Genomic DNA, 59,673 nt, shown 5'->3' with positions numbered 1-59,673 from the left:
AGAGTAAGAGCTCAGTACAGTCAAGATTCTGAATTTTAGAAAACTGCTAATTTGGGGGAAATATCTACAAGCTTCATTTCCTTAATCTATAAAGAAGGGATGATAAAAGTACCACTTTTATAAGACTATCATGAAGATTAAACATACATGTATACTGATTAGACTGTTAGTTACATGTGGAAAAGTCTCCATGTATTTGAAGGGTGTGTAGGTGATGATTTTATGTCAAATCGTAAACTTCCTCTGTGGTTTTTTTCCCCTGCACTCCTAGGATCTCCTATGTGTTTTATTACAGGGAAAGAATACACTAGTTTGGCCAAAAAATGGATATGATTCTTGTGACAGCTGTGGTGTCTAATGCAGATTCTAAACACATGTTTTGATTTATGCTTTGTCCCTTGCAAATTTCAGTTATGTGACTCAGCATGTGTAAGTGCAGTCATTTTCTGGGACACTGACAGTATCGAGTCAGGATATGCCAGTCTGAGATGCCATAGTCACCAAAGAGGTGCCTCTCTATGCAGCCTCCTGGCACCGTGCCAGCCACCCTTTCCCATTCTATACCCTCCCCTTTACATATGACAAGAAATTCTTGACAAATGAGTCTTAGCCAAAATATATTAAATTGTGTGTCTTGAAAGTACCCCTATTCCTCTAGGACCTACTCCAGTGCTTGGAGGACAGAGAAGGTACTCCTAACCATTCAGCAACTATTTATTGAGTATTGGTTCTGTGTAAGCACAATGAGACAAATCCACTGTCGTTGGGCAGTTGGGTTCCTGCCCAAGTTCATTTGGAAACCAAATTAATCTCCACATTCTCTGTGCCTTTAACTTTCTGTGAATACCCCCCAAGGCTGTCTTTACAACTCACGTCGTTCTCTTCCTCCTCTGGGATGTCTTCTCTGTCCTCAGCTTTCTGTGATCGTTCCTGTCTTTGAGGTTCAATAACACTGTGCCCCACCATTCATGTGGCGCTTAGGGTCTGTGACGGTACGCCGTCAACCTCCATGTACACGTGATTATATCCACACCGTGGAGGCATACAGAAGTGCTCTTGGGAATTAGAATAACCAGTGAGCTATTTGCCATTTGACCTTGGGTACCTTAGTTAATTATTTCTGGTACTGATCTCCTTCATGTGCAAAATGGGCATACTAATATCTAAGTCATAAACTATTATGTGGATAGATGAGATAATGTGTGTCTTGTTCAGTAATGTCTTGTCACATAGCAGGGAATCAATAAATATTAATCCTCGTCCCCATGTACACACTCAGTACCTCCCCCCCCCCATAGTACTGGATAGTACGCGTCAGATAAAATAATAGATATCATTTAATTGACTGTGTGAATAAATGGAGAATAATTGATTAACAAATACGATTACGCTGGTCATACTGCACCATGAGACAGTACTGGCTCTTGTACTGGACAGCTTTGGGTTCATCCCCCTGCCCCCCAAAATCACTCACGACCTCAGGAAGTTATTAACTTTTCAAACATTGGGACTTCTTATCTGTAAAACAGAGGAAACGTGGAGTCTATCTTCAGGGCTATGATGAGAATCCAGTGAGATAACCATACAGAAAACACTGAGCGTAGTGCTTGGCAAAAAATAAGTAGAGATGATTTCTATTAATGTTACTCACATAAATGTATTCAAGTCTCAGGAGGCCAAGGAAAAAGTTCTTGGGATTAAATATGACTTTACACACGCCATTGAATGTCTTGGTATATGTAATTCCTATGCGAATGGAGAATTCTATTTTTCCATATAGGATATGGGTCATGATTGAAAATATTAAGCCATTATCTGTGCCCAGCACTTTACAAATAATAACATCTGCTAACCCTTTTCTTTGGAACTGGTATTGAGTTAAAGTCTTTCATGTTCTCTCACAACTCAATAACAGAGGTACTTAACAATAGCTCCGTTTTACAGATGGGCAAAGTGTGGATCAGAGTGATTAGTTCACTTGTCTTTGGACATAATGATAGCAACAGAGCTAGGAACCAAACGTAAAGACTTCAGGGCCCGTGCTGAAGGGCTGTGCTGTACAACTCTACTTCATCTACAGCTTTCGTCTTCATGACAGCATATGGGTTAGTCAAGAATGAGTGTCTCCATGTTTAAAAAAAAAAAAGAAAAAAAAAGAAAAAGAAATAGCTAGAATCGACGATAAATGACTTCCCCAGGATCACGTAGTTAATCAGTAGTGGTGCTGGCTCTGAACTTCTGTTGACTTATGCTACCATGAGCATTCTCTCCCCAGCAATTCCACGTTACTGCTCGGTCAATAAGAGAAGGGGTAATTATACCTATGAAGGCCCTTTAAAATTTATTTCATTTTATTATTTTAAGTTTATTTATTGATTTTGAGAGAGAGAGCTCAGGGGAGGGGCAGAGACCGAGGGAGAGAAAGAGAAGCCCTACGCGGGGCTCAAACTCGAGGGCCGTGAGATCACAGACCTGAGCCGAAATCAGGAGTCAGATGCTTAACTGACTGAGCCCCCCAGGCGCCCCATTAGTTTATTTTATTTTTACTGTTGAAGTTCGATTGGCATACGATGGTCTATTAGTTTCAGAGGCACAACATGCTGATTAGATAATCCTGCACATTGTTCAGTGTTCACCGCAGTAGGTGAGTTGCAGCTGGCTCCACAAGATGGCGCCGGGACGATGGACCCCCAAAGGTGTGAAACCGGTCAGCCTCATGAAAGAAAGCTCAGGTGCAGACAAAGGAAAGGCCTCTCCTTACAGGGGATGGCAGCTTCTCAAAATTTCCCATTCTACTAAATACAGACGGAGCAGTGTTTTGTTGAGGCTTGGGTAACTCAGCGTGGCGGGGCAGGGCTTCGCTGACGGGAATTAGATTGCGTAGGGCCAAGTGGATTGGGTAGGGCCAAGAGGATGCTACCGCAAGGGGCTGTGGCTGTGGAACAGCCTGCCAACACACCTGTCAACAGATTTGTCAGACAAATACCAACCAGGCTGGCAAACCTGACCCTCCTCTCTGCCAGTCTGGTTTTGACTCAGAACTCGGGGAGCCTGTTTTACATACACACCTACGTGCCTGCTCTGTCCTGACATGGTCCAGGTCACCCTCTGCCCCCCCCACCCCCCCTTGCTGGTTCGGCCGCTCCCTCTCTGCACTTCTGGACGCCTAGATTTTTGCTTTAGTTTCTCTGCTTACTTTAAATCTGTACACAACTCTGGCCTTGCCTCCTGTACAAAGCCCCGAGAATCCCCTGACATCAGGAGTCTCCCTGACCGGGCAATCTCGTCGAGGCTTCCTCATCTGTATCTCTAGGGAGATAACACAAGGAAGTGTGAAGAGTTGGATTTTGGATTCAGATGACTCTGGGCTGAAGACCCAGATTTGCTCCTAATTCTTGATATTTGGCCCGAGCCAGCGTGCACGTCTTCGGAGGCTCTTTAAAATAGGGTAAGCATAGGACCTTTATCCCAGAGATGTGGGCAGGGATAAACGGCTTGGGCCATGCCTTTGATAAATGCCCCAGAAGTTAGTAAGTGCCCAATGATGTTATTACTACCCTCGTTGGCTTGAGATTCCCCGGCATATTTGAAATTCCGTGTAAATCACAGGATGAGGACCATGTTTTCCTGTTTCATGGCCTATCTTCTGCCTCTAACACAGAAGAGGTGCAGGGTACATTTTTGTAAATGAACGCCTTGGAACTTTAAGGGCGTCGTTCGAAAACCTCTTTGGCAAGGATCTCAAAGACACTCCTAGAAGAGTCTAGTCCTCTGAGTTCCCAAGTCCTTGCACAAAGTAGGCTTAAGGTGGAACGGAAAAGTTCCAGGTTAAAAGTGTCTCTCCTCTGGAAGCTACCAGTGTTTGGATTCCCGAGCACGTAATACCAAATCAAACTAAAAATATTAAGTTCACATGATTTATGAGAGTGATAGTGACGTATCTTGAGGCTTCTGCCAAAAACAAATTATAAATTAAAAAAGAATGCTTGTAAATAAAGCACCGAGGACCAGAAAATCCAACCTGATTAGGAAATGCAACGTTGTGATTTAATTTTAATAGAATTCCATTCAGCTTAAGGCAAACAGTGTGGGCAGATCCTGTCGAGGAGAATGAAGATGTGTGTAGGTGTAGAGCCCTTATTTGAATGAAAGGTATGCATTTGATTAGGGAAGCAGAAGCAGATGTAGCTGGAAAAGCAACGTATGGGAAACTCCGAGCTATAGCTAGGGAAGTCAGGATTCGGTGGAATAAAATAAAAAGCAGTAGAGACACGGTAAGTTCTGGTGCAGCGGTATTTCACGGTGAAAACACCCTTGGAGGGAGGAATAGGGAAGATGAATCAGTGGGAAAACTTGTACTTGAAGATGTTAAGGAGGAAGCAATAAAGCTTTTGCAGAGAAAAGCTGATGCAGTCGGTTAAGCGTCTGACTCTTGATTTTAGCCCAGGTCATGATCCCATGCTTCGTGAAATTGAGCCCCTCATGGGGGTCTGTGCTGACAGAGGGATTCTGTCTCTCCCTCTCTCTCTGCCCTACCCTGAGCTCGCAAGCGCTCTCTCTCTCTCTCTCTTCCCCCCCGCAAAAAATAAACTTAAAAAAAAAAAAAAAGGAAATACTACATTGGATCAGCGTTTTGGAAATACAGTTTTGATCCTAGTTTAGGATTAGACTAACTCATAGATACGTCACTTCAGCCCTCTCTGTGCGTAATACTCACAGCGGAAAGCAGAGGGCTGGATTCCATTAGTTTCCTGCAACATACGAATCCTAAGAGACAATTTTAGATAAAACATGGAGGAACTTTAAAATTGTTAATAGTTGTGGTTTTTCTTAATGGCCTTGTTTATGTCGGGTTACACTAGCTATGCATTGGCAGAATGATACAATCTTTAAAAAGAATCTTGACTTTTGCTTCTAGCCACAGCGTCTGGAATTACCATTCTGCCACAAAAAACCAGAACACTGGAACCCAAGTCATAACAGTTTTGAGACACTGGACATCGGGCCGCACAGGACTGTTATCACTGAAGGGAAGGACACAGATGAGGTATTCTCTATGCAAACCTTACTTTTCTGCCTACTGATCATTTCTAGATCACAGCAAAGGTAGAGGAACTCCAAGAAAGCTCAGTGGGGGTGGGGTAAAGCCACGGATGCCAGGGAGGCCACTGTGGTTGGAGAAGAACATGGGCCAGGTGCTTTGGGATCTGCACGCCCTGGGTTCTGCTCACACAGACCGTCATCCCTGGAAAACCACTTCCCAGGTGAGGAGGTGACACTCATCAAGAAGATGCATGACCACCTGACTCCCGTCCACAGCCTGCCTGGGGCCCCAGGCCGTCTGCATGGGTATCTCTTTGGAAGGCTCACTCTGATGCCCAAGTAGGACAGTCCAGAGCCCGGTAGCCTTTGAGGGGCCCCTCTGATGCCCCCTGGTGCCGGGGCTTCTGCCTGAGCCCCTCCCTGCAGCCACTGGGCAGCTTTTTCAACACCCTGGAGCCCTCTCCCAAGATATGGACCCAATGGAAACAGTAACGCCTTTGGCAACGACAACAACAATAACAACAACAAAGGAAAGAAAGAAAGAAAGAAGAAAGAAAGAAAGAAAGAAAGAAAGAAAGAAAGAAAGAAAGGAAGGGAAGGAAAGGAAAAGAAAAGAAAAAAGAAAGGAGAAGACAAAAAACTCAGGGGTTTAGCTGACTAGTGGAGGCAGAGACTGGAATTCAAGGAGAAGAACAATAAAACCTGTGAGTCAGAATACCAGAGAAAGAAGTGGAAGCCAGAGAAAGAGCTTCTGAAATAGGGGATGGCATCTCACGGAGCTCTGGCTGAATAATAATGTGCCCATGCTAAAGGCAGAATCCCACAAGAGTGGACAGAGTAAAACTTTCAGAGAAGGAACAAGTGCCAGGAAACTATAAGCAAAACAGCTTCTAGAGTGCACACAGTACCCGTAGGGATTCATTGAAATTCTCGCAGGCCAGCATGAGAGACCTTTCAGAACACCTCGGGGGTTGAGGGGGGGACGGGAATTCAGTAGAGACTTCAGAAAATAGATGTGTCAGTGGCAGGGCAGAATTTCCTTAGAGGAGAGATTGCTCTAGACTGGCCCTTAGGTGATGAAAAACAAAAAAAGCGTGTCTCGAAATAATCAGACTTAGCTGCAAACAAACTGACTGCCAAAAAATTCCTAACCCCGTCTAAAGGAATAAAAGTTAGCACTCAGTGCCTGGCAATCCAATAGCCTGGCATCCAATAGCAAATGATTCAGCATGCAATAAGGCAGGAAAATATAACCCACAGCCAGGAGAGAATCATTCCATAAAACAAACTTATAAAAGGAAAGATAATTGCGTGAACAGAAAGTATGTTGAAATAGGTCCTGAATGATGCTTACTGTGTTCAAGGATTTAAAGGAAAACATAAAAAGGGGTGCCTGGGTGGCTCAGTCGGTCGAGCGTCTGACTTCGGCTCAGGTCATGATCTCACAGTTCATGAGTCTGAGCCCCCCGTAGGGCTCTGTGCTGACAGCTCGGAGCCTGGAGCCTGCTTCACATTTTGTGTCTCCCTCTCTCTCTGCTCCTCCCCTGCTCATGCTCCATCTCTCTCTCCCTCTAAAAAAATAAATAAACATTAAAATGAAGAGAAAGACATAACATAAAGAAAGGAAAAACAGAAGATATAAAAGAGACCCAAATGGGATATCTACAGATGGAGAATAATAGTCTCCAAAATAGACAATGCACCAGCCAGGATTATGGCAGACTAGACACTGTAAGAGAGAATTTGTGGGTATGAGGACACCCACAGACACTATTTGAAATGAAGCACACAGAGGGAGGATGCTGGGGAAAAAGCACAGCTTCACTGACTTGCGGGTCAACAGCAGGTGTCTAACATACAAATTAGACACCCAGGTAAGTGAAGGTACCAACGATACTCGGACAAATGATGAACAAAACGTTTCTAAATTTGATGAAAACTGTAAATCTGCAGATCCACGAAGCCAGTTGAATTCCAAGCAGAATATACAACAAAACCACCTCAGAGTTCAAGGAACTCAAATTGCCAACACTCCATTGGTAAAAAGAAAATCTTAAAGCAGACAAAGAGAAAAAAAAGACAGTCCAAAGACACGAATATAAGACATCACAGACTTATCAGCAACTGCATGCCAGAAGGTAATGAACAGCATTTAAAAGGACCGAGGGAGTAAGAGCAAATTAGGAAGCACGTCAGTCTAAGGTTCTCTTGTCCGAAAAAAACAAGTCTTTTAGAAATGAAGGCAAAATGCCTTCACTGATCAGCCCAGCCGGAGACTCTGGGGGCCTCTCAAACTTTTCCCAAGGATATACACCCACCATTTCTCTCCCTCTCTCCCCTGGGGGGGTGGGGGTGAGGCCCCCAGGGACATACAAGTCAAAACCATGATGAGATATGCTCAACTCCTGTTGGTGGCTATAACAAAAGCAATACTAATAACAAAACAAAACAAAAGAGAAGTGTTGGCCAGGATGTGGAGAAACTGGCCCCTAACACATTGCTCGTGGGAATATAAAGTGGCACAACCTCTGTAGAAAACGGTATGGAAGTTCCTCAAAAAACTAAAAACAGAACTACTGTATGATCCAGCAATCACACTTCTGGTAGCTATTCAAAAGCATTGACATTAGGGTCTTGAAAAGATACACAGACGTCCATGGTCATCCCGATAGTATTCACAATAGCTAAGGTATGGAAACAACTTAAATGTCCGTTGACAGGTGAATGGGCACAGAAGACAGACTTCATACGTAGATATAATGGCGTATAATTCAGCCTAAATGATGGCAAAACAAAGACTCTTTCAGACAAACACTGAGAATCCATCGCTAGCAGATAGATCTGCCAAACAAATTTGAACGAAGTTCACCAGAACAAGAAAAATAAGGAAACTCTGTCAGCCCAGAGCCCGACGCGGGGCTTGAACACATGAGCCGTGAGATCATGACCTGAGTCGAAGTCGGACGCTCAACCAACTGAGCCACCCAGGCGCCCCTCAAGCTTTTAACCAAAGAGACAAAACGATGGTCACAATAATAATAATAATAACGATTTGTTATTACCATTAATAGTAGTTTACTATTGCTGATAAGAAATTTCCACAAACTTGGTGGTTTCAAAGAATATACATTTATTTTGTCACTCTGGCTGTGGGTCTGGGTATGGCACAGCTAGTCCCCTGCAGCTCAGGGTGTCTCCCGGGGCTGCAAATGAGGGGTGGCCAGCCTTCTCTCTCAACTGGAAGATTTACCGGGGGATTCGCGGGCTTTTGAGTTCATCCAGGATGTAGATGTAATTGATCTCACAGCTGTATGATTGAGAATCTGGTTGTTTGCTGGTTATCTGCTATAGGCACAGATCCTAGAGGTCGTGTAGGCCTCCTCCACATATCAGTCCTCTTCATCAAACCAACAAGGGAGATCTCTTCTGCAGTCTACTTGATGGATTCTCCTATAATATGATGCAATCAGGAGTTGACGTCCTTTGCCATAAACGTGATCCAAACAAGGGTGTGACGCCATTACCTTTGCCAATTCTGTTGGCCAGAACCAAGTCTCAAGGGCGTCCCACGCTCAAGGGGAGAGGGTTACACCAACACACCGGCACTAGGAGGCGAAAATCATTGGAGCGGTCACCTTAGGGTCTGGGCGCCACAGTATTATTTTAAGAATCCACTTGCTTAGAGAAAGAGAAGCTATTTAATTTTGCAAACATCCGTCCATCAGTCTAATAAGGTCTTGGTAAATTTCCTGCGGTGCGTCCTGTCCAAGGTAAAAATCCACATGATTGTAGTGTGGAATCAACTTATAGTAAATAAGCCTGGGAATTTGGGGCAGTAAATTCTCAACGTCCTTGAGGTCAGCCACACGGTCGTGTCCTCCGCTCCACACAGCTGTGGGCACTTGCATCTTGGTCACGTTGTACAAGGGAGGTGTGAGCTAAGTATGATTAGAGACGGAGAGAAAAAACCAGATTTCGCAGAAAACCACATCGGGGGAGTAACCTTATCGATTGTTAAGCAAGTTCTTCAAATGCTAAAAGTATGCAGTTAGAATGCACTTAATGATTTCCAAACATTAAAATGTTAGAAGGGCTCGAGAGCACTTCTGTGCAATGGTATGAACTGTGAATAAAGAAAAAAATAACCGTGATATTTCTGATTTGCATGTTGGGGAAAATAGGAAAGAATCCTCGAGGAAGGGGGCTCTTATTTCTATGGGGGACCATCTTTCTTTCTTTAAAAAAACTTTTTTAAAGTACATTTATTTTGAGTAGGGGGGATGGTCAGAGAGAGAGAGAGAGAGAGAGAGAGAGAGAGAGAGAGAATCCCAAACAGGCTCCATACTGTCAGCACAAAGCCTGACATGAGACTTGATTCCATGAACCATGAGATCATGACCTGAGCTGAAATCAAGAGTCGGTTGTTTAACTGTCTGAACCACCCAAGGCACCCTTATGGGTGACCATCTTTCTAGTAGGGCTTGGCACTCGGAGTATGTCCTTTTGAAACAATATATATGTGTGTGTGTGTGTATATATATATACACACACACACACACACACATATATATATATATATATATATGTATAGGATAAATGTAAATACCTCTTCTCTGGTGCAGAAATCTGGGCTTGGGGGGATTATTGACACTTGAGCAGACTCTTTGGGGAGCATTGAGACCAATGGATGAAAACAGTTGAAGTATGACGTGAACAAGGAGCCAGCCTGTTCCAGAGAACGTGATGTCTTTTCCCTTCTCTCTGCGATCCAACAAATCCCATCCCCCAGCTCCTCAGTGGCCCCGGATGACCCGGCCTGGCCAATCAGTCCTTCATCCCTCTGGCCTCAGTGACTGGATGAGAGATGGGCACGTGGCTAAAACCGGGCCAGAGTTCTCTCTGGAACTTTCTGCCAGTGCTCCTGAGAAAAATACTGGCTTTTTCTTCGGGTTTGTGGTGGAAAGAACGATACGAGTTGAGCACACGCAGTCACGATCTTACTATTTTTGAAATAGCCTGAGAAGGGAAAGAGCATTTGTGAGCAGAACTGGGAGAGAGAGGGAGGGGCACAGGGAGAAGGAGAGCCCGGAGGACAGCGTTCCGGTTCCCAGCCATTGTGAGTTGATCACCACCCTGTTCAGTACAGTAAAGCAGTAAATAGATTTTTTTTAAACCTAATGTCACGTTGTCTCCTGCCATGCACAACTGAGAGAATACGGACTGCCACCATATTCCAGGGACCGAATTGTGTTTTCCCCAAATTTGGATGTTGAAACCTTAACCTCTAATTTGACTGTATGAGGAAGTAAGGCTGTTAGGAGGTAATTGGGGTTAAATGCAGTCATAAGGGCCAGGTCCTAATTAAGTAGGACTGGCAGTCTATAGGAAGGGGAAGAGAGAGATCTCTCTCTCTCTCCAAGCGCACTCGCAGAAGAAAGGGTACGTGAGCACGTGACAAGAAGGTGACTGTCTACAAGCCAGAAAGGGGCTCCTCCCCAGAGCCCCACCAGCTGGACACTGACCTTGGACATCCAGCTTCCAGAATGTGAGAAATAGATTTCTGTGGTTTAAGCCACTCAGTCTATGGTCATTCTTTTTTTTTTTTTTTTTTTATGGCATCCTGAGCAGATTTCTACACTGTTGTTAACAATTTTTGGCAGCAAGGTTAGGAAGAAAAGGTAACGTGGACAAAGACGCAGATCCTTGGGAAACTGTAACCTTGGCCAGGGAGAGGTTTCCTAAATTAGTAATGTACCCGATGACTTGGTTTGGGGGGGGGGGGCTGACTTGGGGACTGTGCACCTTCAGTTCTCTCTGCAGGGCGATATACAAGCAGAGATCACAGGCTCGATCATTACAGAAGTTACTGTTAGTCGATGGGTTGGTGTCCGGGTCTTAGAGTTACTGAATATCTTAAGTATGTCGCCTGTCCCCTATCTTGCTGGGAGACCGTGGCCCTGGGCTTAGGAGCAAGTGATAAAGGAGGAGGTGAGAAGGCAGCGACAAGGCAGGGAGGCCAGTGAGCACAGATCAGGGCTCACAGTGGTGCTTTAAGGGCTGGGGAGAGCCCGCGCAACGCCCCAAAGGCCAAGAGCAAACTGGGGCAAGAGGAGGCATGCTTTTCCCGACTCTGGGTTTCTCAGCGGGATAATACAAAGCATAAATACTTAGATGCAAAGATGGAGAAAGTTAAAGAGTAGAAAGACAGCTGTAAATATTAGCAAGCTTCGTGGCAGGAGAGTGGGGTTGAGGAGCCCCTGAAATCAGAACACATTTACCGCAATGATTTAGGATGCTGTGGAGGATGAAAGGAAGCTCAGAAGAAGGCAGAGCCAAAAATGAATATGCAAATCAGGATGCAAATGAGACATGCTGACTTTGGGCCAAGATTTTTTTTACTTAGTAATGAAGGTTTGGTGATTACACTGATAATTATGCCCGTCTTATTTACGGTCATTGCTCATAGTTGTGACAAAGGTTATTGCTTTTCACACATACATGTTGTTCACCCTCAGCTTGTTTGGGGTTTTCCATTTCTTTCCCAAGGTCCCAAGCAAACGATTCATGTGTGAACTTGAATCACCATGTATCCTGAAGATGGGAAAGATCATCCCTGTGACACAGCTCTCATCCAAGTTGACGTTTAACTCTCACAAGGTAAACTCCTCATCCAAGACTCTTTCCTTTTAGCAACTATCTACTCTTGCTAGGGTAAGAAATTGGTTACTCACAAGACAAATTGGGACTTTGACATAGTATGTGGGTCTGTGTGTGGCAAGCAGCCTAGGAGAAAACTATAGCAGTTTGGGAGGAAAATCAGATTCTTCACTCCAGCTGAAATTATGTATCTTCTCTATCGCAGTTACTACGGTGGCACTGAAAATCTGCTTTTTTGAAAAATTTCCAAATTTCCATACCCCTTATTTGAAAAACTCATGTATCTTTGATGGCCACTTGTGTAACCTGAGTTCCCTCTATCAGCAGGAAGCCAAAATCATGTATGGATTTTCTTATAAACACTGGGAAAAATAACAACAAATAAAACACCACGTATTTCCATTCAGTAGAGAACTTTGGTTTTAAAAGTTTTCATAGATTATGTCAAGAAATATCTTGACATACCACTCTCTGGCAGATAGCAGTACTTCTTCCTAAAAGTGATATTTCTGTCTAGTGTATCTTTAATGATATATATACGTATACATATACATATATATACATACACATATACATATATATACATACATATACACACACACACATATATATATATATATATATATATATATACACACACACACACACATATGTTAAATGAGCAGTAATTGTCATTCCAAAGAACTAATAGGGCAGTGTTAGTTCATTTTATAATAGATGGGTAAGAAATGAGAGCATATGTTCCAGAAACAAAGATTACATATCTTTAATTCTCCTTTTAAAATTTTTTTTTTCAACATTTATTTATTTTTGGGATAGAGAGAGACAGAGCATGAACGGGGGAGGGGCAGAGAGAGAGGGAGACACAGAATCCGAAACAGGCTCCAGGCTCTGAGCCATCAGCCCAGAGCCCGACGCGGGGCTCGAACTCACGGACCGCGAGATCGTGACCTGGCTGAAGTCGGACGCTTAACCAACTGTGCCACCCAGGCGCCCCTAATTCTCCTTTTAAAATATGGTCTTGGGGTGCCTGGACAGCTCAGTCAGTTAAGTGCCTGACTCTTGATTTCGGCACAGGTCACGATCTCATGGCTTGTGAGTTCGAGCCCAAAGTCCGGCTTTGCGCTGACAGTGTGGAGCCTGCTTGGGATTCTCTTTCCATCTCTCCCTCTGCCTCTCTCTCTCTCTCTCTCTCTCAAAATAAGTAAATAAATGTTAAGAAAAACATGGTTTTAATTAAGTGCTGAGAGTGTCTACTTTTTTTGATGTTTATTTATTTATTTTGAGAGAGAGAGAGAGAGAGAGAGAGAGAACTGGGGAGGGGCAGAAAGAGAAAGAGAGAATTCCAAGCTGCTACCTCGGGGCCCGACATAGGGTTCCATCTCACGAACTGTTAGATCATGACCTGAGCTGAAAGAGTTGAATGCTTAGTCGACTGAGCAACCCAGGTACCCCAAGAGTTTCTACTTTTTGAGAAGGAATAAGTAGGGCTATAAAATCCAGGAACCCCTGAGTCATATCCTGGTTCATTACTAAGCTAAATAATTTTGACAATTTACCTAACCTCTCTGAGCCTCTGCAAACGTGGAGGCAATCATATTTACCTTGTAAGGTCATTGTAAGGATCAAAACTAATATGGAAACACTAAATTTTTTTTTAAATAAGGGGTGCCTGGGTGGCTCAGTCAGTTGAAGGTCCGACTTTGGCTGTGGTCATGATCTCGTGGTTCGTGGGTTCGAGCCCCGCGTCGGGCTGTGTGCTGACGGCTCAGAGCCTAGATCCTGCTTCAGATTCTGTGTGTGTGTCTCTCTCTCTGCCCCTCCCAGTTGTCTCTCTCTCAAAATATAAAACATTAAAAAATTTAGAAATAATGGTATGGAACATGGTAAGAAACCAATAAGTGGAATCTGATCTATATAAAATATGTGGCATAGTGTTGGAACCTAGCAGGTACTTAGTGAGTGGAGACTGATGACCACGGTCATCCATGTACCTGGTGAAAGTGCATCATGTTCTCATCAGGGTTTCCCCAGTCAAAAGCTTGGAACAGACCAGAATTAGCAGCCTATGATAAAATAGAAATAAAAACACATTACGATGATATAAGAAAACAACACGCATTTAAAGACCGTAAACAGAGGCACGCCTGGGTGGCTCAGTCAGTTGAGGGTCCGACTTCAGCTCAGGTCATGGTCTCATGGTTTGTGTGTTCAAGTCCCAAGCCGGGCTCTGGGCTGACAGCTCAGAGCCTGGAACCTGCTTCGGATTCTGTCTCCCTCTCTCTCTGCGCCCCCCCCCCCCACACTCTCTCTCTCTCTGTCTCAAAAAATAAGTAAACATTAAAATAAATAAAGACAGTAAACAGAAAATATACAAAGAGGATGACATTACATCCCACTCTTTAGGCACAAGAGCTAAAGTCCAGTAAAGATTAATAAGCCGGATAATAAGACTGATACGAGTCGATAGAGTAATTCACAGAACTGACTGACTGTCTTTTACTCTCCTCTATACCTCTCCAGTGAAAATTCTCAGATAGCAATGTGTTTATTTTTTTAAGTTTATTTGTTTATTGAGAGGGAGAGGGAGGGAGAGAATGAGTAGGGGAGGGGCAGAGAGAGAGAGAGAGAGAGAGAATCCCAAGCAGGCTCCGTGCTATCAGCGCAGACCCCGACACGGGGCTGGAACTCATGAACTGTGAGATCATGACCATGACGTGAGCTGAAACCAAGTCAGACGCGGAACCGACTGCACCACCGAGGCGCCCTGACGACAACGTCTTCAGGTGTTATAACACTCTACAGAGGAATGTCTACAAGGATGCTGCGATTGAATGATTCTTGACCATCTTAGCTTCAGGAATTGTCATAATTTTTTTGCAAGAGGCACCAGCTGTTCATCGACATTGAAAAGTGACTGATGTTTTCCTACACAGCTGTGTCCAGTATCCCTGTCAGGGTGTCGTCACTACGTTCCCTGTTCTTGAACACTTTTTGTTGCTCCTGAAGGGAACGTGCACGCGGAGTAGCTTCAGCGCTTCCCGTGTGAGGGGCTCTGTCCCCCCAGCAGCCAGCCGTGTCGTCAGGAGCGGGACCACATGCTGAGTGTCTGAGACACCGGGCACATGTTCAGACTTCCGCTACGAGAATGGAAATGGCCATACACCTGCACGCCTGGGGCTTCCTTCTTCTGTGACTTGCCACCCACGCTGGACCGAGGAAGGAGGTCACGTTCACGTTCACCTCGCATGTTCCAGTAGGCGATTCTCAGTCTGTCCCACGGTTTTTGTTTTTGTTTTTGTTTTTTTCCCTGAACTTGAATCTCAGAGATTTTTTTTCACACTCATTGATTTAATCCTGATGCTTCGTTTAAAATTATTCCCATCATGCTCTCTATTGACAGAGGCGGTCCGCCGCGGTCGGTTTTCAGCAATGGGAAGCAGCAGCGTGGGCTCCTTAGGTACCTGGGTTCTAGCAGCAAACAGACCTGGTCTCAGTCCAGGCTTAACGGATTATTGAATGTGTCATCCACGGCAAGTTACGTATCTCCCCTAATTCCCGTCTGTGAAATGGGAATGATAACATTCTCCTCATAGTGAAGATTCAACTGGGTGATGCATTAAACAGGGTGCTAGGGTGTAGCACCTAGAAATGCTCAACAAACCTCTTTTTACTAACATTACTACTCTCGTCATTGTCGTCACCCTTGCCGTAGCCGTCCGCATAACTTATGACCAAGTGTCTCACCTCATCCCCCTCCCCACCCCCCTGACTTATTTCTGTCCTCAAGAGGACTTTCTGCCACAGGAGAAGAGATCTTTTTAAGAGCAGTGAGCTGTGAGACACGTAAGGGACGGGCCAGGACATTTGTAGCATAAGGGGTATCGATGCCTTCGTGGAAAGACTGTTAAGAGAATTCAGTGAGACTGAAGGAAATCACACGTACAAACAGCAAGGACACATAGTAAGTGCTCAGGGAAAGTGAAATTGGAGTTGTGTTACCCACCACAGACCCTCTCTGTCTCCTCACCGGGGGGGGGGGGAGACATTCTGTCCTGAGCATCTTTCTTCCGGCAGGAACTTGAGGGCTTATCTCCTGGGCGTGGAACTCTTCAAAGGAGTTCAGAAGTCCTCAACTAGTGTTTCAGGCTATCTACAGCAGTGATTCTCAACCGTAAAGCATGGAGCAAACTTACCGGGGTGGAGGTGAAAGCGTAAACTCGTAGGGATCTCGGATATGTCAAAACTTTGGGAAGACCCTTCTCTCTCCCCCCCTCCCCCCATACACGCACACACACTCATCACACTAGGTTCAGAAAGCTGGGCCAATTGAATATGACTTCTCCCTGAACTTGCTGAATATTGAGCAATACGGTAGCACACACACAAATTTAAACTGAGAGTGAAAACAGAAACCGTTAATCTATTTTCATCTCTATCTCATACTTCACTTGCGCAGAGTAGAGCATTATTTCCACACTCTGAAATGGCCCATTCGCCAATAGGAGGATGCGCAGATCTTTCCGGAATAGCTCTATCATGTTATATAAAGTTCTGTTAGAACGGATGGTTTCCCAAAAGAGGAAGTACAAACCTTCCCTAGAAAAGGCAGTTGGGAGTAATCCAAAAATCAGAGTTCAGTCCGAATAGGTGGGAACCAGGCCCAAACACCAGAAACCGAGGACACAGAGAACAGAAGAGAGAACGGGGAATGAACACGAGTCGATGCTGATTTCGGAAGCATCCACCTGACAGAGGCAGGTGCCTGAAAAACCCCGCGATGGGCTCTGGGAGTCCTCCTCAGGGCTCTCGGGGCGATGTGTGTGCATCAGACCAGGAGTAGGGAGCACGTACCTGGGCCCAGTGCAGCATGGTCTGCACAGATGTTCCCGCAGAGCTCTGTGCCAAATAAACATCCAAGCGACTCTGCAAAGTGGAGATTATTTCTCACCAGGAGGCTAATCATTTGACCACACCGCAAGTAAACTTGAATATTCTCTTTCTCTCTCTGGGGAATGAACATGGACCATGCCCGCTTTAAGAACTTTCTCCTCCCGTAGCTCTGTTCTGTCCTGTACAGTTTTCATAAAGCCCACAGAGGCCATCCCGCCGGTCAAAGACACGAACATGCCTTTTCTCTCCCGCCTCACCTCAGATGGCCCAAGAGTACAGGGGGGTTGAGGGTGTGAGAGCCCCAGTGACCTTCGTCACCCTGTGTTAAGTCCCAAAGGACATTCTGAGAGAGTTGTTCATCGTGAGACATTGAGAAAAGATCTAAATGTTTCCTTTGCCTTCTGATTTTAAAAACATAGTGAGTATTCCACAGGGCTCTCTGAAAGTTTGTGGAACATAATCCATCCAGGATTGTAACCTCCACTGACATTTAGACTTTTTTCCGGATTAAAAAAAAAAAACAAAACTTGATAGTTTTCATTGCCATTTTTTTTTTTTTTTTTTTTTTTTTTACATTTTAGTATACAAAACGGTTATTTTGCCACCAAAGTGAGCACAGAAAGAGCATGGAGCTTTTAAAAAAAACACTACCCCTCATGAGCTAGCCAAACCTACTGAATCAATATCAAAATCTCCAGGGTTGACTCCTGGACATGTGTATTCCTTCAAAGTTCCACAAACTCTACTCAGACATCCCAGGATATCCTCCACTAAAATAGACATCCTTGCAGAGATTCCATAGGCCGGTCCCCAACAGTTAAAAAAAAGGGGGGGGGGCAATTTGACTGTATAAATGTACAACGAGGGCCCTCAGTGAATGTTCTAGAGGGTCCTGTCAGGAAGTCTTCCTCTGGCAAACTCTTAAGCCATGTCGAGAAGATGCTTTTGAAATTATCCCTCTTGTGTTTGCTTACAGCTCCTTGCCAGCTCTGCCTACATGATAGGCTACCATCTAAGCGATAGGCACGTGCAATCCCCTCGGTAAACGGAGAAAACAGAAAAGGAGTGTGAAAAGGCAGGGGTTAAGGCATGCTTTGCATAAACGGCTATTTATACATCTTGTCTGAAAGCAAGAAAAGTGTTTAATCGGTGCTCTCCAGTAACAGAGGGAGACTAGGCTCTGGGCGGAAATCTGTGAGATAGTCGGAGACCATTTTCAACTATGTCCTGCTTCTGGTTTCAAAGATACCTCCTCTCTGGCTGGGGAGTGAACAGTAGCTTTCCGTCTTCCACCTCCCCCCTAGTCAGCTCATGGTGACTAAAGAAGAAAAGGATTTCAGCTGGAGAGGACTCCCCAAGAAACCCAACTGATCCCTCTCAGTGTCCCTTCAACTGTGAATCTGTAGCTATCATTGGAAAGCCATCCCTTAATCCCAACGGATTAAAGAAGTCAGTGGTTCACAAAATGACTATTTCTAGATCACCTATGAAAGTGGAAATTGGTTTAAAAATTACAGATGCTTGGGCATACTGAAATTCTACTTCAGTAGGTCTGAGATAGGCAGACCTCAGGCACAGCGAGATAAATTTCAAAACCATAGTCTTCATGTCAGTGGAGGACCTTTCCAATGGCGGCGCTTTGGCCAACGGCAAGGGTTGGTGAGAATGTTCGGTGGCAAAGCCTTCTCAAATCCTCCTACTAAAGCAGGTGGAACCGCCTCCCGCCCCCCAGCTTCAGTCGGAAGCCATCAACATATAATTTCAAATCAGGAGACAAAAAGGAGACCTTGAGATGTGGCTTTCGTGCAATTCAGAGCACATTCTCCTCTCCTCTGTGCAACAAAATAATTGCTTTTCTGGATCCGACTACTTACACGTACCATGTTTAAGTTTTTTGGGTCAAATCCACTCAAAGTAAACAGGAAGTTGCTGCAGAGATGACGGAATAGCTTCCGGTTGCATACCTTGGTGGCAATGAATTGGTCAAAAAAGGTATGAGGGTAGAACATCTTGTCACCAAATAACGCCTGCAAGATCAATTTGAGATGCCATCAGATTTCATGGATGTGGATGTCAAAAGTGGAAAGTGAGTGGTCATTCAGCCAAGGACCGGACAGAGGTGATATCTGCTCAGTGCTAGTCCTCAGTAAAATGGAAAGGCCTGGTACATTTTGTTTTTGGTTCTCCCAACCCACCTTTGTGGTCTTCTCAACACATCTCATGATTCCCTTTCCCAAGGTCCTCTACTTGGGGTGTTTTTCAGAATGCCCTCTGAGAAATTAGCCACCGTAGGAAATTGATAAGGCTTTGGAGTCACAGATACCTTGGTTTGATTCTGGACTCTGTCTTTGCACCTTAAGGAAGTATTTAATTTCTATTATCCTGAACTTTCTCGATGATAAAATAAAAAATTAACATGCTGGGGCGCCTGGGTGGCGCAGTCAGTTAAGCGTCCGACTTCAGCCAGGTCACGATCTCGCGGTCCGTGAGTTCGAGCCCCGCGTCAGGCTCTGGGCTGATGGCTCAGAGCCTGGAGCCTGTTTCCGATTCTGTGTCTCCCTCTCTCTCTGCCCCTCCCCCGTTCATGCTCTGTCTCTCTCTGTCCCAAAAATAAATAAACGTTGAAAAAAAAAAATTAAAAAAAAAAAAATTAACATGCTATGTTGTGAAGGACTGTTGTCAAGATAATAAGTCATGTTTAAAAGGTACCTACTGAATCTTCTAGAACCTAGTAAACATTCCCCAAACAATAGCTATTATTACAAGTAGTGAATGATATAGACTTAATGAGCCATTCCTTCCAGAATCTTTTAGTAAACACTTCCAGAGGCAAAACTTAATCGCCCTAAAATGAATCTTTACTAGTGAAATTTCAGGCAATGTTGCCAGTGAGTTGAATTTACTTTTTGAACTCTAGGAATCACTTCAAATTAGAACATACATTCATATCAAACTCCTGTGCATATAAGACAAATCTTACCTTTGCTTCACAAAAACTAGTTTTATAATCTTAGGATAATGAACTAGATATGAGGATGAAAAAGTATCTTTTAATTCTTTTGGAAACATCCATTTACAGTAAAACAAAACAAAACAAAACAAACCTCGCTTATCTTTTTCCTGGAATCCTTTATTGACTGGTGATTACAACAATCAATTAGATTAGATTAGAACAATAATAACTAGCATTTATTTTTATTGCGTTAGTGCACGATAAGATCTCAGGCTATCTTTGGTAAACTCGATCCGGTGAATTCCTCCTGGGTAGAGTTGGTTGAATTCTGAATTTGAAAAGTGGTTATTTTATATGACCAAAGGTAATCTTCATTTAATGGAATATTTGATATCCCATGGAATATTTTTTTTTTCAACGTTTATTTATTTTGGGGACAGAGAGAGACAGAGCATGAACGGGGGAGGGGCAGAGAGAGAGAGAGACACAGAATCGGAAACAGGCTCCAGGCTCTGAGCCATCAGCCCAGAGCCCGACGCGGGGCTCGAACTCACGGAGCGCGAGATCGTGACCTGGCTGAAGTCGGACGCGCAACGGACTGCGCCACCCAGGCGCCCCTACCATGGAATATTAATGAATCTATGACACACCGTGACTTTATCTACCCCTTCCTATGGGAGAGGGGGAGGGAGGAAGGGAAAAAAAAAGAGGCTATAATTGTTAAGCTAGTTCAAATCATATTTCTTTAGGTCGGGAAGGCAGTAATTAACCATGGCAGACATTATCTAATTCATTCTGGCCTCTTATTCATTTTGTCTCAATCACTGGGACACTTGAACAATATATTAGATAATTTATTAAGCCACTTATCAAATTGTAACTCTTCCTGTGTAACTGTCTACATGGTAATTAGTAGTAGCCACAGACACATAGAGAGAACTTTTTTTTGTTTTGTTTTTAAAGAATGGTTTCTTAAAAAAAAAAAAAAAAAAAAAGACTTTATTTTTAAGTAATATTTACACCCGGGGCACCCGGGTGGGCTCGGTCGGTTAAGCATCCGACTCTTGATTTTGCTCAGTCGTGCTCTCGCATTTGTGAGTTCAAGCCCCGCATTGGGCTCTGTGCTGACAACGACTCTCTCTCCCTCTCTATCTGCCCCTTCCCTGCTTGCTCTCTATTTCTCAATCAAAATAAAGAAAAATAAACTTAAAACAAAGTAATATGTACACATGGGGCTCAAACTTAAACCCTGAGATCAAGAGTCACGCGTCCTACCGACTGAGCCAGCCAGGTGCCCCTGAACTTATCTCTGAAAAGAACGTTTTCATCTATTCTGTTCTCAAGTGCAATAATCTAAATGGAGTGGCTGGCACATGAATAAGTAGTGAAGGTAGGAAGCAGGGTCTGGTTTTCACCAGTGAACATTTTTCTTTTTCTTTTTAACATTAAAAAAAATTTTTATAGTGTATTTGTTTATCTGGAGAGAGACAGCAACAGTGCGACCAGCACAGAGCCCAATAGGGAGCTCAAACTCACAAAACCACGCGATCGTGACCCGAGCTGAAATTAAGAGTCCACTGCTTACCCGACGGAGCCACCCAGGCCTCCCCTAACATTTTTCGTTTTCCACGACCAATATCTTCATCATCCACCCTTGGCAGAAACTCCGTATGAAAAGGAAGTACCAGTTCAGAGAAGTGAGCAACCGTGGAAGCATGATGGGAAGAAAGAGGTTAGGGGCACCTGGGTGACTCAGTCGGCTAAGCGTCTGACTCTTGATTTCACCTCAAGTCATGACGTCCCGGTTTGTGAGATGGAGACCCAAGTCGGGCTGTGCGCAGACAGCGTGGAGCCTGCTTGGGATTCTCTCTCTCTCTGACCCTCCCCCATTCACATGCACTCTCTCTCTCTCTCCCTCTCTGTGTCTCAAAATTAAATAAACATTCAAAAAGAAGAAGAAAGAGGTTCCATCTGCCATAAAAGACCCTTGTTCTTTATTCTGACAGCCGGTATTTCCAAATACTGGGTGAATTAGCATGGCAGTCGCTGACTTTACCTCTACACCCATGCAGGAGTGACTCAGCAAAACGGTCATATATTTACCCAGGGACAAATAACTGCCCCTTCCCCCTAATCTAAAAAGAGAGGAGAGTAACGCAGGCCAGCCAGCCACATAGCGCCCATTTGTATAGCGTGGTAAACGTGGCTTGTAGAATGTAATTCCAAGTTCATTCTGGAGGGGGCGTGTGTGTCCCATAACAGCACAAGATTCTTCAATTTGCTCTTTCGGTAACTGGGTGAATTTAAAAGGGCACCACTTCTTTTGGGTACATGGCACCATGCCAGGTCACATGACTTGCCAAGCCGACCATGGGCTGGATGCAGCTGTCCGTGGCTTGCCGAGCGGGGCACCCTAAGGATCCCGGACTGACTTCTTCAGGCTGGCATTGAAAAGGTGGGGGAAAGAACTACACAGAAGAAAGAGCACCCACCATCGATGACCTGGTCAGATCTGGGTTCAAGTTCTGGTTCTGTCACCCACTAGCTGGGTCATTCGGGACAGGCTGCTTAGCCTCTTTGAGCCTCACAGTTTTCTTTTAAGAAACGAAGACAATACTAACAATGCTCACTGTTTAAACAACATGTAAGGAGCAAATGGTCGAAGCAAGCAAGATACAAGAACACGTAAATGCCCGGGGACCAGACAAGGGGCGGGAGCGAAGGAGGGGATAAACAACTGGCAAACAGGAAATCTGAAACGCCAAGTGCTGTGGCTTTGAATCCAAAATAAACTCAATGAATACTACTAGATAATACCTAGTGAATACCTGCTGTAGGCCTGGTACTATGCTTAAACATGTATCATCTCAGTGAATCTCCCAAACAACTTGACAAATTTTTACCCATTTTTTTACTCATTCATCCGTGCATGCGTGCATTCATTCATTCACTTTCAACTTTATTGAGGAATAATTGATGCCATAAGACACTAAATATCTTATAAACGAAAGTTTGTACACTTTGACCTACATTTCCCCATTTCTCCTTCCTCCAGCCCCTCGTAGCCACCATTCTATTCCCCTTTTCTAAGATATTGGCTTTTTAATATCAGATTCTACATATAAGTGATTCAGTATAGTATTTGTTTTTCTCCGTCTGGCTTATTGCATTTGGTGTTATGCCCCCCAGTTTCACCCATGTTGCAAATGGCTGTATTTCCTTACTTTCTTTTGGCTCTTTAATACTCTTTAAAATTTTCCCATTTTCATTTGTTGACAAATCTCTACACTGTTTTCCATAAGGGTTATACTAATTTACATTTCCACCAGCAGTGTATAAGGGCTCCCTTTTCTCAACATCCTTGCCAACATTTGTTATTTCTTGTCTTTTTGACAATAGCCATTCTAGAGGTGACTGGGTGGCTCAGTTGGTTAAGTGCCTTACTCGATTTCAGCTCAGGTCATTATCTCAGGCTTCATGAGTTCAAGACCCGCATCTGGCTCTTGGTTGGTAGCTTGGAGCCTGCTTGGAATTCTGTTTCCCTGTCTCTCTGCCCCTCCCCCGCTCATGATCTCTCTCTCTCTCTCTCTCTCTCTCTCTCTCTCCCTCTCTCTCTCTCAAAAATAAACATTAAAAAAGATAATAGCCATTCTAACAGGTAGGAGGTAATACTCCATTGTGGTTTTGATTTGCATTCCCTGATGGTGAGTGATGTTGAACATCTTTCCATGCACCTATTGGCCATTTGCATGCCTTCTTTGGGAAAATGCCCTTTTTAAAATTGGATTACTTGTTTTTCTGCTATTGAATTGTATGAGCTTTTTATATATTTTGGTTATTAATCCCTTATCAGATACATGGTTTGCAAATATTTTCTCCTATTCTGTAGGTGGCATTTTCAACATATTGAAATGTTCCCTTTGCTGTGCAGAGGCTTTTTAGTTAGTCCCATTTGTTTATTTTTGCCTTTATTGCCTGTTCTTTTGCTGTCTTATCCAGAAAATCATTGGCCAAGACCAAGGTCAAGGAGCGTTTTCCCTATGTTGTCTTCTAGGAGCTTTATGATTTCAAGTCTTAAATGTAAGTTTTTAATCCATTTCAAGTTAATTTTTGTGAGTGGTATAACGTAAGGGTTCAGCCTCATTCTTTTGCACGTGGCTATCCAGTTATCCAAACACCATGTACTGAAGAGACCATCTTTCCCCCACTGTGTCCACAGCACCCTTGTCAAAATTTAGTTGACAATAGGAGTGGATTTCCTTCTGGATCCCTAACACACTGCTCTATGTACCTGTTTTTATGCTAGTACAATACTGTTTTTATTACTATAGCTTTGCAATATAGTTTGAACTCAGGAAGTGTGATGCCTTCACTTTAGTTCTACTTTCATAAGATTGGTTGGGCTATTTGGGGTCTTTGTATTTCCACGCAAATTTTAGGATAGGGTTTTTTTTTTTTTTTTCTATTTCTGTGAAAAATACCATTGGAATTTTGATAGGGACTGCACCGAATCTACAATTCACTTTGGGCTGTATGGACATATTAATGGTATTAATCCTTCCAATTTGTGAACATAGGTTATCTTTTCATTTATCTGTGTCTTTCTGGGTTGTATCAATATAGAATTGAATTACCATGGGCTAATTTAATTATTTCTCACAAACCCAAATCTCTGGCTTCCGTAAAGATTATCTGACTTTTATCCGCTTTCACTGAAATCACTGAACACAAGGATCGCTCTTAGCCCTGGGAGAAGCCCATATCAATATGGAAGAGAAAAACACACTAAGCCACATGGACCAATTCACTTCAGCTGAATAACTGATCAGATTAGTTAGCCGTCAGCCAGCACAGAGAATCTGGACTTCAGGATATTGTCCAGATTTTGAGGACCTGACAGACTGAGAATCACTAAAAGCTGGACTTTCAGTGATGGGGGGAAGGTATGGTCTGTGCAAATCATGTAGTAGCTGATATTTATTAAAAGCTTAGAACGTGCAAGTCCTGGTTCTAAGGGATTCACATGTCTGACCTCAATCCTTAAAGCAGCCCTATGCGTGGGAACTATTACGATCCCCCCTTTACAGATGAAGAAAATGATTCCCCAAACATTTCAGGTCTCGGCCAAACTTACCCAGCTAGCTAGGATCCAACCCCATGCCATCTGGCTCCGTGTGGTGACTTTAACTACCACTCCATACTTCTCCTGAAAAACCAAGGGCTGCCAGAGAGAAATTTAACCTAGTAGATTAAACAAATCGATTAATCGAATCAACATTTGCTTTATCTGTGATTGAGGAATGACATGGACAGAAGCCTGTAGATGTGGATTTAGACAGTAGCGTAGAATGGCATCGGAGTGAGCTCTCTGAACCCTGTTGGTAAAATTACACCACGGTACGTCTCTATCGATAGCTTATATCTGTTATCGTCTCAGAAGTTTATAAAATGCCATTTTGTCTAAGGTTCTCTTCCCTTGAAATCAGCGACAACGGAGCTTGTTTTAGTTCCTACAGATTTAAACCTGGAGGAGCCACATACCTTGACTAGTTTTCTGGAAAGAGTTGTTAATTTTTTCATAGGACTTTGGGTGTATTTCACCGTGATGACTGGAGCCAATGCGAAAAATATCTTAATCCTTTTAGCCAGCTCTGGATTTGTAGAGAATGCTATGAAAGCTGGAAGGGAAGAAGACACTAGTTTATAGGTTTCGAACAAGTCTTCATTCATCGTACATGATAGCAAAAGTAGTCCTATTAAAAAGAACAACAACAGGAACTGAAAAAAACAACAACAACAACTTAGAGTAAGTACCATCTGTAGGAAGAATTCTCTAAACTTCTCAAGGGTGGAATTGACTAATTCAAAATACAGTGACTTTCCTGTCCCTGGAGAATTTAAGTCTACTGGTAGAGAGTGTTGCAGAAAGGGTTCAAACACCCACTGTGGGGCATACCTAGGTAAACCCTGAGGGCCATTCTCCTTTGGCCACGCTCCTTAATACTAGACGACATTGGGCTATGATTGTGGCTTCCCATTCAGTAGATGCGTGGAGATTTGAGCACGTTACCTCCCCACGCAAGTCTCCGCTTTCCCAACCTGCAAATGTGGAAAACAGGATCCTTCGCGGATGAATCTTTTGAAGGTTAAATTATGTATGCATAAAACTGTTCAATTACGTATGCATAAAAATTACGTATGCAAAAAACGTATGCATATTATTTGGCATTCTCACCATTAGAAAGGATTTCCAAATTCAGCCGTTTGTAACACACGGATGATAGCGATCTCAAATGTTTGTAGGTCGCATGAGAGGTGTGGGGAAGATGCATCGCCTCGCACGGGCGTGGAAAGACCTACTTTACGCCAGAAACTTGATTAGGATCCAGATACAGAAAAGAGCCTGGTGGAATTGGTGTTGGTATTGTTGAGGCGTCTAGCTAATGGGGATCAGGGAAGGGAGCGAGGTGCCTCGTGGCATTGCCCACACGGCCTCAGTGCCTCTCGGAACTGCAAAAAACACTGATGGTGACATTTCATCCCCACGATCTGTAATTCTCTGCTTTCTTTTTGGTGTCATTAGACTGCAAGCTCTTTAAGGGAAAGATGCGTATGATTTTTGTCTCTACCTCCCCAGCATCTAAACCGGTGTGACAAATGTGTGTGGTATACACAAATGAATAATTCTCTCTCCCTGGGGCTTAGCTATCAATCTCCAACAATCTCCAAATTCAACGAGGGGAGGGGGGGCAGCCTGTGTGTGTGTGTGTGTGTGTGTGTGTGTGTGTGTGTGTGTGTATCCCTGTTGTCATCCTTGTTTTAGTTACTTCAGAAACCAGCCAGAGGGTTTCCCAGGTCGAGTCCACAAGCTAGAGACACTGCGCAGAGGGAGGTAGCCCTGACCCCTTCCATGAACACAGAAGGTCCTCTGACACTCTCAGGTCACCCCTGCCCAAACACACCGATGGTGGTGCCTTGGGAGTGGCCCACGTAGTAGAGTCGCTCTTGTCCCGTTTTCTCTGCAATAAAATTGATTGTGGCTGGAAGGTCGTAGTTAGCCATCTCATCCAAACTGCCAAAGAGAAAGAACAACAAAATTGGAGAAAAAGCACCTCATTGTCAGGCCTACAGTGTTCGAACACCTTTCCTGCAGCCACAGATACTTGGCATTGCCCAAGTATCTTGTCGATTTAAGAGTGGAGTCAATATATAGCATTAGGCATCTCTGCAACTTCTGAGGATGTCACCTTGATTGCAAGAGTAACAGGGTTAAGAAACCAGAGTCAGAAAAATCTGCTTTGCAGAGGCCTACAGAGGATCTTCCTGTAAGGCTGGTCATGTTTCAGCTCACTCTACGGCAGATTTACCAAACTCCCTTGAAAAGAACAATTCCTGGAATGCCTACGTTGTAAACAGAATAAAGCAAGTAGATTTGTAGACCTCAGCCTGGACAGACTGCCTCGGAATTTCCAGGGAAGAGGCCTGGTGATCTGCACGTTTTCACAGGGCCTCTTTTCCTGTGCAGAGTTGGGAAAACGCTCCCCTAGGGCATATCCTCATGCTGTCTGTCTGTCATCACCCGTGACACAACAGCACTGGGGTGTGGAGTCAGGAAATGCCATGTGGCTTCTAAGAATGAAACCAAGGAACAAATGACTTCAGGGAACTTCAAGGCAGGCTTCTTAGCTCCTGTGTCAGCACGGGCCTTCCTGCTGTAATGAAGCAGCCGTGCCCCAGGGGCACTGCTCCTCAGTCATTCTGTGGTCAGGTTTTCTCTTTCTTTCCCCGGGACCTGGCTCCAGGGACGCTTCAGCCCCGCCAGCCTATGGTTTGTTCACTACGGAGTGAGTCAACATTTAAAATACCATCTGCGCAAACTCACTCTAGGCTCCCTCTTGGCTTATCAGGGATGTCTGGCTCCCAGAATTTTCGCCCAGAATCTTGTTTCTGGTCCCATTTCTCGATTGGTTTCCTTTTTCCTCTTTAGTAAGCACACCTTGTAACCTTCCTTTGGGGTCCACACTGACAAAGTGAGAGTCCTGGAGGTAACCTTTCTAAAGATGACCTTTGCGTTTTGATTTTTTTTTGCATATATACCTTGCACACACACGCCCTCCAGACACCAACACATGGGCTTTTTATTTCTTTTACTTATTAAAATTTTTTTTAATTTTTAAATTTTAAAGCTGGCTTTAAATTGAAGCTGGCTCCAGGCTCTGAGCTGTCAGCACAGAGCCCAACGCGGAGCTTGAACTCATGAGACATGAGATCATGACCTGAACGGAAGTCAGATGCTTAAATGACTGAGCTACCCAGGTGCCCCAACAAGTGGGATTTTTAAAACAAACATCAGTGCAATGAATAAGGACACTTTCTTCAGAGCCTGGGTAGAGGAAGATACGTTTGTTTCTTTCTTGAGTATTCCACTGGGTGTATTTGCACAGTAAGGGAAAAATCAAAGGGTGTTGGTCCATATAAATGAACAAAGCAGGGGCACCTGGGTAGCTCGCTTGGTTGAGCGTCTGACTCTTGGTTTCAGCTCAGGTCATGATCTTGTGGTTTGTGAGATCAAGCCCCACATTGGGCTCTGCGCTGACAGCACGGAGCCTGCTTGGGATTCTCCTTCTCCCTCTCTCTGCCCTTCCCCTGCTTGTGCTCTCTCTCTCTGTCTCTCTCAAAATAAATACACATTAAAAAAACAGATAAATGAACAAAGTACACACTTCATCAGTACGTATCTCTTTACCTGAAGGCCCAGAATTCTCGTGATTTGGGTGAAAATTTCAAGTGTTTTCTGGACCAGGTGTTTCCCCGGCTGTTCCCCAGCCACACGTCATAACCGATATCTGCCAGAAGGAAAGCCAAGCTGTTGTTCGGAAGGTTGCAAATCCAGTTACTGGCAGACGCAATTAACCCGTGTTGCAAATACACGACAGGCTTTGGAGCTGCAAGACAGGGGCGACAAGAATTTCATGTCTGAACCCTCCGAGCATCTATCGGAAAATTCTGTTCCTGACTTCCTCTGATATAGGACAGAGGTTAAGGGATGAAATGTGGCACTGGGTAAACCTGGGTTCTAGTCTTTTATGAACTACTTACTTGGGCAAATTATTTATCCTCTCGTGTCTTGTTTTCCTCCTTGTAAAATTTTGATTTAAATAATGTATTGTGTTGTTCCATAGGTGCTGGAGTCAGGCTGTTCTTGCTTAGAATCTATTCCTCCCAGCACTAACCCCTTTGTGCCTCAGTTAACTGATCTGTATAATGGGCAACAGTAACAAATGCTATCTCATAGTAGAGTCACAGGAATTAAATTAGGATAAAAATACATAAGAGACTGTCCAACACAATAAATCATTTCCCCTATTATTATTATTATTATTATTTCTACGAATAACATTTTATTTCTCAAGGAGTCTCTGATTAGAAAACTAAATTTTTCTCAAAATAATAACAGAAACAATAAACATGCCAATTTTGAATATTGACGAGTGCCAGGCCCTAGGCTAGATTTTACACACAACCGCATCGTTTCATTTACATCGTCGGGAAGCAAAATGCAGAGATGTTCAGTGAAATGTTATGTGACGTAAAGTTGTTAACTTGATATAAAAGTCCTGCTCACAATGTAGAATTGGAGCAGCTTGACTGAGGAGAAAAGAAAAGGAGGAGGTAGGGAGGTGGTGTTGAGACACAGAGAGTAGAGAGAGAAGGGACTGCCATGTTCCCGGCTTTTACAAATGGTTTGTGGTCCTGTGCTAGTACCCACGACCCCCTGAGCTCACTGTGGGGCTAGCCCAGCTTCCCGAGATCGGACAGGCTACACTGGGAGATACTCTGGAAGAGGCTCTGGCCACCACGACCCAAGGAACCGAAGTCTATGTCCATTCAATCAAACTTTCCAGGGAATGGAAAGAAGAGGTGTTACTAATTCTCCTAAATCATTGCCAAAGAGCAGTCAGAGGCCGTAGGCCCTCTCTGATCTGAGCCCCCACAGCTTCTCATCGTACAGACAACCGTCCAGCTCACGCGTCTTGGCAGCTACCTTGCCTGGCAGAACAGAAATCGAGTTTGGGCAGACAGTGTTCTCACGAGTGTTTACAAAGGTCATGGAGTTTTCTGGGGGCTGGCGGTTGGTTCTATAAAGTCAACAACATCTCCCTCTGGTTTTGAAAATCTAGATTTTCTCTTCACATGATTAAGGATTGTGATACCGGGAGGTTTTGTTATACAACACCCCCAAAGTATCGAAGGAGCTAAGAAATGAGAGAAGAAAGCAAATAGTGGCTTTGCCAAGTGACTTCCTCTTTCCTCTACAGGGATCCATCTTGATTGTAGGGAACTAGAAATGGGTGTTTAATTAAGTTTAAGTATAGTACGAATAGGGTCAGACTTGCTTTAAAAATTTTTTAATATAGGGGCGCCTGGGTGGCGCAGTCGGTTAAGCGTCCGACTTCAGCCAGGTCACGATCTCGCGGTCCGTGAGTTCGAGCCCCGCGTCAGGCTCTGGGCTGATGGTTCGGAGCCTGGAGCCTGGAGCCTGTTTCCGATTCTGTGTCTCCCTCTCTCTCTGCCCCTCCCCCGTTCATGCTCTGTCTCTCTCTGTCCCAAAAATAAATAAAAACGTTGAAAAAAAAATTAAAAAAAAAAATTTTTTAATATTGGGGCGCCTGGGTGGCTCAGTCGGTTAAGCGTCCAACTTCAGCTCAGGTCACGATCTCGTGGTCCGCGAGTTCGAGCCCCGCGTCGGGCTCTGGGCTGACGGCTCAGAGCCTGGAGCCTGCTTCCGATTCTGTTTCCCTCTCTCTCTGCCCCTCCCCCGTTCATGCTGTGTCTCTCTCTGTCTCAAAAAAAAAAAAAAATTAAAAAAAAATTTTTTTTAATATTTATTTATTTTTGAGAGAGAGAGACACAGAGCAGCAGGGGAGGGGCAGAGAGAGAAAAGGAGACACAGAATCGGAAGCAGGTTCCAGGCTCCGAGCTGTCAGCACAGAGCCCGACGCGGGGCTTGAACCCACAGACCGTGAGATCATGACCTGAGTTGAAGTCAGATGCTTAACTGACTCAGCCACCCAGGAGCCCCGGGTCAGATTTACTTCGAAAATGAAGTCCCAATGCCTTAGGAAGAGAACTAATTACAAGTGAAGTAAGTTGAAAAGCTATCATAGTAGCTGAAGCAAAAGATGATGATCATGTCCAAGCTGAGAGGAGTTTTTGGAGGAGAGAGAAATTTAGACGCAAAATTGATAGATCTTGGTGATTGGCTGGATATAGGAAACGAGGGAGAAAAAAGTGTCAAGGTGACTCTTAGGGTTCTGGTTTTTAAGCCTGAAGAGAGGGTATCTCTAGAATACCGTGTGTGTGTGTGTGTGTGTGTGTGTGTGTGTGTGTGTGTGTGTTGGAAGGAAGACAAAATGGTGGAGAAAAAAAAAAAGACTACATAAACAGTGTACAATTGACTTTTGAACACCATAGGTTTGAACCTTGTTGGGTCCCCTTATATGTGGATGTTTTTTTGAGAAATACGGTACAATACTAGAAATGTATTTTCTATTCCCTAAGATTTTTCTAACAACATTTTCCTCTCTCTACCCTACTTCATTATAATAATACAATATATAATATGTATAACGTACAAAATATATGTTAATTGACTGTCTATGTTCTTGATAAGGCTTCCGGTCAACATTAGATTATTAGTAGTGAAGTTTTGGGGGAGTCAAAAGTTATATGTGAGCGTTCAGCTGCTTGGAATGGGGGTAATAGTGTCCCTCACCCCCCTGTTGTTTTAGCCAACTGTATATCTAACTGCTTTCAAAAGTCCCAAGGATTATACAAGTGAAATGGAGTCTAGCGGTGGAGGTGATGAGTTTCTTCTGGAACAGGCCAGACTATTTCAGAACAAAGGCTACCCTGGTACTGTGAGCAGACCTAGGAATCTCTGCTTTAGGCATGATTCCTTCCAAAACAAAATAAATCCTACTTTTTCTCGGACATCCTCTTCCATGGGGAATCCTGTAGATTCCGAGGACATAACCATCCTTGGTCACAACGTCATACTCTTCATAAGGATAACCCCAGTAGGAAATAATCTGGCTCTGAAAAGAGGGGACAAAAATAGACCCATTCATGATGTCATGTCTTGATAAACTGCAATGTGGTACTTTAAGTTATACAACTACTGTTCCATGACGTCCTGGGACAGAATGCAGCAGGAAAATCAGGATAACTTGAGGAGGGTTTTAGGAAGAGGTTGCATACAGAAGCATGGCAAGGCGAGGTAGGGTGACCGTACATCCTGGTTTGCCTGGCTTGGTATCATGAATGCACCCAGGGTTCACTCTCAAAATGTTTGCAAACGAATTATATGGTCATCTGATGAGGGAAACCATGGGGGATTGTGTGGTACCCTGTGGCTAGTTACGAGTGAGTTGTTCCCAACCACCCATGAAGGGAGGTGGGAGAAAGTGGTCACCAGGCCCAGAGTGAGATAGAGAGAAAAGGGCACATGGAGAGGAAGTATGGCCTTTGGCAGAAGGGCACAGCCCGCTTAGGGTGACCTCATGGAGGAATCCAGGGCAATAAATCATCTGATCTCACCCTCCTTCCGCCTTCTGATCTCCTGCTCAAGATCTCAGTCGGCTGAACTGAACTGAAAACCAAAGTCAAGGGAACTTGTTGCCTCAGTTCTTACAGGTCAGCTTCTTGGGCAGAGAGAAAGGTGTGAAGAAGACAGAGCGGACCCAGATAAAAGAAACGTCCCTCAGAGATACACACGCAGGAGGGGAAGTACCGTTTACTGGTCATCTTCCGCACAGAGCAGTTTATGTCCCCTGCTTTTTTAATCCTTACAACAGGTCTTTGAGACGGGATTATACCCATTTTACAGCTGAAAAAAGTGTCAGCAAGATGAGCAATCTACCTGAAACTGTACTCTAGGAAAAGCTAAGGACAAAAGGAAAGTCTGAGTAAGTTGAGCTCCAAAGCTCACGCCTTTACCACAGGATTCTGCATTTGCCCATGCAACGTGCACCAGAGGTGTGCATATATTATGGGACTATTTAAAACAGTGGTTATGAGCCTAGATTCTAGAGACAAACTGTACAGCGTCGAATTCCCACTCTTTCTCTTGTTAGCCAGGCAACTTTGGGCAAGTTATTTAACCTTTTTGTCTCAACTGTGAAATGAAAATAATACTAGTGTTTTTTCACAGATTTGTTCTGAGGGTTATACCTAAAATATCTAGAACAATGCCTGGCACGACATAAGTGCTCTATAGATGCTTATAATTCTTGTTATCTTTATAGAATAATTAAGAACCAAAAAGCACCCAGGCCAGGAAGGAAGAGAATGTGTGTGAATATGACAGGAAGAGGGAAATTTCGATTCGAGGACATATAGCCATGGACTGTGAGTTCAGCCATGTAGGAGGTTAGGGGCACCTGCTGGATAGTGTGGAGAGAGGAACACACAGGAGACAATAATTAGAAACTTTGACAATTTCATTCTTCTTAAAGTTCTAACACAAACTTGGCACTGGTGAGGACATCAATGGTGCATAAGGTATACAAGCTGTGGAGCATCCCATTGGAATGAAGCCCTAATGGTGGACATTGTCAGTCATTTGCCTCTTTTTCTTTTTCTCTCTTCCTTCCTTCCTTCCTTCCCTCCTTCCTTCCTTCCTTCCTTCCCTCCTTCCTCCCTCCTTCCTTCCTTTCTTTCCCTCCTTCCCCTTTTTCTTTCTTTCTTTCTTTCTTTCTTTCTTTCTTTCTTTCTTTCTTTCTTATATTCTTTGACTAGCACACTATTCCATTCCACTTTTGATATAAATTTAATATAAATTTCTGATATAAATACATTTTGATATAAAGGTCATCAGTATGAACTCTTGAGACTGCTCTTCGGGAAACCACCATCAGATGGTAGCTCAAGCCACCAGGAAAGGGAATATTACTGGCCCAACTTGGCTTGGGTCTTTCAAAGCTTAGATTAGCAACTTTCAGCTACTGGCTAACCACACCAGGGAAAGGGGAGGAAGCACAGATTTAGTCAATGTAGAACTGGTTGTAGACAAGCACATCGATAATATCTAAATTATTGTATATAAAATGATGATAAATTAATACTTCTTTATCTTAATGTTTTCTTCTTAATGAATGACTTACAATATTCATAGTAGCCTCAGGATTTGTGATGCCTCCTTTCTTGTGATAACCATGTATGGGTCCAAGAAGAAGCATCCAGTAGGCTGCTGCTAAAAGCTGCCACATTGTGGGGGCTCTGCCTGGGAAAAAAAATATTAACATATGTGTCATCAAACAGAATTCTGAAAGTGAAGTTTGCTAGAATCCTTCTATAATACTATTGCGGGAGAGCATGGGAACATGCTTCTAGGTTACACTTTACCAGGCAATAAACTTAATATTCAAGGCTCATTCCATGAAAAATCAGAAAGTATAAATTTTTACTAAGAAAGAAGGAAGGAAAGAAGGAAAAAAAGAAAGGAAGGAAGTCAACTTCAAGTAAGTCTCCAATAGGCAGCTGAACAAAAGAAGGGAATGTAGAATTTGCAGAAAGAGAAATATAATGGCCAATATATTAATAAAGCACACTTAATATCTCTAGTTATCAGATAACGTAATTCCTTTTCTTCTGATCAGGGGAGTGAGTGCTGGCATAAGCTTTATGGAGAGAAATTTATTAGCATGTCTTGCAAATTTAAAAATATTCACCGGGGCGCCTGAGTGGCTCGGTCGGTTAGGCATCCGACTTCGGCTCAGGTCACGATCTCACGGTCCGTGAGTTCGAGCCCCGCGTCAGGGTCTGTGCTGACAGCTCAGAGCCTGGAGCCTGTTTCGGATTCTGTGTCTCCCTCTCTCTCTGCCCCTCCCCTGTTCATGCTCTGTCTCTCTCTGTCTCGGAAATAAATAAACGTTAAAAAAAAAAATTTAAAAATATTCATGTCTTATTGCTTCTTGGCCTTTTGGCTAAGATCTGTTCTTTTCAGTGTAATATCTGATGCAACTTTTATCTGAGGACAATATATTAAATAGATTTTTGGAACTAGAAGAGGGAATAGGAGCTTGCTCCGTTCCCTCCATGCATCAACCTGGTATTGCTGTAAGTCCAGGAACGGTGCACCCCCTCGGGGGAACAAAAAAAAAAATTCGCATCTTTCACTCTGTAATTCTATCTCCATCAGTCTAGCCAAAGGAAAAACAATATATGTGTAATAATAAAAATATATATTATAAAATCGTTCCTGATTATATATCTTAATATAGTGAAATTTACCACATAAGAGATCGATAAAATAAATTATGGGTGAGAAAAAATGGATTTGTTCAGCCACCAAGTATGTTTATAAGTGTTATGTGAAATTTCTATTATATAATATTGAGAGAAAAGCGATGTAAATTGTGCATATATATATATATTTTTTTTTTTAATTTTTTTTTTTTTCAACTTTTATTTATTTTTGGGACAGAGAGAGACAGAGCGTGAACAGGGGAGGGGCAGAGAGAGAGAGGGAGACACAGAATCAGAAACAGGCTCCAGGCTCTGAGCCATCAGCCCAGAGCCCGACGCGGGGCTCGAACTCACGGACCGCGAGATCGTGACCTGGCTGAAGTCGGACGCTCAACCGACTGCGCCACCCAGGCGCCCCATGTGCATATATTTTGAAGCCCAGTGATAAAACAAATTATAAAGAGGGGAAAAAAAGAAAGAAAAAGAGAAACCCCTCATGATTGACCCCAAGACCTGACCTTTACTGCCCACCTGCATGTACCTGTCTATATTTGTCCACACTTTCCTAAAGTTCTTGTTTAAGAACTTACTTCTAAGCTTACATCTTAACTCAGGAAAAACCCATGATGGGCACAGCATCCCATGATGGAAACAGAAGCGACCCCTCAAGCAATAATGACTGCTGGAGGGAGAGCTGTGGTGGCCCAGACCACCCAGACCAGTTTGAACTCAACCCCTGACTCACACCTGCACAGAGGACCATGCTGTGACCAGCTGTTAACCTCTACCTCATTATAATACTAAAATCTCCACCCAAGGAGGAGCAGAAGACTCATTTACATAACATACAACCTGTGTATAAGCATGTTTCCTTAAGGTGCAAGTGTGACCTTATGCCTACCTCCATATTGGATGACGAGGCTCCTCTCTCTAAATATTCATCCTAACCCTACGTGAAAGGAGCCCATCCCATTGGGCATTCCCGGCTTTGGAAGTTATTCCCCGTGATCTCCTTATTTGCTGCCCATAAAGTTTATTTTGTGCGACCACATAGACCAGTCTCTACCTATGACTCACCAAGGAGTGAAGTCATGTGAGTTCAGTTACATAAGCACCAAATTTTAATTACGGTTATATTTAGATGGTGACTGTTTGGGTGATCACTTTCTCATTTCCTAGGACTTTCCATGCTTTGTAATTTTTTAATTTTATTTTTATTTTTTGAGAGAGAGAGAGAGAGCACGTGCACGCACACATCTGTGCGTGAGCAGGGGAGGGGCAGAGAGGGAGGAAGAGAGAGCATCTCAAGCAGGCTCCCCGCTCAGCTGGAGCCCAACACGGGGCTCAATCTCACGACCCTAAGATCATGACCTGAGCTGAAATCAAGAGTTGGATGCTCAGTCAACTGAGCCATCCAGGCTGGATGGAAATTCTGGAAACGATGGGGGAGAAAGATGATTATATTCCTCATTTGGCTTTGAAACCACCTAAGTTTATTTTTTTAACTAAAAAAAAAAATTTTTTTTTATTTTAGAGAGAGAGAGAGAGAGCACATGAGCAGAGGAGAGGGGCAGAGGGAGAGAAAGAGAATCTTAAGCAGGCTCCACACTCAGCACAGAGCCTGACATGGGGCCGGATCCCACGACAACGAGATCATCGCCTGAGCTGAAATCAAGACTCTGACACTTAACTGACTGATCCACCCAGCTGCCCTGAAACCACTTAAGTTTAAAAGCAACAAAATGAAGACAGATGGTAAGTCGCAGCCGGTAGGAAATGGAAGCATTTTTCAGAAGATGCCTTCAGTATTGTCATAGAAAATTCCATAAATCTCTCTCTTGGATTCATCAAGATCATAATCTCTGTTGAGTATATGTATGAATATAATTAATGTATAGTATAATTAATACGATTAATGTAGTAAATACATACTTTTATATCAACATAGCACATTTGTATGTAACTAATATTGATTAATAGAACTTAACTCTGGTTGATCACAATGGTAGTGTTAACACCACCAACAGTAACAATGATCACCATTGCAACTATTGAGAGCCGATTATGTGCCAAATTAGGTGTCAGACATATATGATCTCATTTCATTCTCAAAATTACCCCAAGAGATAAGAAATATCATCTCCACTTTATTTCAAATGAAATTGCGTCTCAGAGAGGTCAAGTCACGTGCCTGGGCTCAAACAGAGTGATGGCAGCAGAATCTGACTCTTGTTGCCAGACCGTGAAGGAAATTTGCCGACCATTTTGTGCCCTTGACCAACTGGTGGATGCGGAAAAGGTTTACAGGGCCCTCTGGCTACTAAGTGCCTGATTAGTATAGGCATCATGATTACCATTAAAAAAAACCCGCCCCAAACCCCACAGTGATAACTCTTAGAATCCACCCCAGCCAAAGTGAATGAGACTCTGTGGGGGTGTCCAGGGATCTGCATTTTCAGATTCCAAGTGATTCATATGTCTTCCAGTGAGTGAGAAACAGCTAGGTGGCTGGTTTCCTTGCGAACAGAAATGTTTTCCTTCTCATTTCTGTCTCTCCGGAGCTAGCACGGAGGGTCTCACAAACCGTGAGATTACAGCATGGAGGTTCTTATGAAGGCTTGTCAAATAAATAAATGGGTGAAAGACTGAATGAGTGCACGACTTAATCTTAAAGATGGCCCCATGCTGACTCACTATTTCGTCCACCAGGGAGCCCTCTTGCTCAGGTGTAGACACAACAGGGAGAACCGGAAACGGAGCTCCACACACGCTCTAACTAGAACCCATTGTACTTACTCTTTATCGCACTTCCCTGAGGCATTGACCAAGACGTTTTGCAAGAACATTCCAACCAGCAGACCAGAAAAGCCCTGATGGCAATAACGAAAGGCCTAGAAGACCACCCCCACAGGTGCCCTTCCCGGCCTGTGGCTACACCCCCCCATCCAAGACGGAGCACCCTGCCTCCTCTCCTGCACGTACCCCTCCCCCTGTCCCCAAACTCTCCCATGAAACCCTAGGTGTCCTTGCCACAGAGAGGTGGGTTGTTAAGACAGGAACCTGTCACCTCCCCCAGCTGCCGCCTCTCCCCCCCCCCCCCCCCCCCCCGCCCCAAATTAATGCTTTTCTCTCTTCCAAACCCTTGTCGGGCTTCTCTTGAGCCAAGTTTATCTGAGTTTGTTGGGCAACAGTGCTGGCAGGCCAGCCCAGAACTCTGTTCTCTATTCGTCGGGATCCCTGGGCACCCCCGGAGGGAAGCTGGCCTTCGGAGTTCCAGGGCTTACCTGCTTGTTCCCCGAGTCCGCTGCTGTGATCATGGATCAGTAAAAATTCCTACCCGCCCCCACCCCCCATCCCTTCATGGGTCCTCTCTGACAGGTAGGCTTTGAGAGTTGATTACACCCTTAACTCAGGATTTATCTTATGGGAAATCATTAGGGAGTTTTTTGTCTTTAACGGTCTTTTGTCTCAAAGCATTTACAATTTAGATGCCCCGGTTTCTGCAGAGTGGTTGGCATTTGAGGCCTCCGAGTTACAATCCTTGCAAGTGAATCTGATGGGCACGCTGGAGAGCCGAGGTGGGGGATGGGGGGGTGGGAGGAGGGGGAGCGGGGGAGGGGGCCTGTGCAGAGGAGGAGCGCTAGGTGGCTTCGCCGGGGCGCAGCTGGTAGAAAGAGCTGGAGTCTTCCCAAGGGATGGCGCAAGAATGTACCGGTCATGACAGGCTGTGCTTTGCAGCCGTGACATAGAGCCCCTTTGGCCGCTTTGTTTCATACCTCTGTGCAATGGGTCTGGGTTTGGAAGGGCGACGTGTCCCGACAAGAGGAGCCTGCGTGTTCCATCCTGTGGCAGGTTCTAACCCAACAGCCTTTCTTCAGGCACCCCTCCCCAGGCCTCTGCTTACCTGGCCCTTCCAGGGGTGCCCTGCTCGGCCCTATCTGAGCCTCGTAGTGTTAGCTATCACTGTCGGGTGAGTCTGCCCGACTTAGACACCTCTCCTTCGCGACACTCCAAGAGTCCTCGTATTTCTCTGACGTGTTTCCATGACAGCATCTCACGTTGACATCCTGCTGATTCACAGCGGTGCCCTGAGATGTTAGGACTAAGAGCGCAGACACGATAAGTGCCAGGGGTGCTCAGTCCTTAAAGGTGAGATCCTGGGGCCTCAAGTCGCCAGACTTGGTCAACACAGGTTATGGGTATTTTAGATTTATTTATATAGAGAGATTATATATTAGACATATATATATATATATATATAATCTATCTACCTATCTATAATCTATCTATATAATCTATCTATATATATAATCTATCTGTATATGTAATCTATATATATATAATCTATATATATACAATCTATAATCTATATACATATATATTATCTACATATATATAATCTATCTATATAAACTATCTATATATAATCTATATATATAATCTATCTATATATAATCTCTATATATAATCTATCTATATATAATCTCTATATATAATCTATATATATATAATCTATATACACATATATTATCTATATATAATCTATATATATATAATCTATATAATCTATCTATAATTTATCTATATATAAACTATCTATATATAATCTCTCTATATAATCTATCTATATATAATCTATCTATATAATCTATATATATAATCTATCTATATATAATCTATGTAGATTATATTGAGTTATCACTCTAAATCAGCATTTCACACTGCTTTTTCTAGTAAACATGATTCCCGAAAGATGCTACTTGTAAGAGCTCAGGGGAAAGCATGTGTTAGACTGTATATATTATACGCACATAGGTATGCACATATATAGCTTATATCATATATATAAATTACATATGATCATATGTTTATCATCCCTGGTTCTTGCCCATGAAACGACAAAAGCCATGCAGTAGATCATGCAAATATGCCTCCTCATCTTTATAAATGTCCCCTGGAGTGAAAAATACTGCTGTTGTTATAAACACATATATATCCAAATGCTATATGATGATGTGCTCAGAGTCTTGGTTGACAATATTATAATTAAGGATCAGTGTAGTTCTGCAATTCTGATCCTGTTTGACTATAATCTACTTTTCTGCAGTTCCATTTGCTTGTGAAATTTTATTCATTGACTAACACCCGTTAAACATACTGTGGCCCAAATTTTCTAAGGAACTCTCTTGGGAAATGCTGCTTTATTACATATATATACATGTATATATATTCTTTTTTTCTATTCTCTACACCAAAAAAAAAAAAATCTGTGTAATTAAGTGAAGACTAAAAGGACACAAGTAGCCAAAAATTGGAACGTCATTTGTGAAGGTTTTCTGCAGGCAGATGTCCTCCACGGTGCTGAGACCCTGCTATGCACTTACCCAAGTTCGCTTGGAGAAAGGCGATCAGGAACGGGACTGCTTGAAGGACTGTCCTCCGCTACTCAAAACTCTTTCTCTCCTGGTTGTTTTCTGTCTCCCCCTCCAGCTAGTAGAGCCAGGGAGACGCAGGAGACGTCCTAGAGAACATTGTCCTGATGCCTTTTCTGTCTCACATTGAGTTTCACTATTTTATATCACGTTCATGTGGATCATCGGGAGGCAGCTCTCACGATGCATTTTGCACTGACAAGATACATTGACGATCGCATCAAGGATACCGATTTCTCAACCCAAAAATGACAGAAATAAATAGAAACTTTCATTCTACTTTTCTCATTGCTTCAGAATAGTTGCTGTCAGGCTTATTAAGCAGACGTTCAACCAGGGCTGATGTCAATGCTTGGACAGCACTCTCAGTGAATCCACACCCCAATTTTTCACACTGTTGCAAAAGTGGGGTGAGAATTGGCCAGAATATGAAGGTACAGAGACTCCATGGTTAGCTTTATTCATTGAGCAGACTGGGATTCATCAGAGCCATACACAGAAACCGGCCTTCCTGGGTTTTCAAAGCTTGCTTAGGAAATATTTGCAATTGAGTGAATAAAAAATATTACATGTCAAAATTAGTAATATGTAATATAATTATGTTAATTTATAATGTAGCATATAATAATGTATATTCACTTATATTAGGAAAGAGAAAAGTTAACAATCAATGACACAAACTTCTACCTTATTGAAGGAAAATTAAGCCCGTAGTAAATAGAAGAAAAAAGTAATAAAGATAAGAGGAAATAATCAATAAAGTAAAAAACAGAAGATTAGAGAAAAGTAACAAATCCCAAAGTTGGTCCTTTGAAAAGATTTATAAAATTGATAAGCACTGGGAAAAAATAGAGTTATATAAAGCAGCAGAATAAGAAATTAAAGAATGAATATCATGAATGATATTACAAATAATAAAATTATAACAAGGGAATATGATGAAAACTACAAGCTAATAAATTTGATAAATTAGATTAACTGGACAAATTCTTTGAGAAACACAACTTTAACAATTTCTGTTTCAAGAAGAAGTAGAAGATTTGATGAACTGTATTCTATTAAAGAAATTAAATTTGGGGGCCCTGGGTGGCTCAGTTGGCTAAGCATCTGACTCTTGGTTTCAGCTCAGGTCATGGTCTCACAGTTCATGGGTTCAAGCCCCGCATTGGGCTCTGTGCTAACAGTGCAGGGCCTACTTGAGATCCTTTCTTTCCCTCTCTCTCTGCCCCTTCCCCGCTCATGCTTGTGCCTACTCTCTCAAAAATAAATACAAACAAAAATCTCACTTCTGAGTATCATGACTAGTAAATATTAGTCTTATTTGTTAAAAATGATTTTTGTTTGAGTTGGGGCAGGTTATACTTCAGTCCTTAAAAAGACTTATGAATAATATAGGGTGCCTGGGTGGCTCAGTTGGTTAAGCATCTGCTCAGGTCATGATCTCACGGTTTGTGAGTTTGAGCCCCTGCATCGGGTTCTGTGCTGATGGCTCAGAGCCTGGAGCCTGCTTCCGATTCTGTGTCTCCCTCTCTCTCTGCCCCTCCCTCGTTCACACCCTGTCTCTCTCTCTCAAAAATAAATAAGCATGAAAAAAGTAAAAAAAAAAATTTATGAATAATAAACAAAGGAAACCCTCATTGTTTCCTTAGTGAATATCCTATTTAAAATTTAAGGAAAAAATTATGACAATTAGGCGCCCCCCCCAAAAAAAATAGAAAAGGAAGAAACACTTCCCAAATCATTTTATGAGGCTAAAATAAATTTACATCACATTTTAAAGTGATCTAGATAGCCAAAATGTATTGGCAAAAGATGTGAAGTTGGATGACTGACATGACTTGATTTCAAGGTGTACGAGCTGCAGCAATCAGCACTATGGGGCAGTGTCATATGATAAATGTCTAGTGCAATGGGACACGACAATTGTTGCACAAATATAGACACACACAGAGTCAACTGATTTTGGACAAAGCTTCGAAGGTAATCCAATGGGAGAAAATCATATTTGCAAAAACTGTGCTAGGAGGGTACATAAGAGAGAGAGAAAAAAAAATCTTAGTCCCTAACTCACACCACTGGCAAAAGTTAAAAGTAAATTATTAGCCTGACCATAAAAGCAAAAACTGTCAAGCTGAAACAAAAACAAAGGAAATCTTCATGACCTCAGGGTAGGCAAAGATATCTTAGGACATAAAAAGCATGAAACACAAAAATGATGGATTGGATCTCATTGAAATTGAAAACCGTACTGCTGAAAAGACAACACTAAGAAATCCAAAAGTCAAGCCATAGACTTTGAGAAAATATTTATTTGTTTTTAATATTTATTTATTTTTGAGAGAGAAAGAGACACAGAGCGTGAACAGGGGAGGGGCAGAGAGAGAGGGAGACACAGAATCCGAAGCAGGCTCCAGGCTCCGAGCTGTCAGCACAAGAACCCAACGCGGGGCTTGGGCCCATGAAACGCGAGATCATGACCTGAGCCGAAGTCAGACGCTCAACTGATTGAGCCCCGAGAAAATATTTGTAAAACAAAAATCTGACAAAGAAATTTTATCCAGACTATGTAAAGATCTCTTGCAATTCAATAAGAGGTCGAAGAGCCACTAATAAAATGGACAAAGACTTTGAACAAAAGAAGGTATATAAGTGACTAATAAGTACTATAGTCCATAGTCTTATAGGGTTAAATATACAGTATTTATGGACTAAGTCCATAGTCTTATAGGGTTAAATATACAGTATACAATTACCACATGACTCAGTATTTCCACCCTTAGGTATTTATGAAGAGAAATGAGAATCTATGTTGTCTAAAGGATTTATAAACAAATATTCGTACCACGTTTATTCACAATAGGCTTCAACTAGTCATAACCCAAATAGCTGTCAATTATGGAATGGATGAACAGATATGGGTTATCTGTCCAATGAAATGCTACTTAGGAATAAAAAGGGAACAAATGACTGATACATATAACCACATGGGTAAAACTTAAAAGCATTATCTTGAGCCAAAGAAGAAAGTCAGATACAAATATATATATATATATATATATATATATATATATATATATACAGATATATACAGATATATAGACAAAAATCAATATTAATATGTGGTGAGAGAAATCAGATTGAGGGTGATTTGGGGCTAGGCAGCAAAGAAACATAAAGGGATTGTCTAAGGTGAGGGATATTTAATATCAAGGCTGATCTTACGGCAGTTACATGGGTATATTTGTCAAAGGTCCTGACTTGCACTCTTATAGCAGCTAATTACATCACGATATGCAAGTTATACCTTAAGAAAGCGTCGAAAACAGAAAGAAGACGCAGCCACAGTGGCCCAATATCCTTGCCATGTGAGGTCCATCCACTCTTTCTCAAACCTCAGAGTCTTTGTTTGTATATGTTAAAAATACTGGGATCTTCAACCCTGTCTCTCAGAGATTCTGACTCTAAGGTAAAGTATAGACTCAAGACCTGCATTTTATTATTTTATTATTTTAAGAGCTGCATTTAAAAAAAGTTTATTTTTGAGAGAGAGAAAGTGACAAGGGGAGGGGCAGAGAGAGAGAGAGAGAGAGAGAGAGAGAGAGCGTGCGAATCCCAAGCAGGCTCCACGCTGTCAGCACAGAGCCTGACACAGGGCTCGATCTCAAGAACTGCGAGATCATGACGTGAGCCAAAATCAAGAGTTGGAGGCTTAACCGACTGAATCACCCAGGCGCCCAAGGGCTGCATTTTTAATTAGTACCTCCTGGTGGTTCTGGTTCTAGGTGGCTCCAAATTCACACTTGGAGAAGCACGTCACCAGACAGATGGGATTCTTGTTTCTCGGCCTTTGTCCCTGTTTCCCACACCTGTGATCTCCCTGCCTTCATCCCTCCAGATTCTCTCTCTCCTGCCTGGTTCAACTCTTTTGAGTTAATCCCTGCCCTTTGCTCTGAAGTGTGCCTCTAATGAGCTTGAAGATGATACCACGAAACATCAAACCATTTTCCAATTGTTGGTAATTCTAAGTGGAAATTGTTCCAATTCTAAGTGTTGTCTCTTAAATTACATAGAAAGCTGCTTGTCACACCCTTTCTTCATAAACATTTCAAAGACGAGTAGTACGTATTTTGGTAACAATTGGGTAAGCTTGAATTCTTAGCCTTTTCCAAGGAGATCTGAATTACGATGTCTGTAGAAATAACCCCCAAATCCCTTCCAGATCATCAGCCGGGTTTGCTCTTTTGTTTTGCTTCCTGGCTGACATTTCATTTAATTATTCAATAAGAAAATATCTTGGCATTCTGCTTTGTATTTCACCTCTCAGTCTTCATTTTAAGGGCAGTTTTACAGGCTTAGTTCCTGAAAGAGAACTTACAATACTTGGCACATGTTAGATACTTGATAATATTGTTCGATTCTAACTCAACTGACAGGTCACAGAGCCAAACTCATTCAGTCTCCACGTGCTGCTACGTTATTCAAACTGATTTCTCTTTCGGTTATAAGTTTTGCAGAGAAATGGTACTAGTCTTTCCTTTGTAAATGATTCTGGCAGGACACAATTAGTCATGCCCTGGCAGTGAGGGAGCAGAACCATGGCTATGCCAGAAAATCCAGTCCATAAACTCATGTCTCTTTCAGGAATACATATATTTTTTGCTTTGAATACTCATCTCTCTCTCTTTTCCAGTCATCAGCGATAAAAGTGGTATTATTAGTGACATTTATAATGAAAAAATAAAATACAATGATAATAATAGCAGCTATGGGGGGGTGGGGGGGGAGGTTGAGATGGCAGAGGATTAGGGACACCTTAGGCTTGTCTCATCCCTCAAACAAAGGTAGGCAGTTATCAAGTCATTCTGAATGCCCAAGAAACCAACTGGAGGTCTGAGAGAACAAAAAACGCAAGTCTACTAGTAGAAAAGCGACCACCTTCTGGAAGGTAGGAGAAGCGTAGAGTCGTCTTGGGAGAGATATAGCTGTGGGTACGGCAGGGAGGGAGCCTGTTTAGGGAGGCTACCACAGAGTATTATAAGCAGTGGCGCGCAAAATCTGACATTCTAGAAGTCCGCTACAGTGGGGATGTGCCTGGCTTGAGGGTGCTCAGATGGCAAAGCAGGGAGGAATCTCAGGAGTGGCAGTGTGGGTCTGAAGACCCCCGGGGGTGTTAAGAAGGATGGGCGACACCCGCGTGCTATGCTATTTCCAGGCACAGGAGCAGGTTACTAGGGCTGAGGGCAGCAAGCAAGGATTCCAGCCTTCGGCTCTGTTTTGACATAAACTCTGAACCACTTCTACAGGTGTGCCACCACTTTCCTTGCACAGGCGGGCAAAAGCCTGGCAAGACCCTCCTCCAGGAGAACAGAGCAGGTTCCCCCAGGGGAAGTGAGTCCCTACAATTTGGAGTTTTGTAATTCAGTTGCACGCCTGAGATAAAAGAAAAAAGAAGCTTGGAGACAGGCCGTGTGACTGCAGGATTCTGACAGAAACCAGTGACACAAGGGGGTGATTGATTGTTCTTCTATGAGGGTTCCCTGAAGAATGGGGAACCCCATCTTTCAGCTCTAGGGCTAGGGAGCTGGGCGCCATCATATTTATTCTGCTCATCAGAGCTGACAGCCGTCAGGGAGCCAAACAGCGCCTCCTAGTGGAGGACAGAGATGTTTACATCAAGCCCCAACCCGCTGAAGCCTGGAATCGCATTTCCGCTGAAATAAATCAGCCTCAGAATCAGCACAGCAAGCACTTCCCCCAGAAAACCAGCACAAACCCCTTGCTCCCACCAAGTCTACTGAGGACAGACTGCTACCAAGCTACACCTCTAAGGGAAATAAGATCTAGCTTCCTGTTTACTTTTATTCTTTATTGTTTTATTTTCTTATTTTTCTACCATTTTTATTTGTATATATTTTATATTATTTATTTTTTCTTGTTTTCTTATTTTTATTTTATTTTAATTTTTGGAACTAGATTTTTTTTTTAACAAGCAAACCAAAACACACCTAGGATTTTTTGCCTTTTTTTTTTTTTTTTTTTTGTCTTTCTTTGCTTTTTGTTTTTTCTTTCTTCTTTTTCTTTTCTGGAAAGAATAACAAGATGGAAAAATTCACCCCAAAAGAAAGAACAGGAAGTAGAACTCATGGTTAGGGGTTTAATCAGTGCAAATATAAGTGAGATGTCTGAAGTTGAATTAAAAAAAATGATTATAAGGATTCTAGCTGGGCTTGAAAAAAGCATAGAAAATATCAGAGAATCTCTTTCTTCAGAGATAATAGAACTAAAATCTAGTCAGGCCAAAATTAGAAATGCTATGGCCAAGATGCAAACCTGAATGAGTGCAATGACAGCAAGAATGGATGAGGCAAAGGAGCGAATGAATGATAGAGCAGATAAAATTATGGAAAATAATGAAGGTGAAAAGAAGAGAAAAACGAAAATTATGGATAATGAAGGCAGACATAGGGAACTCAGAAACTTATTAAAACATAATAACATTTGTATCATAAGAGTCCCAGAAGACGAAAAGAGAGAAAAAGGGGCAGAAGGTTTATGCGAACACATTACAGCTGAAAACTTTCCTAATCTGGGGAAGGACAAAGACACCAAAATCCAAAAAGCACAGAGAACTCCCATGAAATTCAACAAAATTCAGGATTCAACAAAAGTCAACCATTGCCAAGACATATCACAGTCAAATTCACAAAATACACAGACAAAGAGAGAATCCTGAAAGCAGCAAGGGAAAAAAAGTCCCTTAACCTCCAAGGGAGGACAGATCAGGTTCACAGCAGACCTATCCACAGAAACTTGGCAGGCCAGAAGTGAGTGGCAGGATATATTCAACATGCTGAATAGGAAAAATATGCAGCCCATTTTTTTTTTTTTAATCCAGTAAGGCTGTCATTCAGAATAGAAGGAGAGATAAAGAGTTTCCCAGACAAAAATGGAAGTTCATGACCACTAAGCCAGCCCTGTGAGAAATTTTAAGGGGGACTCTGTAAGTGGAGGAAAAAAAATACCAAAAGCAATGAAGACTAGAAAGGACCAGAGAACATCACCAGAAACACCAACTCTACAGGTAATGCAATGGCACTAAATTCATATCTTTCAGTAATCACTATGAATGGAAATAGAATAAATGCTCCAGTCAAAAGACACAGGGTATCAGAATGGATAAAAACAACAACAACAACAACAACAACAACAACCACCCAAGATCCACCTATATGCTGCCTACAAGAGCCTCATTTTACACCTAAAGACACCTTCAGATTGAAAGATAGAGAACAATCTATCATGCTAATTGACATCAAAAGAAAGCCAGAATAGCTATACTTGTAACACACAAATTAGATTTTAAACAAAGACTGTAATAGGAGATGAAGAAGGGCATTATATCATAATTAAGGGGTCCATCCATCGAGGTCTAACAGTTGTAAATATTTATGGCCCAAACTTGAAACACCCAAATATAGAAATCAATTAATAACAAATATAAAGAAACTCATTGTTAATAATACAATTGTAGGGGACTTTAATACCCCACTTACAACAATGGACAGATCATCTAAGCAGAAAATCAACAAGGAAACAATGGCTTTGAATGATGCGCTGAACAATGGCTTTGACTGAACAGATCTATTCAGCAAATTTCATTCTAAAGCAGCAGAATACACATTCTTTTCAAGTGTACATGGAACTTCTCCAGAATAGACCACATACTGGATCATGAATCAACCCTCAACAAGTACAAAAAGATTGAGATCATACCATACATATTTTCAGATCACAACACCATGAAACTTGAAGTCAACCCTAAGACAAAATTTGGAAAGCCCTCAAATACATGGAGGTTAAAGAACATCCTACTAAAGAATGAATGGGTTAACCAGGAAATTAAAAAATAAATTAAAAAATACATGGAAGCAAATGAAAATATGATGGTCCAAACCCTTTAGGATGTAGCAGCAAAGGCAGTCCTAAGAGAAGAGTGCATTGCAATTCTGGCCTACCTCAAGAAGCAAGAAAGGTCCCAAATACACAACCTAAAGGAGCTAGAAAAGTAACAGCAAATAAAGCCTGAAACCAACAGAAGCAGGGATAGAATAAAGATCAGAGCTGAAATAAATGATATAGAAACCAAAAACACAGTAGAATAGATCAACAAACTAATAGCGGGTTCTTTCAAAGAATAAACAAAAATGATAAACCCCTAGCCAGATTTATCAACAAGAAAAGAGAAAGGACCCAAACAGATAAAATCATGAGTGAAAGAAAGGGATCACAACCAACATCACAGAAATACAAACAATTATAAGAAAATACTATGAAAAATTATACGTCAACAAACTGGACGATCTGGAAGAAATGGACAAATTCCTAGAAACTCACAAACTACCAAAACTTAAACAGGAAGAAATGGAAAATTTGAACAGGCCCATAGCCAGCAAAGAAATTGAATCAGCAATCAAAAATCTCCCAAAAACAAGAGTCCTGGGCCAGATGGCTTTCTAGGGTAATTCTACCAGACATTTAAACAATTGGGACACCTGGGTGGCTCAGTCAGTAAGTGTCTGACTTCAGCTCAGGTCATGATCTCAAGGCTCGTGAGTTCAAGCCTCCCTCCGACCTCTGTGCTGACAGCTCAGAGCCTGGAGCCTGCTTCCGATTCTGTGTCTCCCTCTCTCTCAGTTTTTCCCCCATTCTTGCTCTGTCTCTGTCTCTGTCTCTCTTTCTCAAAAATAAATAAACATTAAAAAATTAATAAAAAAAAAAGAGGACACTTGGGATGAGCACTGAGTGTTTTATGTAAGTGATGAATCACTGAATTCTACTCCTGAACTCATTACTACACTATAGGTCACCTAACTAAAATTTAACTTAAATTATATATATATATATATATATATATATATATATATATATATATAACAATATAACAATAATATATATATTATATATAACAATAATAGCAGCTACCATTTTCAGTATGTGTCCTGTATAACAATAATTTTTGAAAATAACCTTGAGCCAGGAGCTTTTAGAAAGTGGTTGATAGGAATTAACGTATTTCAGCCACGGAACAACTTTATTCATAGGTCCTAGTATTATTATCTCCTTTTCATTTGTTTGGCAGAAGGAGAAACTGAGGCACAGAGAGCCTGGTTCGTCAGCTAAATTCACTCAGGCCGTAATTGCTGGCACTGAGATTTACGTGGAGGTCATTTGATTCAAGATACTACAGTCAATCCCTCCTCTACACTCACTCTCCTGTGTGTGCTCGAGCGTTCCTTCAATCATTTCACGTCTTTTCATGACCACCAGCATGATCATGTTCATGGACTTTTCAGTAATTCAATATACAAAGTCATAAGCTAAAAATCTCATTCAAAAGAAGTTGGTAAAAAAAAAAAAAAAGCGGCTGTTCATCTGGCCACTTCCTCCTTTCTGACCCTTTGGTAAAAACTGGGATAAACTACTTTATTCAAGACAAGGAGAAATTACTGATGTTTGTTGTGCACCATTCGAAGGTTTCCCTCTGTCTCTCAATCTCTTCCTCCTTCCCTCTCTCCTTCCCTCTCTTCCTCCTTTTTCCTTCTACATCATTCTTTGTCCCTTCCGCCGTCCTTCCCTCTGTAGCGGGAAGAATAGCATTCGCTTTTTGGTGTCAAAGGGCTTCTAAAGAGGACCATGCTCTCTGAGGCAAATGAACAGAAGTGAAAGTGGAAACTGCCCAGATAAATCAGGTTTAGATCCCCACAGAGCTGTCATTAGGCCGAACAGGTGCTGTGGTTCATAGAAGAACGCAAACTTCGGCTCAAATGACTCACAGAGCGGAGTCTGGAAAAATCAGGAATTATTCTGAGGAAGCGGTAATGTGTTTATGGCAAGCACTTTAGCTGTCCACCACTTATGGGAACTCAGGCCATTAATCGGTGGCACATGGTCGGTCCACAGCCTGGATTTGCCGACCAAACGTGAGAACGGAAGCAGGTAGCTGCAAATTACTTGCTTCCTTAGTTGTTACTGTCATTGCTGGTTTTAGCTCTTTTAGCTGAAAATACTACTGAACCGTATGGTCCATTTCTTATGTTGAAAAAGGGGCAAAAGAAGATGTGACTTTAACTGAGAGAGCTCGGTTGGGATACTTTCCTTCCTGATACATTGTTCTGAATCTTCTGGTAGCCAGGACTGTTAGAAGACTACAGAAATTAATCAAATTAGCAAATAAAAGATGAGTTTCAAAACTAGAAAATATATTTGACAAAACTCAATTCCTCTTCCTAACCGAAAGTTCCCAGTGAAGTATAAATAGAAATTCCTCAGTAAGTCGAAGGAGTCGTGTGAAAGATTCTCCAGCTGTAATTATGATCAGCAGTAAAATACTGAATACTTGCCCTTTAAAAGTGGGACCAAAGACAGGATACCTGCTCCTCTCCCTTCTATTCAGCAGGGAGCTGCAGGTGGTATGGAATAAAATGAAGCAAAAAGAAAAAGGGAAAACGAAACACGAAAGCATAAAACTGGAAAAGTAGAAGTGAAACCGTATTTAGCTGCAAGTAACATAAAGCACATTTAGAAAATCTTAACTAATCTGAACAAAAATTGCTAGATCTAATGAGGAAAAGCGGAAAAGCATCGGGACGTCAGGTAGTATTAAAAAAAAGCCATTGTTTACCTTATGCTAACCAAAAATGCTTAGGATTCAGCAGTTTTAAAATATGAGATGATTGGCATAAAAAACAAAAGTAATACGAGACAATCGGAACAAGAGACCAGCAGGATCTTCATGTTGAAAATCACAAAACTTAAGGAAACGTAAACAAACGAGAGGTATTGCCTACTTTATACATAAAAGACACCATATTGTTAAGCTGGCAGTTCCCAAATTGAACTCTATATTGATTAAGTTCCAAGGAAAATCCCAGCAGACTCTTTATTAAAAAATGACAGGTTGATTTTAAAATTCCTATAGAAATACAAAGTCCCTACAGTAGCCTAAGGTATTTAAAAAGAATAGTGAGGCTGGAGGGCTGACATTACACAATTTTCGGATTTCAACAGAGCTACTGTAATCAAAACAATGTGGTATTGGCATAAGGATTGGAAATGATGCATCACAAGAATAAAGTACAGACATAGACCAAATTGTATGTAATCTAATCACTTTTGACATAGGTTCTAGTGCCAAACAATGAGAAAAGAAACATTTTTTCAGTAGTTACTGGGTAATTACTGGGAAATTACTAGTAATTTCGCTGGGACAACTGGATATCAATTTTGAAAAAAAAAAAACTTGATGCACTTCTTCAACAAGGCATAAAAGCACACTTGAGGTGTATTGCAAATCTAAAAGCAAAATCTAAACTGTAAAGCTCTTAGAAGAAGATAGAAGATAATATTTTTACAAATTTGGGATCGACAACTATAAAAGAAAAAAATCTATTTATGCAATATTTATATCTTTATACCTTTATAAAGGTATATAGAAAAAATATATTTATACAATATTTATATCTTTATACCTTTATAAAGGTATAAAGGTATAAAGGTATAAAGGAGGCTTTATAAAATAAAAAAAAAAACTTGTGGTCGTCAACAACGCCATTAAGAAAATAAAAAGGCAAATCACAGATACGAAAATATTTCAACCGATATCTAGTAAAGTACGTATGACTAGGAGCTTTCAACATACAAGTAATAGTAAGACATACATTTTTTTAAATAACTTCTTTTTTTTTTAATATGAAATTTATTATCGTATTGGTTTCCATACAACACCCAGTGCTCATCCCAACAGGTACCCTCCTCAATGGCCATCACCCCCTTTCCCCTCAATGTGGATGGAACTGGAGTGTGTTAAGACATACAATTAAATTTAAAATGAGCCAAACACTTGGAGAGTCACTTCACAACAGAGGGTACAGGAAGGGCCAATAAACAGGTGAAAAGATGCTCAATATTGTTTATCATCAGAAAAATGCAGAATAAAACCCTCGTGATCGACTGCTAAACACCTGTTAGATTGGTTAACATTAAAGAGACCAACAAAAGCAAATGTTGGAGAGGAGGGGCCATCAGATCTTTCACACATTGCCGTTGGGAGTTTATAACATTACAACTGTCAAAAACTTAGGCAATGTCTCCACTTGGGACTCTCTCTCCATCTCTCTCTGTCCCTCTCCTGCTCTAAATAAATAAATAAATAAACTTAAAACTCAGGCAATTTCCTAAAACCCTATAAGACTACCGTCCTATTTTTAGGTAGCTGCTCAAAATAAAAGAAAATATAGGTCTGTGCAAAGACTTGCCTTCGTCTTGTTCCTTGAAACGTTATTCAGAATAGCAAATTACTGAAGGTAGCCCAAATGTCCATCAATGAATAGAAGGGATACGCAATTGTGTTCTATTAACACAGTGGAACTCGCGGACACATATAACAGAGGTAAACCTCACAAACATGCTGCTGAGCGAAAGAAGCGAAACGGGAAGGAATGCTTACTTGATAATTCTTTTTCTACGAAGATCAAGGACAGGTAAAATGAGGAGTGCCTGGCTGGCTCAGTCGGGTGGCGTGTGCGACTCTTGACCTCGAGGTGGTGAGTTCGAGCCCGGTGTTGGGTGTAGAGAGTACGCAAAAGTAAAATCTTAGGGAAAAAGAAAAGAAAAGAAAAACAGGTAAAATGAATGTATTGGAACCGAAAAAACGACAGCGTCTGGCGGTGGCATTGGCTGGAAAGGTTCAAGAGAAAATTTCTGGGTGATAGCAGTGCTCTGTATCTTGTCAAGGCTCACCAAACTGCATCCTGAAGATTTGCGCATTTTTATTGAGCATAATTATAACTCGACTGAAAAGAAACTGGAAACTATGTTGCAAAGCAGGTGTTCTCAATGATTACTGGTTTCAGCATAAATTAGTGCAACTCATTTGGTAAACAACATTGCTATCTTTACAACACCCTCTTAAGACTATTCATTCATGTCTTATGTCCCAGAGGTTCTACTCAATAAATGGAGACTAATGGAATACATTTTGCAGGATGCCTGGGGGGCTCAGTGGATTAGCGTTCTTTTCTTGATTTTGGCTCAGTTTCTGAACTCAAGGGTCGTGAGATCGAGCCCTGGTGCTGGGCGTGGAGCTTGCTTAAGTTTCTCTCTCTCCCCTTCTCTCTGCCCCTCCCCTGCTTATGCACACGCATGCGTGCACGCTCTCTCTCTCAAAAGAAAAAAAAAAAAAAGAGGAAATACATTTTTCACTTTTAAGATGGGGTGGGGGGAATCTTTTTGTACAAAGCTGCTTTCACTCCTCATTTGAAATAAAACTTAAAAACATGTTCAATCGTAAAGAGGTGCTTAAATAAAATATAATGCGTTTATTAAATATACTAGATAATTATTTAATGGCCGTAGATAGAGCTAATGTGGTAAACAAAGGCAAAAGAAAACAAATAAATTTCCTTACAACTTACAGCCCACTGACAAGTCTTTGAGACAAGGCAGAGTGACTGTCCACTAAGGAGCTCAGCTGCCTTGATGTTGACACTTTGCTACGGTCAAAAGGCAGTCTTAGCCCGATCCCCCAGGATCCTGTAAGTCTACTGTAACATATGAAAATTCCTTTGGAAACTTCTTTATCTCTACTCTCCAGATACATGTTAGCAATCATCCTCCAAGCGTATGGCCCCCTGATACACATCTGAAGGGTCTCATGACTAAGGTTTTACTAGACAGCACTAAATGACCTTCTCCTAACGACAGCTAGTCCCTCAAGGTCCTGGAAACCTTGCTTCCAAGTTCCTTAGAGACTTATGCTATCCCTGACCCCCTGCCAACTTAAAGGCATATAATCATTCACTCCTCACGACCCCCGTGCAGCTCCTTCTGCCCACGGGTCCTGTCCCTGTGCTCTCATAAACCCACCTTGTTGCACCAAAGACGTCTCAAGAATTCTTTCCTGGCTGTCTCTGAACCCCAGCATTTCCATATCAAAGCCCTTAAAATGTTTCTGAAAACTATATCATAACATGAAGGCACACTTAGGATAGCACATTAAGTGGGGAAAAATCGTCGGGAGGAAGAATCATATATGCCAGTGGTCTTCATTCCAGAATAGGCAATGATTTTCCAAGAAATACATAGACACATAAGTAGTTTTTAAGAAATCGGATTCTAGATCTTTGACTCTTAACATTGATATGACCTGAGAGTTTCTAGCTTCAAGCTGGTTCTCCTGTTCTAACTCTACAAAAGTCAGGTCTGCCTCTCCCCTCTCCTAAATCTTAGTAGGATGTAGGGTATGCAGGAACACTTGATCACATTGACACTGGTGTTGGCAAAGGTATTGTTGATAAAGAAGCCGCCCCTTTCCCAAGGGCAATTCACTTCTGCAAATGTGTTAGGTTTTACTTCTTTGCTTTCAAAAAACTGGGAAAGAATCTACTTGAGTTGTTGGGGGTAGATGATTAAAAATAACTTTTCTGGATCTATCACTATGTGATTTGTGACACACAGCTGCAGAAAAAATTAAAAGAATTGAATAGCATTATATAAACACAGTTTTTCAATGCGTTGTATAAACATGGTTTTTTCAACACGGTTGAATAATGAATGGAAAATAACTGATGCTGAGTTTTGTTTCATCTGTCAATAAACAATCATCACTGGGTGTATGAATTAGAAAATTCCATTCATGTCATTAAGAGATTCATTGCTAATAAAATTTGGTTTTAATGCTTAACAATTATTCATTAAACTTTTAATCTATTTACAATCCTTTGACCAATTATATACTAATAAAAATTACAATGAAATCCCTGAAAAATTATAAGAAAATGAAACTTGGGGCACCTGGGTGGCTCAGTCGATTAAGTGTCTGACTTTGGCTCAGGTCATGATCTTACTGTTTGTAACTTCGAGCCCTGCGTCGGGCTCTGTGCTGACAGCTAGCTCAGAGCCTGGAACCTGTCTTTGGATTCTGTGTCTCCCTCTCCCTGTCCCTCCCTGGCTTGTGCTCTCTCTCTCTCTTGCTCTCTCTCTCAAAAATAAATAAAACATAAATACAAATTTAAAAGAAAATGCAACTTGATCATCACAAAATGAAAACAATTTAAATTTCAAGTGCCTCCCTTGCAGTTGTTTAAAATTACGATAAAAAAAATTATATGTTGGCCTAAAAGTTTGTTCATATTTATGGAGTTTTGCACAGTTTGTCTGGGACCATAGAGTCAAAAACTATTTTAAGCAACTTAAAGATCTAACTACAATTCTACTTGTAAAATATCTTTAAAAAATAAACCAAAAAAGTATGATCTTCAAAAAGACTGGAAGGATTATTCTAAAATGCTAATGATTATTTTTGGACACTAGAAATAAAAATTTTCTCTTTTGCTATGCATTGGTTGTATATTTTCCTTAATGACTTTATCAGCTTGAATTACTCTTGTAATAAAAATGCACTTAAGACTTTTAGAAATAATTAGGTGTAAATTTAAATATTTAAATAATAATTAGGTGTAAATTTAAGCCCAATGACTACTGGGGTACCTGGATGGCTCAGTCGGTTGAACGTCCAACTCTTGATTACGGCTCAGGTCGTGATCTCACGGTTTGTGAGTTCGAGCCCTGCATTGCGCTCTGCACTGACAGTGCAGAGCCTGCTTGGGATCCTCTCTCTCCCTCTCTGTGCCCCTCCCCTGCTTGTGCTCTATCTCTCTCTCAAAAAATAAGTAAATAAACTTTTAAACCTAATGACTATTGAGTAAATGTCCTAGAAATCTTCTTATGGGGCAAATCGACAAGTTTGAGTATTTCTATTTTGTAATAACCATCTCAGCAGCCCCCAGACCTCACTTTTTGCTGATCACAGGCTTTGGGGCAGTAGCATCAGGGACTTTGCTGGCCGCAAGACTCTCTCCTGTCGATTAAGACGCTTTGGTGTTTGCCACTTGTCCCCTTTTTATCCAACATAATCCATCAAAAACCAATTGGGCTGTTTACGAAAATTCAAATTCTGTCTTGTCCTCACCTCAGCGTCCTTCACAAAGCTCTGATATTCTCGTCTCTCACCAAAGAAGCCTGACTCACAAGGTTGCACAACTGTTAGCAGCCAAGTTAATCAGAATTGGGATCTAATCTGGTTCTCTGTTTTCTGAATTCCACCACCCACAGAGTGAGAGAAGAAATCTGGAAGGAGGAGGAGAGTATTAACAAGTGAATGGGATGAAGTCATTACACAATAGGATTTTCAGGCCTGCAAATCTCAGATCTGGAGGTTTAGCACTTTGTACCAAAGGAAGAAGGACTCTGGCAGCTTGGGCAGGATCTTCAAATAGGGTTGAGAGGCCAGTAGCTCTGTGCTTCAAGCCCAGGGGAACCCTAGCAGGGGAGACTTTTAGGATAAATGGGGAATTAAATGCTCAAGGGAGAAAAGAAAAAAAATTGGCCAACACTAGAGGGCACCATATTTTCACGGCTCTTCTGCAAAGTGGAGGGCCAAGCCCTTGAACTCTGGAAGACTGTTGCTTCAAAATAAAAAATAAAAAATAAAAAAATCAATCAATCAATCAGATAACAAAGGAGGAGCTGTGGAGGAGATAATTGATCCCTCAGTTTCTTGTATGAAGTAAAGGAGACATGGAATAAATAGGTCGGTGAAGGAACATTAAAACCAGTTCTATTAGAATAAAATGACCCCTGGACACTATATTCTTATCCCCACTCGCAGTGAGTTCCACACTGTATCACATTTCTGAAGTCTTTAGTGTGCTAAAGGGATTATATATTTAAACAGGTGTCTTTTTTTCCAAACGTGAAGAAAGTCTGCTACCAACTTTTGTGTTTCTGAAAACAGTAGATAAAAGGTAAGTACATTGTAAAAGCAAGGAAATAACCATTTGGCTTTGACACGTAGAAGGAAAGGACAATCATTCCATCTTCCAACGCCCAGGGAGGTAGGAGTCCACCAGGCTGGCCCATCCTCACGTCCCTGGCCTTCACACAGGTCTTCCCTTATGGGGCTAGAGGAACATGTCACTCTTCAATAATAGCCACATTAGTAGGGACCACTTTTTCACGCCTCACCAGTAGAGCCCTTCATTACAAAGCAGCAGAAGAGAATGGCATGTCCTTGCAAACTACTGGAAGAATGTTCCATAAGCAGGAATGCCACTTGGTACAGTAACACCAACCAATCACTTGGCCCAAATTTTCCCGCAGATGAAGAGATACTCAAGGCTGACGGAACGCGATAATAGGGGGCCTTTTGAAAATTCCAAAAAGTTCTTAAAACGTGATCCAGACATCATTTCCCAAACCCCTTAGATGCACAATCCAAGAGAATGGTCTCCTAAATCCACAAAACCTGCCACTTGCATTTCCTGGGTGTGGATTTAGGATACTTCCCCTGGAGGAGACTCAAATACGGCAATGTCTGCTCTCTCAGTGCCACAGCTTCCTGAAACACACTATGACATGTCTTAGAAAACTCTGCATTCTATCTTCTCTGTCCAGAATAGTCACATTATACTCTATCTCTTGCTCAGCGTGGTAGAACCAAAATACAACATTCCTCACCAACGTGTAAAGTTCCTGTGCCTCCAAATATTTCCCATGTCTCATTGAAATACTGTGACCAGTCCCCGCAAATAGATCACTCGTCATTACCTGGTCTCTGAAGTCCCTGAGGGTGTGGGGGTGTCTGCTGTCTTCAAGTCCTGGGAGCTTCAGATTAATTCTAGCTCTTAGAGGCTGCTGTCAGGACAGCATGCTCTGTCCCAGCCAGCCCACAAGGTGTTGCAACCAGAAATTTCTCAACTCGAGGCAGATTAATCATGGCTTCAGATGATAGATGCCGCCCAGGCAACCTCGTTAGGTGAGTTCTTAGCCAGAGATGAAAAAAAAAAAAAGTGTGAATGGATTCAAACCCCACTCCTCCAAGCCCGTCCCTAGGTTCTGCACCTCAAGACTGAGATCGATTGGAAGCTCCTCAGCAGAACATAGATTCTCCACCCGGGAAATAATTCCACCAAAGGATGGTTGCCGTGACCCAGTCATACAAACATCCCCATAAAATGCCTAATCCCCCTGCATCATTAATTGTGATGCTTGTGGTGCTGTTCATTCCCAATTCCTGCTTTGGTTTTCCTAAATTCGCTCTACCTTCTTATGTAAACTGAATATCAGAACTGGCTGGAAACACAGAAAACGTATGTACTTCTTTCAACTGAAGCCGAGAAACACAGCGTCTCATTCAAGATCTCCAGTCAGCCAAAGGCAAAGCCAGGGGCCTTCCTTCCCTCCAACCAGTCTCCTTCCTAGTGAACAGTCCGCTTTTCCAGTGAAGAGCTCCTGTGTCCGCACTGGGTGGAGGGTTGGTGGTAAGGAACCTGCAGAGAATTTTCAGAATATTCGAACTGCGCGGGCTCCTGCTTTCTGTTTTCACAATTATGGGGGTGCAGATCTAATTTGATGACATTAAACCAAGTAAACCTTTCAAGTGATGCAAACACTAACATTTTGCAGCTTAAAAGTCATCTGAAGAGGAGAGAGAGTATTCCTGGGTTAGCTCCTAAATTTTCACCATTGGTTCGGGCATGTTCTTGGCCACTCAGAGCACGGGAGATAGTTGCAAATGTACCAGCAACGGAACTTGCATTTTAGTCCGGCAGTCAGGACTTAGTGGCATGATTTAAATACCTTCAAGTCTCTTTGGGTTGTTTCCATTAATAACTGGCTTGGACTCAGGGGCCCCTGGGTGGCTCAGTCGGTCAAGCATCTGACTTTGGCTCAGGTCTTGATCTCACGGTTCATGAGTTCGAGCCCTGTGTTGGGCTCTGTGCTGACAGCTCGGAGCCTAGAGCCCGCTTCAGATTCTGTGGCCCCCTTCTCTCTCTAGCCCTCCCCTGCTCATGCTCTGTCTCTTTTTCTCTCTCAAAAATAAATAAACGTTAAAAAAAAATTTAATAATTAGTTTTTGACTCAATTTGATTTATTTATTTATTTTTTTTTTAATTTTTTTTTTTCCAACGTTTATTTATTTTTGGGACAGAGAGAGACACAGCATGAACGGGGGAGGGGCAGAGAGAGAGGGAGACACAGAATCGGAAACAGGCTCCAGGCTCTGAGCCATCAGCCCAGAGCCTGACGCGGGGCTGGAACTCACAGACCGCGAGATCGTGACCTGGCTGAAGTCGGACGCTTAACCGACTGCGCCACCCAGGTGCCCCTAAATTTGATTTAAAATTGTAGTTGGGATTGGTTTTGCTTCTGTTACTATAATTAACTATTAATATTAATTAAATTATAATTATATAATTATATAATTATAAATTTATAAATTATAAAATTATAAATATTAATTAAAATGTTTTGTATTTTGATTTGCTTTATTAGAAAAGTTTTAAAAAATTTTTTTTTTTTTCTTCAACGTTTTTTTTTTTTATTTAT

At 42.2% G+C, this 59,673-nt stretch overlaps 1 protein-coding gene, 1 long non-coding RNA gene and 1 pseudogene across 9 annotated transcripts; 2 read left to right on the top strand and 1 right to left on the bottom strand.

Moving 5' to 3' along the window:
• Positions 1-4,847: 4,847 nt before the first annotated feature.
• LOC147575755 (uncharacterized) lies at positions 4,848-19,008 on the top strand. The gene is made up of 3 exons (XR_015241526.1): positions 4,848-5,047; positions 11,590-11,700; positions 17,570-19,008. It is a non-coding gene; the product is annotated as an uncharacterized LOC147575755 (long non-coding RNA).
• On the bottom strand, positions 8,154-58,020 carry LIPK (lipase family member K). Of its 8 annotated transcripts, none has more exons than XM_086679532.1 (12): positions 57,892-58,020; positions 52,733-52,877; positions 40,180-40,756; positions 33,712-33,830; positions 31,530-31,644; positions 28,293-28,491; positions 26,509-26,618; positions 25,088-25,224; positions 18,474-18,620; positions 16,555-16,626; positions 13,695-13,766; positions 8,154-8,981 (listed from the first exon to the last, which is right to left on the bottom strand). In XM_086679532.1, the coding sequence occupies exons 4-12, from the start codon at positions 33,814-33,816 to the stop codon at positions 8,742-8,744; spliced, it is 1,197 nt and encodes a 398-aa protein (XP_086535658.1). In that variant the 5' UTR covers positions 33,817-33,830; positions 40,180-40,756; positions 52,733-52,877; positions 57,892-58,020; the 3' UTR covers positions 8,154-8,741. The 8 variants fall into 8 exon arrangements, with proteins under 8 accessions (XP_086535658.1, XP_086535657.1, XP_086535656.1 ...); XM_086679531.1 differs by having other exon boundaries at positions 40,180-40,752; XM_086679530.1 differs by lacking the exon at positions 40,180-40,756.
• Positions 34,514-34,692, top strand: LOC112851600 (U2 spliceosomal RNA; annotated as a pseudogene).
• Positions 58,021-59,673: the final 1,653 nt, after the last annotated feature.

The sequence above is a fragment of the Puma concolor genome, chromosome D2 (assembly GCF_028749965.1).
Source record: "Puma concolor isolate L17-30 chromosome D2, mPumCon1.1.hap2, whole genome shotgun sequence".
Lineage (NCBI taxonomy): Eukaryota > Metazoa > Chordata > Mammalia > Carnivora > Felidae > Puma > Puma concolor.
Note: the sequence above shows the minus strand (reverse complement) of the source record. Positions and strands in the feature narration are given on the sequence as shown.

Coding starts and splice junctions, on each gene's coding strand:
- LIPK (XM_025914991.2), bottom strand. CDS start 33,861: ATGACACATATGTTAATATTTTTTTTCCCAGGCAGAGCCCCCACAATG. Junction 31,645..33,711: donor CTGAGGCTACTATGAATATT/GTAAGTCATTCA, acceptor CCCTCTTTTCAG/AGCCAGATTATTTCCTACTG. Junction 13,767..16,554: donor CCATGCTGCACTGGGCCCAG/GTACGTGCTCCC, acceptor ATTTTATCATAG/GCTGCTAATTCTGGTCTGTT.